The sequence below is a fragment of the Dermacentor variabilis genome, chromosome 9 (genome assembly GCF_050947875.1).
Source record: "Dermacentor variabilis isolate Ectoservices chromosome 9, ASM5094787v1, whole genome shotgun sequence".
NCBI classification, from domain to species: domain Eukaryota; kingdom Metazoa; phylum Arthropoda; class Arachnida; order Ixodida; family Ixodidae; genus Dermacentor; species Dermacentor variabilis.
The window spans coordinates 7275613-7347701 of NC_134576.1; the positions used below are offsets into that span (position 1 = coordinate 7275613).

Genomic DNA, 72089 nt, shown 5'->3' on the forward strand with positions numbered 1-72089 from the left:
TCCTGGGAGTGTTAGCCAGCGCCACCACTCACTGACTTTGTCGGCGGACGTGGAACGTCCTCGTTGCCGCAGGCGTCACGAGAACGTGATCTTTTTGGGTGAAGGCAACTGGTCAATAAACCCACATATGCTACCTGAAGGCATCAATGTTGCCGGATTCGAGACCCTCGTTATGTAATAAACGAGAAGAAACGGGGTTAACCGAGGGGCCCGTTATTTATTAGTCATATCATGAGAAACCAACAAGCACTGACACCAAGGACAACATAGGGGAAATAAGTTGTGCCTAATAAATAGAATGAAGAAACGATAAATTATTAGAAATTAAAGCGGATGAAAAAACAAATTGCCACAAGTGGGAACCGAACCTACAACCTTCGCATTTCGCGTGCGATGCTCTACCAATTGAGCTACCGCGGCGCTGTTTCCCCATCAGCTATCTTGAGTATTTATCTGTACTAGTAAAATCCTGGGAGTGTTAGCCAGCGCCACCGCTCACAGACCTTGGCGGCGGACGTGGAACAGCCTCGTTGCCGCAGGCGTAACGAGAACGTGATATTTTTGGGTGAAGGCAACTGGTCAATAAACCCACATATGGTATCTGAAGGCATCAATGTTGAAGGATTCGAGACCCTCGTTATGTAATAAACGAGCAGAAAGGGAGTTAACCGAGGGGCCCGATATTTATTAGTTATATCATGAGAAGCTAACAAGCACTGGCAACAAGACAACATAGGGGAAATTAGTTGTGCTTAATAAGTGGAATGAAGAAACAATTTATTATTAGAAATTAAAGTGGATGAAAAAACAACTTGCCGAAGGTGGGAACCGAACTCACAACCTTCGCATTTTGCGTGCGATGCTCTACCAATTAAGCTATCGTGGCGCAGTTTCACCATCAAATTTCTTAGGTATTTATGTGTACTATTAAACCCTGGGAGTCTTAGCCAGCGCCACCACTCACAGACCTTGGCGGCGGACGTGGAACGGCCTCGTTGCCACAGGTGTCACGAGAACGTGATCTTTTTGGCTGAAGGCTACTGTTCAATAAACCCACATATGCTACCTGGAGGCATCAGTGTTTACGCATTCGAGACCCTCGTTATGTAATAAACGAGAAGAAAGGGGGTTAACCGAGGGGCCCGATATTTATTAGTCATATCATGAGAAGCCAACAAGGACTGAAAGCAAGGACAACATAAGGGAAATTAGTTGCGCCGAATAAATGGTATGAAGAAACGATAAATTATTAGAAATTAAAGTAGATGAAAAAACAACTTGCCGCTGGTGGGAACCGAACCCACAACCTTCGCATTTCGCGTGCGATGGTCCACCAATTGAGCTACCGCTGCGTTGTTTCCCCATCAACTTTCTAGGGTATTTATATGTACTAGTAAAACCCTGAGAGTGTTAGCCAGCGCCACCACTCACAGACCTTGGCGGCGGACGTGGAACATGCTCGTTGCGGCATGCGTCACGAGAACGTGATCTTTTTGGGTGAAGGCAACCGGTCAATAAACCCACATATGCTACCTGAAGGCATCAATGTTGCCGGATTCGAGACCCTCGTTATGTAATAAACGAGAAGAAAGGGGTTAACCGACGGGCCCGTTATTTATTAGTCATATCATGAGAAGCCAACAAGCACTGAACGCAAGGACGACACAGGTGAAATTAATTGTGCTTAACAAATAGAATGAAGAACCGATAAATTAATAGAAATTAAAGTGGATGAAAAAACAACTTCCTGCAGGTGGGAACCGAACCCACAACCTTCGCATTTCGCGTGCGATGCTCTACCAATAGAGCTACCGCGGCGCTGTTTCCCCATCAACTTTCTTGGGCATTTATGTGTACTAGAAAAATCCTCGGAGTGTTAGCCAGCGCCACCACTCACAGACCTTGGCGGCGGACGTGGAACGTCCTCGTTGCCGCAGGTGTCACGAGAACGTGATCTTTTTGGCTGAAGGCTACTGTTCAATAAACCCACATATGCTACCTGGAGGCATCAGTGTTTACGCATTCGAGACCCTCGTTATGTAATAAACGAGAAGAAAGGGGGTAAACCGAGGGGCCCGATATTTATTAGTCATATCATGAGAAGCCAACAAGGATTGAAAGCAAGGACAACATAAGGGAAATTAGTTGCGCCGAATAAATGGTATGAAGAAACGATAAATTAATAGAAATTAAAGTGGATGAAAAAACAACTTGCCGCTGGTGGGAACCGAACCCACAACCTTCGCATTTCGCGTGCGATGCTCCACCAATTGAGCTACCGCGGCGCTGTTTCCCCATCAACTTTCCAGGGTATTTATGTGTACTAGTAAAACCCTGAGAGTGTTAGCCAGCGCCACCACTCACAGACCTTGGCGGCGGACGTGGAACATGCTCGTTGCGGCATGCGTCACGATAATGTGATCTTTTTGCGTGAAGGCAACTGGTCAATAAACCCACATATGCTACCTGAAGGCATCAATGTTGCCGGATTCGAGACCCTCGTTATGTAATAAACGAGAAGAAAGGGGTTAACCGACAGGCCCGTTATTTATTAGTCATATCATGAGAAGCCAACAAGCACTGAACGCAAGGACGACACAGGTGAAATTAATTGTGCTTAACAAACAGAATGAAGAAACAATAAATTAATAGAGGTTAAAGTGGATGAAAAAACAACTTCCCGCCGTTGGGAACCGAATCCCCAACCTTCGCATTTCGCGTGCGATGCTCTACCAATTGAGCTACCGCGGCGCTGTTTCCCCATCAACTTTCTTGGGTATTTATGTGTACTAGAAAAATCCTCGGAGTGTTAGCCAGCGCCACCACTCACTGACTTTGTCGGCGGACGTGGAACGTCCTCGTTGCCGCAGGTGTCACGAGAACGTGATCTTTTTGCGTGAAGCCAACTGGTCAATAAACCCACATATGCTACCTGAAGGCATCAATGTTGCCGCATTCAAGACCCTCGTTATGTAATAAACGAGAAGAAAGGAGGTTAACCGAGGGGCCCGATATTTATTATTCATATCATGAGAAGCCAACAAGCACTGACAGCCAGGACAACATAGGTGAAATTAATTGTGCTTAATAAATAGAATGAAGAAGCGATAAATTATTAGAAATTAAAGTGGATGAAAAAACAACTTCCCGCAGGTGGGAACCGAACCCACAACCTTCGCATTTCGCGTGCGATGCTCTACCAATTGAGCTACCGCGGTGCTGTTTCCCCATCTACTTTGTTGGGTACTTATGTGCACTAGTAAAATCCTGGGAGTGTTAGCCAATGCCACCACTCACTGACCTTGGCGGCGGACGTGGAACGTCCTCGTTGCCACAGGTGTCATGAGAACTGGATCTTTTTGGGTGAAGGAAACTGGCGAATAAACCCATATATGCTACCTGAAGGCATCAATGTTGCCGGATTCGAGACCCTCGTTTTGTAATAAACGAGAAGAAAGGGGGTTAACCGAGGGGCCCGATATTTATTAGTCATATCATGAGAAGCCAACAAGCACTGACAGCAAAGACCACATAGGTGAAATAATTGTGCCCAATAAATGGCATGAAGAAACGATAAATTATTAGAAATTAAAGCGGATGAAAAAACAACTTGCTGCAGGTGGGAACCGAACCCGCAACCTTCGCATTTCGCGTGCGATGCTCTACCAATTGAGCTACCGCGGCGCTGTTTCCCCATCAACTTTCTTGGGTATTTATGTGTACTAGTAAAATCCTGGGAGTGTTAGCCAGCGCCACCACTCACTGACGTTGGCGGCGGACGTGGAACGTCCTCGTTGCCGCAGGTGTCACGAGAACGTGATCTTTTTGCGTGAAGGCAACTGGTCAATAAACCCACATAGGCTACCTGAAGGCATCAATCTTGCCGGATTCGAGACCCTCGTTAGTGATCAACGAGAAGAAAGTGGGTTAACCGAGCGGCCCGATATTTATTAGTCATATCATGAGAAGCCAACAAGGACTGACAGCAAGGACAACATAGGGGAAATTAGTTGTGCCTAATAAATGGTATGGAGAAACTATAAATAAAAAAAAATAAAGCGGATGAGAAAACAACTTGCCGCATGTGCAAACCGAACCCACAACTTCGCATTTCGCGTGCGATGCTCTACCAATTGAGCTACCGCGGCGCTTTTCCCCATCAACTTTCTAGGGTATTTATATGTACTAGTAAAACCCTGGGAGTGTTAGCCAGCGCCACCGCTCACAGACCTTGGCGGCGGACGTGGAACAGCCTCGTTGCCGCAGGCGTAACGAGAACGTGATATTTTTGGGTGAAGGCAACTGGTCAATAAACCCACATATGGTATCTGAAGGCATCAATGTTGCCGGATTCGAGACCCTCGTTATGTAATAAACGAGCAGAAAGGGAGTTAACCGAGGGGCCCGATATTTATTAGTCATATCATGAGAAGCCAACAAGCACTGACAGCAAGGACAACATAGGTGAAATTAGTAGTGCTTATTAATGGAATGAAGAACCGAAAAAATAATAGAAATTAAAGTGGATGAAAAAACAACTTCCTGCAGGTGGGAACCGAACCCACAACCTTCGCATTTCGCGTGCGATGCTCTACCAATAGAGCTACCGCGGCGCTGTTTCCCTATCAACATTCTTGGGTATTTATGTGTACTAGAAAAATCCTCGGAGTGTTAGCCAGCGCCACCACTCACTGACTTTGTCGGCGGACGTGGAACGTCCTCGTTGCCGCAGGTGTCACGAGAACGTGATCTTTTTGCGTGAAGGCAACTGGTCAATAAACCCACATATGCTACCTGAAGGCATCAATGTTGCCGGATTCAAGACCCTCGTTATGTAATAAACGAGAAGAAAGGAGGTTAACCGAGGGGCCCGATATTTATTAGGCATATCATGAGAAGCCAACAAGCACTGACAGCCAGGACAACATAGGTGAAATTATTGTGCTTAATAAATAGAATGAAGAAGCGATAAATTATTAGAAATTAAAGTGGATGAAAAAACAACTTCCCGCAGGTGGGAACCGAACCCAAAACCTTCACATTTCGCGTGCGATGCTCTACCAATTGAGCTACCGCGGTGCTGTTTCCCCATGTACTTTGTTGGGTACTTATGTGTACTAGAAAAATCCTGGGAGTGTTAGCCAGCGCCACCACTCACTGACCTTGACGGCGGACGTGGAACGTCCTCGTTGCCGCAGGTGTCACGAGAACGTGATCTTTTTGCGTGAAGGCAACTGGTCAATAAACCCACATATGCTACCTGAAGGCATCAATGTTGCCGGATTCGAGACCCTCGTTATGTAATAAACGAGAAGAAACGGGGTTAACCGAGGGGCCCGTTATTTATTAGTCATATCATGAGACTCCAACAAGGACTGACAGCAAGGACAACATAGGGGAAATTAGTTGTGCCTAATAAATGGTATGGAGAAACGATAAATAAAAAAAAATAAAGCGGATGAGAAAACAACTCGCCGCATGTGGAAACCGAACCCACAACTTCGCATTTCGCGTGCGATGCTCTACCAATTGAGCTACCGCGGCGCTTTTCCCCATCAACTTTCTAGGGTATTTATGTGTACTAGTAAAACCCTGGGAGTGTTAGCCAGCGCCACCGCTCACAGACCTTGGCGGCGGACGTGGAACAGCCTCGTTGCCGCAGGCGTAACGAGAACGTGATATTTTTGGGTGAAGGCAACTGGTCAATAAACCCACATATGCTACCTGAAGGCATCAATGTTGCCGGATTCGAGACCCTCGTTATGTAATAAACGAGAAGAAAGGGGGTTAACCGAGGGGCCCGTTATTTATTAGTCATATCATGAGAAACCAACAAGCACTGACACCAAGGACAACATAGGGGAAATAAGTTGTGCCTAATAAATAGAATGAAGAAACCATAAATTATTAGGAATTAAAGCGGATGAAAAAACAAATTGCCGCAAGTGGGAACCGAACGTACAACCTTCGCATTTCGCGTGCGATGCTCTACCAATTGAGCTACCGCGGCGCTGTTTCCCAATCAGCTATCTTGAGTATTTATGTGTACTAGTAAAATCCTGGGAGTGTTAGCCAGCGCCACCACTCACTGACCTTGACGGCGGACGTGGAACGTCCTCGTTGCCGCAGGTGCCACGAGAACGTGATCTTTTTGCGTGAAGGCAACTGGTCAATAAACCCACATATGCTACCTGAAGGCATCAATGTTGCCGGATTCGAGACCCTCGTTATGTAATAAACGAGAAGAAACGGGGTTAACCGAGGGGCCCGTTATTTATTAGTCATATCATGAGACTCCAACAAGGACTGACAGCAAGGACAACATAGGGGAAATTAGTTGTGCCTAATAAATGGTATGGAGAAACGATAAATAAAAAAAAATAAAGCGGATGAGAAAACAACTCGCCGCATTTGGAAACCGAACCCACAACTTCGCATTTCGCGTGCGATGCTCTACCAATTGAGCTACCGCGGCGCTTTTCCCCATCAACTTTCTAGGGTATTTATGTGTACTAGTAAAACCCTGGGAGTGTTAGCCAGCGCCACCGCTCACAGACCTTGGCGGCGGACGTGGAACAGCCTCGTTGCCGCAGGCGTAACGAGAACGTGATATTTTTGGGTGAAGGCAACTGGTCAATAAACCCACATATGGTATCTGAAGGCATCAATGTTGCCGGATTCGAGACCCTCGTTATGTAATAAACGAGCAGAAAGGGAGTTAACCGAGGGGCCCGATATTTATTAGTCATATCATGAGAAGTTAACAAGCACTGGCACCAAGACAACATAGGGGAAATTAGTTGTGCTTAATAAGTGGAATGAAGAAACGATTTATTATTAGAAATTAAAGTGGATGAAAAAACAACTTGCCGAAGGTGGGAACCGAACTCACAACCTTCGCATTTTGCGTGCGATGCTCTACCAATTAAGCTATCGTGGCGCAGTTTCACCATCAACTTTCTTAGGTATTTATGTGTACTATTAAACCCTGGGAGTGTTAGCCAGCGCCACCACTCACAGACCTTGGCGGCGGACGTGGAACGTCCTCGTTGCCGCAGGTGTCACGAGAACGTGATCTTTTTGGCTGAAGGCTACTGTTCAATAAACCCACATATGCTACCTGGAGGCATCAGTGTTTACGCATTCGAGACCCTCGTTATGTAATAAAAGAGAAGAAAGGGGGTTAACCGAGGGGCCCGATATTTATTAGTCATATCATGAGAAGCCAACAAGGACTGAAAGCAAGGACAACATAAGGGAAATTAGTTGCGCCGAATAAATGGTATTAAGAAACGATAAATTAATAGAAATTAAAGTGGATGAAAAAACAACTTGCCGCTGGTGGGAACCGAACCCACAACCTTCGCATTTCGCGTGCGATGCTCCACCAATTGAGCTACCGCGGCGCTGTTTCCCCATCAACTTTCTAGGGTATTTATGTGTACTAGTAAAACCCTGAGAGTGTTAGCCAGCGCCACCACTCACAGACCTTGGCGGCGGACGTGGAACATGCTCGTTGCGGCATGCGTCACGAGAACGTGATCTTTTTGGGTGAAGGCAACTGGTCAATAAACCCACATATGCTACCTGAAGGCATCAATGTTGCCGGATTCGAGACCCTCGTTATGTAATAAACGAGAAGAAAGGGGTTAACCGACAGGCCCGTTATTTATTAGTCATATCATGAGAAGCCTACAAGCACTGAACGCAAGGACGACACAGGTGAAATTAATTGTGCTTAACAAATAGAATGAAGAAACAATAAATTAATAGAGGTTAAAGTGGATGAAAAAACAACTTCCCACCGTTGGGAACCGAATCCCCAACCTTCGCATTTCGCGTGCGATGCTCTACCAATTGAGCTACCGCGGCGCTGTTTCCCCATCAACTTTCTTGGGTATTTATGTGTACTAGAAAAATCCTCGGAGTGTTAGCCAGCGCCACCACTCACTCACTTTGTCGGCGGACGTGGAACGTCCTCGTTGCCGCAGGTGTCACGAGAACGTGATCTTTTTGCGTGAAGGCAACTGGTCAATAAACCCACATATGCTACCTGAAGGCATCAATGTTGCCGGATTCAAGACCCTCGTTATGTAATAAACGAGAAGAAAGGAGGTTAACCGAGGGGCCCGATATTTATTAGTCATATCATGAGAAGCCAACAAGCACTGACAGCCAGGACAACATAGGTGAAATTAATTGTGCATAATAAATAGAATGAAGAAGCGATAAATTATTAGAAATTAAAGTGGATGAAAAAACAACTTCCCGCAGGTGGGAACCGAACCCACAACCTTCGCATTTCGCGTGCGATGCTCTACCAATTGAGCTACCGCCGTGCTGTTTCCCCATCTACTTTGTTGGGTACTTATGTGTACTAGTAAAATCCTGGGAGTGTTAGCCAACGCCACCACTCACTGACCTTGGCGGCGGACGTGGAACGTCCTCGTTGCCACAGGCGTCATGAGAACTGGATATTTTTGGGTGAAGGAAACTGGCGAATAAACCCATATATGCTACCTGAAGGCATCAATGTTGCCGGATTCTAGACCCTCGTTATGTAATAAACGAGAAGAAAGGGGGTTAACCGAGGGGCCCGATATTTATTAGGCATATCATGAGAAGCCAACAAGGACTGAAAGCAAGGACAACATAGGTGAAATTAATTGTGCTTAATAAATAGAATGAAGAAACGATAAATTATTAGAAATGAAGGCGGATGAAAAAACAACTTGCTGCAGAGGGCAACCGAACCCACAACCTTCGCATTTCGCGTGCGATGCTCCACCAATTCAGCTACCGCGGCGCTGTTTCCCCATCAACTTTCTTAGGTATTTATGTGAACTAGTAAAACCCTGGGAGTGTTAGCCAACGCCACCACTCACAGACCTTGGCGGCGGACGTGGAACATCCTCGTTGCCGCAGGCGTCACGAGAATGTGATTTTTTTGGGTGAAGGCAACTGGTCAATAAACCCACATATGCTACCTGAAGGCATCAATGTTAATGTATTCGAGACCCTCGTTATGTAATAAACGAGAAGAAAGGGGGTTAACCGAGGGGCCCGATATTTATAGTCATATCATGAGAAGCCAACAAGCACTGACAGCAAGGACAACATAGGGGAAATTAGTTGTGTTTAATAAATGGAATGAAGAAACGATAAATTAATAGAAATTAAAGTGGATGAAAAAACAACTTGCCGTAGGTGGGAACCGAACCTACAACCTTCGCATTTCGCGTGCGATGCTCTACCAAATAGGCTACCGCGGCACTGTTTCACCATCAACTTTCTTAGGTATTTATGTCTACATTATAAAATCCTGGGAGTGTTAGCCAGCGCCACCACTCACTGACCTTGACGGCGGACGTGGAACGTCCTCGTTGCCGCAGGTGTCACGAGAACGTGATCTTTTTGCGTGAAGGCAACTGGTCAATAAACCCACATATGCTACCTGAAGGCATCAATGTTGCCGGATTCGAGACCCTCGTTATGTAATAAACGAGAAGAAACGGGGTTAACCGAGGGGCCCGTTATTTATTAGTCATATCATGAGACTCCAACAAGCACTGACACCAAGGACAACATAGGGGAAATAAGTTGTGCCTAATAAATAGAATGAAGAAACGATAAATTATTAGAAATTAAAGTGGATGAAAAAACAACTTGCCGAAGGTGGGAACCGAACCCACAACCTTCGCATTTCGCGAGCGACGCTCTACCAATTGAGCTACCGTGGTGCTGTTTCCCCATCAACTTTCTTGGGTATTTATGTGTACTAGTAAAATCCTGGGAGTGTTAGCCAGCGCCACCACTCACTGACCTTGGCGGCGGACGTGGAACGTCCTCGTTGCCGCAGGCGTCACGAGAACGTGATCTTTTTGGGTGAAGGAAACTGGTGAATAAACCCACATATGCTACCTGAAGGCATCAATGTTGCCGGATTCGAGACCCTCGTTATGTAATAAACGAGAAGAAAGGGGGTTATCCGAGGGGCCCGATATTTATTAGTCCTATCATGAGAAGCCAACAAGCACTGACAGCAAGGACAACATAGGTGAAATTAATTGTGCTTAATAAATGGAATGAAGAAACGATAAATGAATAGAAATTAAAGTGGATGAAAAAACAACTTCCCGCAGGTGGGAACCGAACCCACAACCTTCGCATTTCGCGTGCGATGCTCTACCAATTGAGCTACCGCGGCGCTGTTTCCCCATCAACTTTCTTGGGTATTTATGTGTACTAGTAAAATCCTGGTAGTTTTAGCCAGCGCCACCACTCACTGACGTTGGCGGCGGACGTGGAACGTCCTCCTGTCCGCAGGTGTCACGAGAACGTGATCTTTTTGCGTGAAGGCAACTGGTCAATAAACCCACATATGCTACCTGAAGGCATCAATGTTGCTGGATTCGAGACCCTCGTTATGCAATAAACGAGAAGAAAGGGGGTTAACCGAGGGGCCCGATATTTATTAGTCATATCATGAGAAGCCAACGAGCACTGACAGCAAGGACAACATAGGGGAAATTAGTTGTGTTTAATAAATGGAATGAAGAAACGATAAATTATTAGAAATTAAAGCGGATGAAAAACCAACTTGCCGCAGGTGGGAACCGAACCTACAACCTTCGCATTTCGCGTGCGATGCTCTACCAATTGAGCTACCGCGGCGCTGTTTCCCCATCAGCTTTCTTGAGTATTTATGTGTACATTATAAAACCCTGGGAGTGTTAGTCAGCGCCAACACTCACAGACCTTGGCGGCGGACGTGGAACGTCCTCGTTGCCGCAGGTGTCACGAGAACGTGATCTTTTTGCGTGAAGGCAACTGGTCAATAAACCCACATATGCTACCTGAAGGCATCAATGTTGCCGGATTCGAGACCCTGGTTATGTAATAAACGAGAAGAAAGGGGGTTAACCGAGGGGCCTGATATTTATTAGTCATATCATGAGAAGCCAACAAGCACTGACAGCAAGGACAACATAGGTGAAATTAATTGTGCTTAATAAATGGAATGAAGAAACGATAAATTAATAGAAGGTAAAGTGGATGAAAAAACAACTTCCCGCCATTGGGAACCGAACCCCCAACCTTCGCATTTCGCGTGCGATGCTCTACCAATTGAGCTACCGCGGCGCTGTTTCCCCATCAACTTTCTTTGGTATATATGTGTACTAGTAAAATCCTGGGAGTGTTAGCCAGCGCCACCACTCACTGACTTTGTCGGCGGACGTGGAACGTCCTCGTTGCCGCAGGTGTCACGAGAACGTGATCTTTTTGCGTGAAGGAAACTGGTGAATAAACCCATATATGCTACCTGAAGGCATCAATGTTGCCGGATTCGAGACCCTCGTTTTGTAATAAACGAGAAGAAAGGGGGTTAACCGAGGGGCCCGATATTTATTAGTCATATCATGAGAAGCCAACAAGCATTGACAGCAAAGACCACATAGGTGAAATAATTGTGCCTAATAAATGGCATGAAGAAACGATAAATTATTAGAAATTAAAGCGGATGAAAAAACAACTTGCTGCATGTGGGAACCGAACCCGCAACCTTCGCATTTCGCGTGCGATGCTCTACCAATTGAGCTACCGCGGCGCTGTTTCCCCATCAACTTTCTTGGGTACTTATGTGTACTAGTAAAATCCTGGGAGTGTTAGCCAACGCCACCACTCACTGACCTTGGCGGCGGACGTGGAACGTCCTCGTTGCCACAGGCGTCATGAGAACTGGATATTTTTGGGTGAAGGAAACTGGCGAATAAACCCATATATGCTACCTGAAGGCATCAATGTTGCCGGATTCTAGACCCTCGTTATGTAATAAACGAGAAGAAAGGGGGTTAACCGAGGGGCCCGATATTTATTAGGCATATCATGAGAAGCCAACAAGGACTGAAAGCAAGGACAACATAGGTGAAATTAATTGTGCTTAATAAATAGAATGAAGAAACGATAAATTATTAGAAATGAAGGCGGATGAAAAAACAACTTGCTGCAGAGGGCAACCGAACCCACAACCTTCGCATTTCGCGTGCGATGCTCCACCAATTCAGCTACCGCGGCGCTGTTTCCCCATCAACTTTCTTAGGTATTTATGTGAACTAGTAAAACCCTGGGAGTGTTAGCCAACGCCACCACTCACAGACCTTGGCGGCGGACGTGGAACATCCTCGTTGCCGCAGGCGTCACGAGAATGTGATTTTTTTGGGTGAAGGCAACTGGTCAATAAACCCACATATGCTACCTGAAGGCATCAATGTTAATGGATTCGAGACCCTCGTTATGTAATAAACGAGAAGAAAGGGGGTTAACCGAGGGGCCCGATATTTATAGTCATATCATGAGAAGCCAACAAGCACTGACAGCAAGGACAACATAGGGGAAATTAGTTGTGTTTAATAAATGGAATGAAGAAACGATAAATTAATAGAAATTAAAGTGGATGAAAAAACAACTTGCCGTAGGTGGGAACCGAACCTACAACCTTCGCATTTCGCGTGCGATGCTCTACCAAATAGGCTACCGCGGCACTGTTTCACCATCAACTTTCTTAGGTATTTATGTCTACATTATAAAATCCTGGGAGTGTTAGCCAGCGCCACCACTCACTGACCTTGACGGCGGACGTGGAACGTCCTCGTTGCCGCAGGTGTCACGAGAACGTGATCTTTTTGCGTGAAGGCAACTGGTCAATAAACCCACATATGCTACCTGAAGGCATCAATGTTGCCGGATTCGAGACCCTCGTTATGTAATAAACGAGAAGAAACGGGGTTAACCGAGGGGCCCGTTATTTATTAGTCATATCATGAGACTCCAACAAGCACTGACACCAAGGACAACATAGGGGAAATAAGTTGTGCCTAATAAATAGAATGAAGAAACGATAAATTATTAGAAATTAAAGTGGATGAAAAAACAACTTGCCGAAGGTGGGAACCGAACCCACAACCTTCGCATTTCGCGAGCGACGCTCTACCAATTGAGCTACCGTGGTGCTGTTTCCCCATCAACTTTCTTGGGTATTTATGTGTACTAGTAAAATCCTGGGAGTGTTAGCCAGCGCCACCACTCACTGACCTTGGCGGCGGACGTGGAACGTCCTCGTTGCCGCAGGCGTCACGAGAACGTGATCTTTTTGGGTGAAGGAAACTGGTGAATAAACCCACATATGCTACCTGAAGGCATCAATGTTGCCGGATTCGAGACCCTCGTTATGTAATAAACGAGAAGAAAGGGGGTTATCCGAGGGGCCCGATATTTATTAGTCCTATCATGAGAAGCCAACAAGCACTGACAGCAAGGACAACATAGGTGAAATTAATTGTGCTTAATAAATGGAATGAAGAAACGATAAATGAATAGAAATTAAAGTGGATGAAAAAACAACTTCCCGCAGGTGGGAACCGAACCCACAACCTTCGCATTTCGCGTGCGATGCTCTACCAATTGAGCTACCGCGGCGCTGTTTCCCCATCAACTTTCTTGGGTATTTATGTGTACTAGTAAAATCCTGGTAGTTTTAGCCAGCGCCACCACTCACTGACGTTGGCGGCGGACGTGGAACGTCCTCCTGTCCGCAGGTGTCACGAGAACGTGATCTTTTTGCGTGAAGGCAACTGGTCAATAAACCCACATATGCTACCTGAAGGCATCAATGTTGCTGGATTCGAGACCCTCGTTATGCAATAAACGAGAAGAAAGGGGGTTAACCGAGGGGCCCGATATTTATTAGTCATATCATGAGAAGCCAACGAGCACTGACAGCAAGGACAACATAGGGGAAATTAGTTGTGTTTAATAAATGGAATGAAGAAACGATAAATTATTAGAAATTAAAGCGGATGAAAAACCAACTTGCCGCAGGTGGGAACCGAACCTACAACCTTCGCATTTCGCGTGCGATGCTCTACCAATTGAGCTACCGCGGCGCTGTTTCCCCATCAGCTTTCTTGAGTATTTATGTGTACATTATAAAACCCTGGGAGTGTTAGTCAGCGCCAACACTCACAGACCTTGGCGGCGGACGTGGAACGTCCTCGTTGCCGCAGGTGTCACGAGAACGTGATCTTTTTGCGTGAAGGCAACTGGTCAATAAACCCACATATGCTACCTGAAGGCATCAATGTTGCCGGATTCGAGACCCTGGTTATGTAATAAACGAGAAGAAAGGGGGTTAACCGAGGGGCCTGATATTTATTAGTCATATCATGAGAAGCCAACAAGCACTGACAGCAAGGACAACATAGGTGAAATTAATTGTGCTTAATAAATGGAATGAAGAAACGATAAATTAATAGAAGGTAAAGTGGATGAAAAAACAACTTCCCGCCATTGGGAACCGAACCCCCAACCTTCGCATTTCGCGTGCGATGCTCTACCAATTGAGCTACCGCGGCGCTGTTTCCCCATCAACTTTCTTTGGTATATATGTGTACTAGTAAAATCCTGGGAGTGTTAGCCAGCGCCACCACTCACTGACTTTGTCGGCGGACGTGGAACGTCCTCGTTGCCGCAGGTGTCACGAGAACGTGATCTTTTTGCGTGAAGGAAACTGGTGAATAAACCCATATATGCTACCTGAAGGCATCAATGTTGCCGGATTCGAGACCCTCGTTTTGTAATAAACGAGAAGAAAGGGGGTTAACCGAGGGGCCCGATATTTATTAGTCATATCATGAGAAGCCAACAAGCATTGACAGCAAAGACCACATAGGTGAAATAATTGTGCCTAATAAATGACATGAAGAAACGATAAATTATTAGAAATTAAAGCGGATGAAAAAACAACTTGCTGCATGTGGGAACCGAACCCGCAACCTTCGCATTTCGCGTGCGATGCTCTACCAATTGAGCTACCGCGGCGCTGTTTCCCCATCAACTTTCTTGGGTATTTATGTGTACTAGTAAAATCCTGGGAGTGTTAGCCAGCGCCACCACAAACTGACTTTGTCGGTGGACGTGGAACGTCCTCGTTGCCGCAGGTGTTACGAGAACGTGATCTTTTTGCGTGAAGGCAACTGGTCAATAAACCCACATATGCTACCTGAAGGCATCAATGTTGCCGGATTCGAGACCCTCGTTATGGAATAAAGAGAAGAAAGGGGGTTAACCGAAGGGCCGATATTAATTAGTCATATCATGAGAAGCCAACAAGCACTGACGGCAAGGACAACATAGGGGAAATTAGTTGTGCTTAATAAATGGAATGAAGAAACGATAAATTGATAGAAGTTCAAGTGGATGAAAAAACAACTTCCCGCAGTTGGGAACCGAACCCCCAACCTTCGCATTTCTCGTGCGATGCTCTACCAAATAGGCTACCGCGGCGCTGTTTCACCATCAACTTTCTTAGGTATTTATGTGTACTAGTAAAATCCTGGTAGTGTTATCCAGCGTCACCACTCACTGACGTTGGTGGCGTACGTGGAACGTCCTCGTTGCCGCAGGTGTCACTAGAACCTGATCTTTTTGCGTGAAGGCAACTGGTCAATAAACCCACATATGCTACCTGAAGGCGTCAATGTTGCCGGATTCGAGACCCTCGTTATGTAATAAACGAGAAGAAAGGGGGTTAACCGCGGGGCCCAAAATTTATTAGTCATATCATGAGAAGCCAACGAGCACTGACAGCAAGGACAACATAGGGGAAATTAGTTGTGTTTAATAAATGGAATGAAGAACCGATAAAATAATAGAAATTAAAGTGGATGAAAAAACAACTTCCTGCAGGTGGGAACCGAACCCACAACCTTCGCATTTCGCGTGCGATGCTCTACCAATAGAGCTACCGCGGCGCTGTTTCCCTATCAACTTTCTTGGGTATTTATGTGTACTAGAAAAATCCTCGGAGTGTTAGCCAGCGCCACCACTCACTGACTTTGTCGGCGGACGTGGAACGTCGTCGTTGCCGCAGGTTTCACGAGAACGTGATCTTTTTGCGTGAAGGCAACTGATCAATAAACCCACATATGCTACCTGAAGGCATCAATGTTGCCGGATTCAAGACCCTCGTTATGTAATAAACGAGAAGAAAGGAGGTTAACCGAGGGGCCCGATATTTATTAGTGATATCATGAGAAGCCAACAAGCACTGACAGCCAGGACAACATAGGTGAAATTATTGTGCTTAATAAATAGAATGAAGAAGCGATAAATTATTAGAAATTAAAGTGGATGAAAAAACAACTTCCCGCAGGTGGGAACCGAACCCACAACCTTCACATTTCGCGTGCGATGCTCTACCAATTGAGCTACCGCGGTGCAGTTTCCCCATCTACTTTGTTGGGTACTTATGTGTACTAGTAAAATCCTGGGAGTGTTAGCCAACGCCACCACTCACTGACCTTGGCGGCGGACGTGGAACGTCCTCGTTGCCACAGGCGTCATGAGAACTGGATCTTTTGGGGTGAAGGAAACTGGCGAATAAACCCATATATGCTACCTGAAGGCATCAATGTTGCCGGATTCGAGACCCTCGTTTTGTAATAAACGAGAAGAAAGGGGGTTAACCGAGGGGCCCGATATTTATTAGTCATATCATGAGAAGCCAACAAGCACTGACAGCAAAGACCACATAGGTGAAATAATTGTGCCCAATAAATGGCATGAAGAAACGATAAATTATTAGAAATAAAAGCGGATGAAAAAACAACTTGCTGCAGGTGGGAACCGAACCCGCAACCTTCGCATTTCGCGTGCGATGCTCTACCAATTGAGCTACCGCGGCGCTGTTTCCCCATCAACTTTCTTGGGTATTTATGTGTACTAGTAAAATCCTGGGAGTGTTAGCCAGCGCCACCACTCACTGACTTTGTCGGCGGACGTGGAACGTCCTCGTTGCCGCAGGCGTCACGAGAATGTGATCTTTTTGGGTGAAGGCAACTGGTCAATAAACCCACATATGCTACCTGAAGGCATCAATGTTGCCGGATTCGAGACCCTCGTTATGTAATAAACGAGAAGAAAGGGGGTTAAACGAGGGGCCCGTTATTTATTAGTCATATCATGAGAAACCAACAAGCACTGACAGCAAGGACAACATAGGGGAAATTAGTTGTGCCTAATAAATGGTATGGAGAAACGATAAATAAAAAAAAATAAAGCGGATGAGAAAACAACTTGCCGCATGTGGAAACCGAACCCACAACTTCGCATTTCGCGTGCGATGCTCTACCAATTGAGCTTCCGCGGCGCTTTTCCCCACAAACTTTCTAGGGTATTTATGTGTACTAGTAAAACCCTGGGAGTGTTAGCCAGCGCCACCGCTCACAGACCTTGGCGGCGGACGTGGAACAGCCTCGTTGCCGCAGGCGTAACGAGAACGTGATATTTTTGGGTGAAGGCAACTGGTCAATAAACCCACATATGGTATCTGAAGGCATCAATGTTGCCGGATTCGAGACCCTCGTTATGTATTAAACGAGCAGAAAGGGAGTTAACCGAGGGGCCCGATTTTTATTAGTCATATCATGAGAAGCTAACAAGCACTGGCACCAAGACAACATAGGGGAAATTAGTTGTGCTTAATAAGTGGAATGAAGAAACGATTTATTATTAGAAATTAAAGTGGATGAAAAAACAACTTGCCGAAGGTGGGAACCGAACTCACAACCTTCGCATTTTGCGTGCGATGCTCTACCAATTAAGCTATCGTGGCGCAGTTTCACCATCAACTTTCTTATGTATTTATGTGTACTATTAAACCCTGGGAGTGTTAGCCAGCGCCACCACTCACAGACCTTGGCGGCGGACGTGGAAAGTCCTCGTTGCCGCAGGTGTCACGAGAACGTGATCTTTTTGGCTGAAGGCTACTGTTCAATAAACCCACATATGCTACCTGGAGGCATCAGTGTTTACGCATTCGAGACCCTCGTTATGTAATAAACGAGAAGAAAGGAGGTTAACCGAAGGGCCCGATATTTATTAGTCATATCATGAGAAGCCAACAAGCACTGACAGCCAGGACAACATAGGTGAAATTAATTGTGCTTAATAAATAGAATGAAGAAGCGATAAATTATTAGAAATTAAAGTGGATGAAAAAACAACTTCCCGCAGGTGGGAACCGAACCCACAACCTTCGCATTTCGCGTGCGATGCTCTACCAATTGAGCTACCGCGGTGCTGTTTCCCCATCTACTTTGTTGGGTACTTATGTGTACTAGTAATATCCTGGGAGTGTTCGCCAGCGCCACCACTCACTGTCCTTGACGGCGGACGTGGAACGTCCTCGTTGCCGCAGGTGTCACGAGAACGTGATCTTTTTGCGTGAAGGCAACTGGTCAATAAACCCACATATGCTACCTGAAGGCATCAATGTTGCCGGATTCGAGACCCTCGTTATGTAATAAACGAGAAGAAAGGGGGTTAACCGAGGGGCCCGATATTTATTAGTCATATCATGAGAAGCCAACAAGGACTGAAAGCAAGGACAACATAGGTGAAATTAATTGTGCTTAATAAATAGAATGAAGAAACGATAAATTATTAGAAATGAAGGCGGATGAAAAAACAACTTGCTGCAGGGGGCAACCGAACCCACAACCTTCGCATTTCGCGTGCGATGCTCCACCAATTCAGCTACCGCGGCGCTGTTTCCCCATCAACTTTCTAGGGTATTTATGTGTACTAGTAAAACCCTGAGAGTGTTAGCCAGCGCCTCCACTCACAGACCTTGGCGGCGGACGTGGAACATGCTCGTTGCGGCATGCGTCACGAGAACGTGATCTTTTTGGGTGAAGGCAACTGGTCAATAAACCCACATATGCTACCTGAAGGCATCAATGTTGCCGGATTCGAGACCCTCGTTATGTAATAAACGAGAAGAAAGGGGTTAACCGACAGGCCCGTTATTTATTAGTCATATCATGAGAAGCCAACAAGCACTGAACGCAAGGACGACACAGGTGAAATTAATTGTGCTTAACAAATAGAATGAAGAAACAATAAATTAATAGAGGTTAAAGTGGATGAAAAAACAACTTCCCGCCGTTGGGAACCGAATCCCCAACCTTCGCATTTCGCGTGCGATGCTCTACCAATTGAGCTACCGCGGCGCTGTTTCCCCATCAACTTTCTTGGGTATTTATGTGTACTAGTAAAATCCTGGGAGTGTTAGCCAGCGCCACCACTCACTGACTTTGTCGGCGGACGCGGAACGTCCTCGTTGCCGCAGGTGTTACGAGAACGTGATCTTTTTGCGTGAAGGCAACTGGTCAATAAACCCACATATGCTACCTGAAGGCATCAATGTTGCCGGATTCGAGACCCTGGTTATGTAATAAAGATAAGAAAGGGGGTTAACCGAGGGGCCCGATATTAATTAGTCACATCATGAGAAGCCAACAAACACTGACAGCAAAGACCACATAGGTGAAATAATTGTGCCCAATAAATGGCATGAAGAAACGATAAATTATTAGAAATTAAAGCGGATGAAAAAACAACTTGCTGCAGGTGGGAACCGAACCCGCAACCTTCGCATTTCGCGTGCGATGCTCTACCCATTGAGCTACCGCGGCGCTGTTTCCCCATCAATTTTCTTGGGTATTTATGTGTACTAGTAAAATCCTGGTAGTGTTAGCCAGCGCCACCACTCACTGACGTTGGCGGCGGACGTGGAACGTCCTCGTTGCCGCAGGTGTCACGAGAACGTGATCTTTTTGCATGAAGGCAACTGATCAATAAACCCAAATATGCTACCTGAAGGCATCAATGTTAATGGATTCGAGACCCTCGTTATGTAATAAACGAGAAGAAAGGGGGTTAACCGAGGGGCCCGTTATATATTAGTCATATCATGAGAAACCATGAAGCACTGACACCAAGGACAACATAGGGGAAATTAGTTGTGCCTAATAAATAGAATGAAGAAACGATAAATTATTAGAAATTAAAGCGGACGAAAAAACAACTTGCCGTAGGGGGGAACCGAACCTACAACCTTCGCATTTCGCGTGCGATGCTCTACCAAAGAGGCTACCGCGGCGCTGTTTCACCATCAACTTTCTTAGGTATTTATGTCTACATTATAAAATCCTGGGAGTGTTAGTCAGCGGCAACACTCACTGACCTTGGCGGCGGACGTGGAACGTCCTCGTTGCCGCAGGCGTCACGAGAACGTGATCTTTTTGGGTGAAGGAAACTGGTGAATAAACCCACATATGCTACCTGAAGGCATCAATGTAGCCGGATTCGAGACCCTCGTTATGTAATAAACGAGAAGAAAGGGGGTTAACCGAGGGGCCTGATATTTATTAGTCATATCATGAGAAGCCAACAAGCACTGACAGCAAGGACAACATAGGTGAAATTAATTGTGCTTAATAAATGGAATGAAGAAACGATAAATTAATAGAAGGTAAAGTGGATGAAAAAACAACTTCCCGCCATTGGGAACCGAACCCCCAACCTTCGCCTTTCGCGTGCGATGCTCTACCAATTGAGCTACCGCGGCGCTGTTTCCCCATCAACTTTCTTGGGTATTTATGTGTACTAGTAAAATCCTGGGAGTGTTAGCCAGCGCTACCACTCACTGACTTTGTCGGCGGACGTGGAACGTCCTCGTTGCCGCAGGTGTCACGAGAACGTGATCTTTTTGCGTGAAAGAAACTGGTGAATAAACCCATATATGCTACCTGAAGGCATCAATGTTGCCGGATTCGACACCCTCGTTTTGTAATAAACGAGAAGAAAGGGGGTTAACCGAGGGGCCCGATATTTATTAGTCATATCATGAGAAGCCAACAAGCACTGACAGCAAAGAGCACATAGGTGAAATAATTGTGCCTAATAAATGGCATGAAGAAACGATAAATTATTAGAAATTAAAGCGGATGAAAAAACAACTTGCTGCATGTGGGAACCGAACCCACAACCTTCGCATTTCGCGTGCGATGCTCTACCAATTGAGCTACCGCGGCGCTGTTTCCCCATCAACTTTCTTGGGTATTTATGTGTACTAGTAAAATCCTGGGAGTGTTAGCCAGCGCCACCACTCACTGACTTTGTCGGCGGACGTGGAACGTCCTCGTTGCCGCAGGTGTTACGAGAACGTGATCTTTTTGCGTGAAGGCAACTGGTCAAAAAACCCACATATGCTACCTGAAGGCATCAATGTTGCCGGATTCTAGACCCTCGTTATGGAATAAAGAGAAGAAAGGGGGTTAACCGAAGGGCCGATATTAATTAGTCATATCATGAGAAGCCAACAAGCACTGACAGCAAGGACAACATAGGGGAAATTAGTTGTGCTTAATAAATGGAATGAAGAAACGATAAATTGATAGAAGTTCAAGTGGATGAAAAAACAACTTCCCGCAGTTGGGAACCGAACCCCCAACCTTCGCATTTCGCGTGCGATGCTCTACCAAATAGGCTACCGCGGCGCTGTTTCACCATCAACTTTCTTAGGTATTTATGTGTACTAGTAAAACCCTGGGAGTGTTAGCCAACGCCACCACTCACAGATCTTGGCGGCGGACGTGGAACATCCTCGTTGCCGCAGGCGTCACGAGAATGTGATCTTTTTGGGTGAAGGCAACTGGTCAATAAACCCACATATGCCACCTGAAGGCATCAATGTTGCCGGATTCGAGACCCTCGTTATATAATAAACGAGAAGAAAGGGGGTTAACCGAGGGGCCCGTTATTTATTAGTCATATCATGAGCAACCAACAAGCACTGACACCAAGGACAACATAGGGGAAATTAGTTGTGCCTAATAAATAGAATGAAGAAACGATAAATTATTAGAAATTAAAGCGGATGAAAAAACAACTTGCCGCAGGTGGGAACCGAACCTACAATCTTCGCATTTCGCGTGCGATGCTCTACCAATTGAGCTACCGCGGCGCTGTTTCCCCATCAGCTTTCTTTAATATTTATGTGTACATTATAAAACCCTGGGAGTGTTAGTCAGCGCCAACACTCACAGACCTTTGCGGCGGACGTGGAACGTCCTCGTTGCCGCAGGTGTCACGAGAACGTGATCTTTTTGCGTGAAGGCAACTGGTCGATAAACCCACATATGCTACCTGAAGGCATCAATGTTGCCGGATTCGAGACCCTGGTCATGTAATAAACGAGAAGAAAGGGGGTTAACCGAGGGGCCTGATATTTATTAGTCATATCATGAGAAGCCAACAAGCACTGACAGCAAGGACAACATAGGTGAAATTAATTGTGCTTAATAAATGGAATGAAGAAACGATAAATTAATAGAAATTAAAGTGGATGAAAAAACAACTTCCCGCAGGTGGGAACCGAACCCACAACCTTCGCATTTCGCGTACGATGCTCTACCAATTGAGTTACCGCGGCGCTCTTCCCCCATCAACTTTCTTGGGTATTTATGTGTACTAGTAAAATCCTGGTAGTGTTATCCAGCGTCAGCACTCACTGACGTTGGTGGCGTACGTGGAACGTCCTCGTTGCCGCAGGTGTCACGAGAACGTGATCTTTTTGCGTGAAGGCAACTGGTCAATAAACCCACATATGCTACCTGAAGGCATCAATGTTGCCGGATTCGAGACCCTCGTTATGTAATAAACGAGAAGAAACGGGGTTAACCGAGGGGCCCGATATTTATTAGTCATATCATGAGAATCCAACAAGCACTGACACCAAGGACAACGTAGGGGGAATAAGTTGTGCCTAATAAATAGAATGAAGAAACGATAAATTATTAGAAATAAAAGTGGATGAAAAAACAACTTGCCGAAGGTGGGAACCGAGCCCACAACCTTCGCATTTCGCGTGCGATGCTCTACCAATTGAGCTACCGTGGTGCTGTTTCCCCATCAACTTTCTTGGGTACTTATGTGTACTAGTAAAATCCTGGGAGTGTTAGCCAGCGCCACCACTCACTGACCTTGGCGGCGGACGTGGAACGTCCTCGTTGCCGCAGGCGTCACGAGAACGTGATCTTTTTGGGTGAAGGAAACTGGTGAATAAACCCACATATGCTACGTGAAGGCATCAATGTTGCCGGATTCGAGACCCTCGTTATGTAATAAACGACAAGAAAGGGGGTTAACCGAGGGGCCCGATATTTATTAGTCATATCATGAGAAGCCAACAAGCACTGACAGCAAGGACAACATAGGGGAAATTAGTTGTGTTTAATAAATGGAATGAAGAAACGATAAATTATTAGAAATTAAAGCGGATGAAAAAACAACTTGCCGCAGGTGGGAACCGAACCTACAACCTTCGCATTTCGCGTGCGATGCTCTACCAATTGAGCTACCGCGGCGCTGTTTCCCCATCAGCTTTCTTGAGTATTTATGTACATTATAAAACCCTGGGAGTGTTAGTCAGCGCCAACACTCACAGACCTTGGCGGCGTACGTGGAACGTCCTCGTTGCCGCAGGTGTCACGAGAACGTGATCTTTTTGCGTGAAGGCAACTGGTCAATAAACCCACATATGCTACCTGAAGGCATCAATGTTGCCGGATTCGAGACCCTCGTTATGTAATAAACGACAAGAAAGGGGGTTAACCGAGGGGCCCGATATTTATTAGTCATATCATGAGAAGCCAACAAGCACTGACAGCAAAGACCACATAGGTGAAATAATTGTGCCTAATAAATGGCATTTAGAAACGATAAATTAATAGAAGTTAAAGTGGATGAAAAAACAACTTCCCGCCGTTGGGAACCGAACCCCCAACCTTCGCATTTCGCGTGCGATGCTCTACCAAGTGAGCTACCGCGGCGCTGTTTCCCCATCAACTTTCTAGGGTATTGATGTGTACTAGTAAAGCCCTGAGAGTGTTAGCCAGCGCCACCACTCACTGACATTGGCGGCGGACGTGGAACGTCCTCGTTGCCGCAGGCGTCACGACAACGTGATCTTTTTGGCTGAAGGCTACTGTTCAATAAACCCACATATGCTACCTGGAGGCATCAGTGTTTCCGCATTCGAGACCCTCGTTATGTAATAAACGAGAAGAAAGGGGGTTAACCGAGGGGCCCGATATTTATTAGTCATTTCATGAGAAGCCAACAAGGACTGAAAGCAAGGACAACATAGGGGAAATTAGTTGCGCCGAATAAATGGTATGAAGAAACGATAAATTAATAGAAATTAAAGTGGATGAAAAAACAACTTGCCGCTGGTGGGAACCGAACCCACAACCTTCGCATTTCGCGTGCGATGCTCTACCAATTGAGCTACCGCGGCGCTGTTTCCCCATCAACTTTCTTGGGTATTTATGTGTACTAGTAAAATCCTGGGAGTGTTAGCCAGCGCCACCACTCACTGACTTTGTCGCCGGACGTGGAACGTCCTCGTTGCCGCAGGTGTCACGAGAACGTGATCTTTTTGCGTGAAGGCAACTGGTCAATAAACCCACATATGCTACCTGAAGGCATCAATGTTGCCGGATTCGAGACCCTCGTTATGTAATAAACGAGAAGAAAGGGGGTTAACCGAGGGGCCCGATATTTATTAGTCATATCATGAGAAGCCAACAAGCACTGACTGCAAGGACAACATAGGGGAAATTAGTGGTGCTTAATAACTGGAATGAGGAAAGGATAAATTAATAGAAGTTAAAGTTGATGAAAAAACAACTTCCCGCCGTTGGGAACCGAGCCCCCAACCTTCGCATTTCGCGTGCGATGCTCTACCAATTGAGCTACCGCGGCGCTGTTTCCCCATCAACTTTCTAGGGTATTGATGTGTACTAGTAAAATCCTTGGAGTGTTAGCCAGCGCCACCACTCACTGACTTTGTCGGCGGACGTGGAACGTCCTCGTTGCCGCAGGTGTCACGAGAACGTGATCTTTTTGCGTGAAGGCAACTGGTCAATAAACCCACATATGCTACCTGAAGGCATCAATGTTGCCGGATTCGAGACCCTCGTTATGTAATAAACGAGAAGAAAGGGGGCTACCCGAGGGGCCCGATATTTATTATTCTCATGAGAAGCCAACAAGCACTGACAGCAACAACATAGGGGAAATTAGTGGTGCTTAATAAATGGAATGAGGAAAGGATAAATTAATAGAAGTTAAAGCGGATGAAAAAACAACTTGCCGCAGGTGGGAACCGAACCCACAACCTTCGCATTTCGCGTGCGATGCTCTACCAATTGAGCTACCGCGGCGCTGTTTCCCCATCAACTTTCTTGTGTATTTATGTGTACTAGTAAAATCCTGGGAGCGTTAGCCAACGCCACCACTCACTGACCTTGGCGGCGGACGTGGAACGTCCTCGTTGCCACAGGCGTCATGAGAACTGGATCTTTTTGGGTGAAGGAAACTGGTGAATAAACCCACATATGCTACCTGAAGGCATCAATGTTGCCGGATTCGAGACCCTCGTTTTGTAATAAACGTGAAGAAAGGGGGTTAACCGAGGGGCCCGATATTTATTAGTCATATCATGAGAAGCCAACAAGCACTGACAGCAAGGACGACATAGGTGAAATTAATTGTGCTTAATAAATAGAATGAAGAAACGATAAATTATTAGAAATGAAGGCGGATGAAAAAACAACTTGCTGCAGGTGGCAACCGAACCTACAACCTTCGCATTTCGCGTGCGATGCTCTACCAATTGAGCTACCGCGGCGCTGTTTCCCTATCAACTTTCTTGAGTATTTATGTGTACATAATAAAACCCTAGGAGTGTTAGTCAGCGCCACCACTCACAGACCTTGGCGGCGGACGTGGAACGTCCTCGTTGCCGCAGGTGTCACGAGAACGTGATCATTTTGCGTGAAGGCAACTGGTCAATAAACCCACATATGCTACCTGAAGGCATCAAAGTTGCCTGATTCGAGACCCTCGTTATGAAATAAACGAGAAGAAAGGGGGTTAACCGAGGGGCCCGATATTTATTAGTCATATCATGAGAAGCCAACAAGCACTGACAGCAAGGACAACATAGGTGAAATTAATTGTGCTTACTAATGGAAAGAAGAAACGATAAATTAATAAAAATTAAAGTGGATGAAAAAACAACTTCCTGCAGGTGGGAATCGAACCCACAACCTTCGCATTTCGCGTGCGATGCTCTACCAATTGAGCTACCGCGGCGCTGTTTTCCCATAAACTTTCTTGGGTATTTATGTGTACTAGTAAAATCCTGGGAGTGTTAGCCAGCGCCATAACTCACTGACCTTGGCGGCGGACGTGGAACGTCCTCGTTTCCGCAGGCGTCACGACAACGTGATCTTTTTGGCTGAAGGCTACTGGTCAATGAACACACATGTGCTACCTGAAGGCATCAGTGTTTCCGCATTCGAGAGCCTCGTTATGTAATAAACGAGAAGAAAGGGGGTTAACCGAGGGGCCCGATATTTATTAGTCATATCATGAGAAGCCAACAAGGACTGAAAGCAAGGACAACATAGGGGAAATTAGTTGCGCCGAATAAATGGTATGAAGAAACGATAAATTAATAGAAGTTAAAGTGGATGAAAAAACAACTTGCCGCTGGTGGGAACCGAACCCACAACCTTCGCATTTCGCGTGCGATGCTCTACCAATTGAGCTACCGCGGCGCTGTTTCCCCATCAACTTTCTGGGTATTTATGTGTACTAGTAAAATCCTGGGAGTGTTAGCCAGCGCCACCACTCACTGACTTTGTCGCCGGACGTGGAACGTCCTCGTTGCCGCAGGTGTCACGAGAACGTGATCTTTTTGCGTGAAGGCAACTGGTCAATAAACCCACATATGCTATCTGAAGGCATCAATGTTGCCGGATTCGAGACCCTCGTTATGTAATAAACGAGAAGAAAGGGGGTTAACCGAGGGGCCCGATATTTATTAGTCATATCATGAGAAGCCAACAAGCACTGACAGCAAGGACGACATAGGTGAAATTATTTGTGCTTAATGAATAGAATGAAGAAACGATAAATTATTAGAAATTAAAGCGGATGAAAAAACAACTTGCTGCAGGTGGGAACCGAACCTACAACCTTCGCACTTCGCTTGTGATGCTCTACCAATTGAGCAACCGCGGCGCTGTTTCCCCATCAACTTTCTTGAGTATTTATGTGTACATAATAAAACCCTAGGAGTGTTAGTCAGTGCCATCACTCACAGACCTTGGCGGCGGACGTGGAACGTCCTCGTTGCCGCAGGTGTCACGAGAACGTGATCATTTTGCGTGAAGGCAACTGGTCAATAAACCCACATATGCTACCTGAAGGCATCAAAGTTGCCTGATTCGAGACCCTCGTTATGAAATAAACGAGAAGAAAGGGGGTTAACCGAGGGGCCCGATATTTATTAGTCATATCATGAGAAGCCAACAAGCACTGACAGCAAGGACAACATAGGGGAAATTAGTGGTGCTTAATAAATGGAATGAGGAAAGGATAAATTAATAGAAGTTAAAGCGGATGAAAAAACAACTTGCCGCAGGTGGGAACCGAACCCACAACCTTCGCATTTCGCGTGCGATGCTCTACCAATTGAGCTACCGCGGCGCTGTTTCCCCATCAACTTTCTAGGGTATTGATGTGTACTAGTAAAGCCCTGAGAGTGTTAGCCAGCGCCACCACTCACTGACATTGGCGGCGGACGTGGAACGTCCTCGTTGCCGCAGGCGTCACGACAACGTGATCTTTTTGGCTGAAGGCTACTGTTCAATAAACCCACATATGCTACCTGGAGGCATCAGTGTTTCCGCATTCGAGACCCTCGTTATGTAATAAACGAGAAGAAAGGGGGTTAACCGAGGGGCCCGATATTTATTAGTCATTTCATGAGAAGCCAACAAGGACTGAAAGCAAGGACAACATAGGGGAAATTAGTTGCGCCGAATAAATGGTATGAAGAAACGATAAATTAATAGAAATTAAAGTGGATGAAAAAACAACTTGCCGCTGGTGGGAACCGAACCCACAACCTTCGCATTTCGCGTGCGATGCTCTACCAATTGAGCTACCGCGGCGCTGTTTCCCCATCAACTTTCTTGGGTATTTATGTGTACTAGTAAAATCCTGGGAGTGTTAGCCAGCGCCACCACTCACTGACTTTGTCGCCGGACGTGGAACGTCCTCGTTGCCGCAGGTGTCACGAGAACGTGATCTTTTTGCGTGAAGGCAACTGGTCAATAAACCCACATATGCTACCTGAAGGCATCAATGTTGCCGGATTCGAGACCCTCGTTATGTAATAAACGAGAAGAAAGGGGGTTAACCGAGGGGCCCGATATTTATTAGTCATATCATGAGAAGCCAACAAGCACTGACTGCAAGGACAACATAGGGGAAATTAGTGGTGCTTAATAACTGGAATGAGGAAAGGATAAATTAATAGAAGTTAAAGTTGATGAAAAAACAACTTCCCGCCGTTGGGAACCGAGCCCCCAACCTTCGCATTTCGCGTGCGATGCTCTACCAATTGAGCTACCGCGGCGCTGTTTCCCCATCAACTTTCTAGGGTATTGATGTGTACTAGTAAAATCCTTGGAGTGTTAGCCAGCGCCACCACTCACTGACTTTGTCGGCGGACGTGGAACGTCCTCGTTGCCGCAGGTGTCACGAGAACGTGATCTTTTTGCGTGAAGGCAACTGGTCAATAAACCCACATATGCTACCTGAAGGCATCAATGTTGCCGGATTCGAGACCCTCGTTATGTAATAAACGAGAAGAAAGGGGGCTACCCGAGGGGCCCGATATTTATTAGTCATATCAGGAGAAGCCAACAAGCACTGACAGCAAAGACCACATAGGTGAAATAATTGTGCCTAATAAATGGCATGAAGAAACGATAAATTATTAGAAATTAAAGCGGATGAAAAAACAACTTCCTGCAGGTGGGAACCGAACCCACAACCTTCGCATTTCGCGTGCGATGCTCTACCAATTGAGCTAAGGCGGCGCTGTTTCCCCATCAACTTTCTTGGGTATTTATGTTTACTAGTAAAATCCTGGAAGTGTTAGCCAGCGCCACCACTCACTGACTTTGTCGCCGGACGTGGAACGTCCTCGTTGCCGCAGGTGTAACGAGAACGTGATCTTCTTGAGTGAAGGCAACTGGTCAATAAACCCACATATGCTACCTGAAGGCATCAATGTTGCCGGATTCGAGACCCTCGTTATGTAATAAACGAGAAGAAAGCGGGTTAACCGAGGGGCCCGATATTTATTAGTCATATCATGAGAAGCCAACAAGCACTGACAGCAAGGACGACATAGGTGAAATTAATTGTGCTTAATAAATAGAATGAAGAAACGATAAATTATTAGAAATGAAGGCGGATGAAAAAACAACTTGCTGCAGGTGGCAACTGAACCTACAACCTTCGCATTTCGCGTGCGATGCTCTACCAATTGAGCTACCGCGGCGCTGTTTCCCCATCAACTTTCTTGAGTATTTATGTGTACATAATAAAACCCTAGGAGTGTTAGTCAGCGCCACCACTCACAGACCTTGGCGGCGGACGTGGAACGTCCTCGTTGCCGCAGGTGTCACGAGAACGTGATCATTTTGCGTGAAGGCAATTGGTCAATAAACCCACATATGCTACCTGAAGGCATCAAAGTTGCCTGATTCGAGACCCTCGTTATGAAATAAACGAGAAGAAAGGGGGTTAACCGAGGGGCCCCATATTTATTAGTCATATCATGAGAAGCCAACAAGCACTGACAGCAACAACATAGGGGAAATTAGTGGTGCTTAATAAATGGAATGAGGAAAGGATAAATTAATAGAAGTTAAAGCGGATGAAAAAACAACTTGCCGCAGGTGGGAACCGAACCCACAACCTTCGCATTTCGCGTGCGATGCTCTACCAATTGAGCTACCGCGGCGCTGTTTCCCCATCAACTTTCTTGTGTATTTATGTGTACTAGTAAAATCCTGGGAGCGTTAGCCAACGCCACCACTCACTGACCTTGGCGGCGGACGTGGAACGTCCTCGTTGCCACAGGCGTCATGAGAACTGGATCTTTTTGGGTGAAGGAAACTGGTGAATAAACCCACATATGCTACCTGAAGGCATCAATGTTGCCGGATTCGAGACCCTCGTTTTGTAATAAACGTGAAGAAAGGGGGTTAACCGAGGGGCCCGATATTTATTAGTCATATCAGGAGAAGCCAACAAGCACTGACAGCAAAGACCACATAGGTGAAATAATTGTGCCTAATAAATGGCATGAACAAACGATAAATTATTAGAAATTAAAGCGGATGAAAAAACAACTTCCTGCAGGTGGGAACCGAACCCACAACCTTCGCATTTCACGTGCGATGCTCTACCAATTGAGCTACCGCGGCGCTGTTTCCCCATCAACTTTCTTGGGTATTTATGTTTACTAGTAAAATCCTGGGAGTGTTAGCCAGCGCCACCACTCACTGACTTTGTCGCCGGACGTGGAACGTCCTCGTTGCCGCAGGAGTCACGAGAACGTGATCTTCTTGCGTGAAGGCAACTGGTGAATAAACCCACATATGCTACCTGAAGGCATCAATGTTGCCGGATTCGAGACCCTCGTTATGTAATAAACGAGAAGAAAGCGGGTTAACCGAGGGGCCCGATATTTATTAGTCATATCATGAGAAGCCAACAAGCACTGACAGCAAGGACGACATAGGTGAAATTAATTGTGCTTAATAAATAGAATGAAGAAACGATAAATTATTAGAAATGAAGGCGGATGAAAAAACAACTTGCTGCAGGTGGCAACCGAACCTATAACCTTCGCATTTCGCGTGCGATGCTCTACCAATTGAGCTACCGCGGCGCTGTTTCCCTATCAACTTTCTTGAGTATTTATGTGTACATAATAAAACCCTAGGAGTGTTAGTCAGCGCCACCACTCACAGACCTTGGCGGCGGACGTGGAACGTCCTCGTTGCCGCAGGTGTCACGAGAACGTGATCATTTTGCGTGAAGGCAACTGGTCAATAAACCCACATATGCTACCTGAAGGCATCAAAGTTGCCTGATTCGAGACCCTCGTTATGAAATAAACGAGAAGAAAGGGGGTTAACCGAGGGGCCCGATATTTATTAGTCATATCATGAGAAGCCAACAAGCACTGACAGCAAGGACAACATAGGTGAAATTAATTGTGCTTACTAATGGAAAGAAGAAACGATAAATTAATAAAAATTAAAGTGGATGAAAAAACAACTTCCTGCAGGTGGGAATCGAACCCACAACCTTCGCATTTCGCGTGCGATGCTCTACCAATTGAGCTACCGCGGCGCTGTTTTCCCATAAACTTTCTTGGGTATTTATGTGTACTAGTAAAATCCTGGGAGTGTTAGCCAGCGCCATAACTCACTGACCTTGGCGGCGGACGTGGAACGTCCTCGTTTCCGCAGGCGTCACCACAACGTGATCTTTTTGGCTGAAGGCTACTGGTCAATGAACACACATGTGCTACCTGAAGGCATCAGTGTTTCCGCATTCGAGAGCCTCGTTATGTAATAAACGAGAAGAAAGGGGGTTAACCGAGGGGCCCGATATTTATTAGTCATATCATGAGAAGCCAACAAGGACTGAAAGCAAGGACAACATAGGGGAAATTAGTTGCGCCGAATAAATGGTATGAAGAAACGATAAATTAATAGAAGTTAAAGTGGATGAAAAAACAACTTGCCGCTGGTGGGAACCGAACCCACAACCTTCGCATTTCGCGTGCGATGCTCTACCAATTGAGCTACCGCGGCGCTGTTTCCCCATCAACTTTCTGGGTATTTATGTGTACTAGTAAAATCCTGGGAGTGTTAGCCAGCGCCACCACTCACTGACTTTGTCGCCGGACGTGGAACGTCCTCGTTGCCGCAGGTGTCACGAGAACGTGATCTTTTTGCGTGAAGGCAACTGGTCAATAAACCCACATATGCTATCTGAAGGCATCAATGTTGCCGGATTCGAGACCCTCGTTATGTAATAAACGAGAAGAAAGGGGGTTAACCGAGGGGCCCGATATTTATTAGTCATATCATGAGAAGCCAACAAGCACTGACAGCAAGGACGACATAGGTGAAATTATTTGTGCTTAATGAATAGAATGAAGAAACGATAAATTATTAGAAATTAAAGCGGATGAAAAAACAACTTGCTGCAGGTGGGAACCGAACCTACAACCTTCGCACTTCGCTTGTGATGCTCTACCAATTGAGCAACCGCGGCGCTGTTTCCCCATCAACTTTCTTGAGTATTTATGTGTACATAATAAAACCCTAGGAGTGTTAGTCAGTGCCATCACTCACAGACCTTGGCGGCGGACGTGGAACGTCCTCGTTGCCGCAGGTGTCACGAGAACGTGATCATTTTGCGTGAAGGCAACTGGTCAATAAACCCACATATGCTACCTGAAGGCATCAAAGTTGCCTGATTCGAGACCCTCGTTATGAAATAAACGAGAAGAAAGGGGGTTAACCGAGGGGCCCGATATTTATTAGTCATATCATGAGAAGCCAACAAGCACTGACAGCAAGGACAACATAGGGGAAATTAGTGGTGCTTAATAAATGGAATGAGGAAAGGATAAATTAATAGAAGTTAAAGCGGATGAAAAAACAACTTGCCGCAGGTGGGAACCGAACCCACAACCTTCGCATTTCGCGTGCGATGCTCTACCAATTGAGCTACCGCGGCGCTGTTTCCCCATCAACTTTCTTGGGTATTTATGTGTACTAGTAAAATCCTGGGAGCGTTAGCCAACGCCACCACACACTGACCTTGGCGGCGGACGTGCAACGTCCTCGTTGCCGCAGGTGTCACGAGATCGTGATCATTTTGCGTGAAGGCAACTGGTCAATAAACCCACATATGCTACCTGAAGGCATCAAAGTTGCCTGATTCGAGACCCTCGTTATGAAATAAACGAGAAGAAAGGGGGTTAACCGAGGGGCCTGATATTTATTAGTCATATCATGAGAAGCCAACAAGCACTGACAGCAAGGACAACATAGGTGAAATTAATTGTGCTTAATAAATGGACTGAAGAAACGATAAATTAATAGAAGTTAAAGTGGATGAAAAAACAACTTCCCGCAGGTGGGAACCGAACCCACAACCTTCGCATTTCGCGTGCGATGCTCTACCAATTGAGCAACCGCGGCGCTGTTTCCCCATCAGCTTTCTTGAGTATTTATGTGTACATAATAAAACCCTAGGAGTGTCAGTCAGCGCCACCACTCACAGACCTTGGCGGCGGACGTGGAACGTCCTCGTTGCCGCAGGTGTCACGAGATCGTGATCATTTTGCGTGAAGGCAACTGGTCAATAAACCCACATATGCTACCTGAAGGCATCAAAGTTGCCTGATTCGAGACCCTCGTTATGAATAAACGAGAAGAAAGGGGGTTAACCGAGGGGCCTGATATTTATTAGTCATATCATGAGAAGCCAACAAGCACTGACAGCAAGGACAACATAGGGGAAATTAGTGGTGCTTAATAAATGGAATGAGGAAAGGATAAATTAATAGAAGTTAAAGCGGATGAAAAAACAACTTGCCGCAGGTGGGAACCGAACCCACAACCTTCGCATTTCGCGTGCGATGCTCTACCAATTGAGCTACCGCGGCGCTGTTTCCCCATCAACTTTCTTGGGTATTTATGTGTACTAGTAAAATCCTGGGAGCGTTAGCCAACGCCACCACTCACTGACCTTGGCGGCGGACGTGGAACGTCCTCGTTGCCACAGGCGTCATGAGAACTGGATCTTTTTGGGTGAAGGAAACTGGTGAATAAACCCATATATGCTACCTGAAGGCATCAATGTTGCCGGATTCGAGACCCTCGTTTTGTAATAAACGAGAAGAAAGGGGGTTAACCGAGGGGCCCGATATTTATTAGTCATATCAGGAGAAGCCAACAAGCACTGACACCAAAGACCACATAGGTGAAATAATTGTGCCTAATAAATGCCATGAAGAAACGATAAATTATTAGAAATTAAAGCGGATGAAAAAACAACTTCCTGCAGGTGGGAACCGAACCCACAACCTTCGCGTTTCACGTGCGATGCTCTACCAATTGAGCTACCGCGGCGCTGTTTGCCCATCAACTTTCTTGGGTATTTATGTTTACTAGTAAAATCCTGGGAGTGTTAGCCAGCGCCACCACTCACTGACTTTGTCGCCGGACGTGGAACGTCCTCGTTGCCGTAGGTGTCACGAGAACGTGATCTTCTTGCGTGAAGGCAACTGGTCAATAAACCCACATATGCTACCTGAAGGCATCAATGTTGCCGGATTCGAGACCCTCGTTATGTAATAAACGAGAAGAAAGCGGGTTAACCGAGGGGCCCGATATTTATTAGTCATATCATGAGAAGCCAACAAACACTGACAGCAAGGACGACATAGTTGAAATAAATTGTGCTTAATAAATAGAATGAAGAAACGATAAATTAATAGAAGTTAAAGTGGATGAAAAAACAACTTCCCGCAGGTGGGAACCGAACCCACAACCTTCGCATTTCGCGTGCGATGCTCTACCAATTGAGCAACCGCGGCGTTGTTTCCCCATCAGCTTTCTTGAGTATTTATGTGTACATAATAAAACCCTAGGAGTGTCAGCCAGCGCCACCACTCACAGACCTTGGCGGCGGACGTGGAACGTCCTCGTTGCCGCAGGTGTCACGAGAACGTGATCATTTTGCGTGAAGGCAACTGGTCAATAAACCCACATATGCTACCTGAAGGCATCAAAGCTGCCTGATTCGAGACCCTCGTTATGAAATAAACGAGAAGAAAGGGGGTTAACCGAGGGGCCTGATATTTATTAGTCATATCATGAGAAGCCAACAAGCACTGACAGCAAGGACAACATAGGTGAAATTAATTGTGCTTAATAAATGGAATGAAGAAACGATAAATTAATAGAAGTTAAAGTGGATGAAAAAACAACTTCCCGCAGGTGGGAACCGAACCCACAACCTTCGCATTTCGCGTGCGATGCTCTACCAATTGAGCTACCGCGGTGCTGTTTCCCCATCTACTTTCTTGGGTACTTATGTGTACTAGTAAAATCCTGGTAGTGTTAGCCAGCGCCACCACTCACTGACCTTGGCGGCGGACGTGGAACGTCCTCGTTGCCACAGGCGTCATGAGAACGTGATGTTTTTGGGTGAAGGAAACTGGTGAACAAACCCATATATGCTACCTGAAGGCATCAATGTTGCCGGATTCGAGACGCTCGTTATGTAATAAACGAGAAGAAAGGGGGTTAACCGAGGGGCCCGATATTTATTAGTCATATCATGAGAAGCCAACAAGGACTGAAAGCAAGGACAACATAGGGGAAATTAGTTGCGCCTAATAAATGGTATGAATAAACGATAATTTATTAGAAATTAAAGCGGATGAAAAAACAACTTGCCGCTGGTGGGAACCGAACTCCCAACCTTCGCATTTCGCGTGCGATGCTCTACCAATTGAGCTACCGCGGCGCTGTTTCCCCATCAAGTTTCTCGGGTATTTATGTGTACTAGTAAAATCCTGGGAGTGTTAGCCAGCGCCACCACTCACTGACCTTGGCGGCGGACGTGGAACGTCCTCGTAGCCGCAGGTGTCACGAGAACGTGATCTTTTTGCGTGAAGGCAACTGGTCAATAAACCCACATATGCTACCTGAAGGCATCAATGTTGCCTGATTCGAGAACCTCGTTATGTAATAAACGAGAAGAACGGGGGTTAACCGAGGGGCCCGATATTTATTAGTCATATCATGAGAAGCCAACAAGCACTGACAGCAAGGACAACATAGGGGAAATTAGTGGTGCTTAATAAATGGAATAAGGAAACGATAAATTAATAGAAGTTAAAGTGGATGAAAAAACAACTTCCCGCCGTTGGGAACCGAACCCCCAACCTTCGCATTTCGCGTGCGATGCTCTACCAATTGAGCTACCGCGGCGCTGTTTCCCCATCAACTTTCTAGGGTATTGATGTGTACTAGTAAAATCCTGGGAGTGTTAGCCAGCGCCACCACTCACTGACTTCGTCGGCGGACGTGGAACGTCCTCGTTGCCGCAGGTGTCACGAGAACGTGATCTTTTTGCGTGAAGGCAACTGGTCAATAAACCCACATATGCTACCTGAAGGCATCAATGTTGCCGGATTCGAGACCCTCGTTATGTAATAAACGAGAAGAAAGGGGGTTAACCGAGGGGACCGATATTTATTGGTCATATCATGAGAAGCCAACAAGCACTGACACCAAGGACAACATAGGAGAAATTAGTTGTGCTTTGTAAATGGAATGAAGAAAGGATAAATTAATGGAAATCAAAGTGGATGAAAAAACAGCTTGCCGCTGGGGGGAACCGAACCCACAAGCTTCGCATTTCGCGTGCGATGCTCTACATATTGAGCTACCGCGTCGCTGTTTCCCCATCAACTTTCTTGGGTATATATGTGTACTAGTAAAACCCTGGGAGTGTTAGCCAGCGCCACCACTCACAGACCTTGGCGGCGGACGTGGAACCTCTTCGTTGCCGCAGGCTTCACCAGAACGTGATCTGTCTGGGTGAAGCCAACTGGTCAATACACCCACGTGTGCTACCTGAAGGCATCAATGTTGCCGGATTCGAGACCCTCGTTATGTAATAAACGAGAAGAAAGGGGGTAACCGAGGGGCCCTATATTTATTAGTCGTATCATCAGAAGTCAACAAGCACTGACACCATAGACAACCTAGGGGAAATAAGTTGTGCTTAATAAATGGAATGAAGAAACGATAAATTATTAGAAATTAAAGTGGATGAAAAAAGAACTTGACGCAGGTGGGAACCGAACCCACAACCTTCCAATTTCGCGTGCTATGCTCTAACAATTGAGCAACCGCGGCGCTGTTTCCCCATCAACTTGCTCGGGTATTTATGTGTACTAGTAAAATCCTGGTAGTGTTAGCCAGCGCCTCCACTCACTGACCTTGGTGGCGGACCTGCAACGTCCTCGTTGCCGCAGGCGTCATGAGAACGTGATCTTTTTGGATGAAGGCAACTGGTTAATAAACCCACATATGCTACCTGAAGGCATCAATGTTGCCGGACTCGAGACCCTCGTTATGTAATAAACGACAAGAAAGGGGGTTAACCGAGGGGCCCGATATTTATTAGTAATATCATGAGAAGCCAACAAGCAATGACACCAAGGACAACATAAGGGAAATTAGTTGTGCTTAATAAATGAAGTGAAGAAATGATAAATTATTATAAATTAAAGTGGACGAAAAAACAACTTGCCGCAGGTGGGAACCGAACCCACAACCATCGCATTTCGCGTGCGATGCTCTACCAATTGAGCTTTCTCGACGCTGTTTCCCCATCAACTTTCTTGGGTATATATGTGTACTAGTAAACCCTGAGAGTGTTAGCCAGTGCCTCCACTCACTGACCTTGGTGGCGGACCTGCAACGTCCTCGTTGCCGCAGGCGTCATGAGAACGTGATCTTTTGGTGTGAAGGCAACTGGTAAATAAACCCACATATGCTACCTGCAGGCATCAATGTTGCCGGATTCGAGACCGTCGCTATTTAATAAACGAGAAGAAAGGGGGTTAACCGAGGGGCCCGATATTTATTAGTCATATCATGAGAAGTCAACAAGCTCTGACACCACGGACAACATAGGGGAAATTAGTTGTGCTTAATAAATGGAATGAAGAAATGATAAATTTATGGGAATTAAATTGACGAAAAAATAACTTGCCGCAGGTGGGAACCGAACCCACAACCTTCGCATTTCGCGTGCGATGCTCTACAAATTGAGCTACCGTGGCGCTGTATCCACATCAACTTTCTTGGGTATTTATGTGTACTAGTAAACCCTGGGAGTGTTAGCCAGCGCCACCACTCACTGACCTTGGCGCCGGACGTGGAATGTCCTCGTTGCCGCAGGCGTCACGAGAACGTGATCTTTTTGGGTGAAGGCAACTGGTCAATACACCCACATATGCTACCTGAAGGCATCAATGTTGCCGGATTCGAGACCCTCGTCATCTAATAAACGAGAAGAACGGGGGTAACCGAGGGGCCCTATATTTATTAGTCGTATCATCAGAAGCCAACAAGCACTGACACCAAGGACAACATAGGGGAAATTAGTGGTGCTTGATAAATGGAATGAAGAAATGATAAATTAATGGCAATAAAAATGGACGAAAAAACAACTTGCCGCAGGTGGGAACCGAACCCACAACCTTCGCATTTCGCGTGCGATGCTCTACAAATTGAGCTACCGCGGCGCTGCTTCCGCATCAACTTTCTTGGGTATTTATGTGTACTAGTAAACCCTGGGAGTGTTAGCCATCGCCACCACTCACTGACCTTTGCGCCGGACGTGGAATGTCCTCGTTGCTGCAGGCGTCACGTGAACGTGATCTTTTTGGGTGAAGGCAACTGGTCAATGAACCCACATATGCTACCTGAAGGCATGAATGTTGCCGGATTCGAGACCCCCGTTATGTAATAAACGAGAAGAAAGGGGGTTCACCGAGGGGCCCGATATTTATTAGTCATATCATGAGAAGCCAACAAGCACTGACACCAAGGACAACATAGGGGAAATTAGTTGTGCTTAATAAATGGAATGAAGAAACGATAAACTAATAGAAATGAAAGTGGATGAAAAAACAACTTGCCGCAGGTGGGAACCGAACCCACAACCTTCCCATTTCGCGTGCTATGCTCTAACAATTGAGCTACCGCGGCGCTGTTTCCCCATCAACTTTCTTGGATATTTATGTCTACTAGTAAAATCCTGGTAGTGTTAGCCAGCGCCACTACTCAGTGACCTTGGTGGCGGACGTGGAACGTCCTCGTTGCCGCAGGCGTCACGAGAACGTGATCTTTTTGGGTGAAGGCAACTGGTCAATAAACCCACATATGCTACCTGAAGGCATCAATGTTGCCGGATTCGAGACCCTCGTTATGTAATAAACGAGAAGAAAGGGGATAACCGAGGGACCCGATATTTATTAGTCATATCATGAGAAGCCAACAAGCACTGACACCAAGGACAACATAGCGGAAATTAGTTGGGCTTAATAAATGGAATGAAGAAATGATAAATTATTATAAAGTGGACGAAAAAACAACTTGCCGCAGGTGGGAACCGAACCCACAACCTTCGCATTTCGCGTGCGATGCTCTACCAATTGAGCTTCCTCGACGCTGTTTCCCCATCAACTTTCTTGGGTATATATCTGTACTGGTAAACCCTGAGAGTGTTAGCCAGTGCCACCATTCACAGACCTTGGCGGCGGACGTGGAACGTCGTCTTTGACGCAGGCGTCACGAGAACGTGATCTTTTGGTGTGAAGGCAACTGGTAAATAAACCCACATATGCTACCTGCAGGCATCAATGTTGCCGGATTCGAGACCGTCGCTATTTAATAAACGAGAAGAAAGGGGGTTAACCGGGGGGCCCGATATTTATTAGTCATATCATGAGAAGTCAACAAGCACTGACACCACGGACAACATAGGGGAAATTAGTTGTGCTTAATAAATGGAATGAAGAAATGATAAATTTATGGGAATTATATTGACGAAAAAATAACTTGCCGCAGGTGGGAACCGAACCCACAACCTTCGCATTTCGCGTGCGATGCTCTACAAATTGAGCTACCGCGGCGCTTTATCCACATCAACTTTCTTGGGTATTTATGTGTACTAGTAAACCCTGGGAGTGTTAGCCAGCGCCACCACTCACTGACCTTGGCGCCAGACGTGGAATGTCCTCGTTGCCGCAGGCGTCACGAGAACGTGATCTTTTTGGGTGAAGGCAACTGGTCAATACACCCACATATGCTACCTGAAGGCATCAATGTTGCCGGATTCGAGACCCTCGTCATCTAATAAACGAGAAGAACGGGGGTAACCGAGGGGCCCTATATTTATTAGTCGTATCATCAGAAGCCAACAAGCACTGACACCAAGGACAACATAGGGGAAATTAGTTGTGCTTAATAAATGGAATGAAGAAACGATAAATTATTAGAAATTAAAGTGGATGAAAAAACAACTTGCCGCAGGTGGGAACCGAACCCACAACCTTCCCATTTCGTGTGCTATGCTCTAACAATTGAGCAACCGCGGCGCTGTTTCCCCATCAACTTTCTTGGGTATTTATGTGTACTAGTAAAATCCTGGTAGTGTTAGCCAGCGCCACCACTCACTGACCTTGGTGGCGGACCTGGAACGTCCTCGTTGCCGCAGGCGTCATGAGAACGTGATCTTTTTTGGGTGAAGGCAACTGGTCAATAAACCCACATATGCTACCTGAGGGCATCAATGTTGCCGGATTCGAGACCCTTGTTATGTAATAAACGACAAGAAAGGGGGTTAACGGAGGGGCCCGATATTTATTAGTCATCTCATGAGAAGCCAACAAGCAATGACACCAAGGGCAACATAAGGGAAATTAGTTGTGCTTAATAAATGGAATGAAGAAACGATAAATAATAGAAATTAAAGTGGATGAAAAAAACAACTTGCCGCTGGTGGGAACCGAACCCACAACCTTCGCATTTCGCGCGCGATGCTCTACCAATTGAGCTTCCGCGGCTCTGTTTCCCCATCAACTTTCTTGGGTATTTATGTGTACTAGTAAACCCTGGGAATGTTAGCCAGCGCCACCACTCACAGACCTTGGCGGCGGACGTGGAACGTCCTCGTTGACGCAGGTGTCATGAGAACGTGATCTTTTTGGATGAAGGCAACTGGTTAATAAACCCACATATGCTACCTGAAGGCATCAATGTTGCCGGATTCGAGACCCTTGTTATGTAATAAACGACAAGAAAGGGGGTTAACCGAGGGGCCCAATATTTATTAGTAATATCATGAGAAGCCAACAAGCAATGACACCAAGGACAACATAAGGGAAATTAGTTGTGCTTAATAAATGGAATGAAAAAACGATAACTAAATACAAATTAAAGTGGATGAAAAAACAACTTGCCGCAGGTGGGAACCGAACCCACAACCTTCCCATTTCGCGTGCTGTCCTCTAACAATTGAGCTACCGCGGCGCTGTTTCCCCACAACTTTCTTGAGTATTTATGTGTACTAGTAAAATCCTGGTAGTGTCAGCCAGCGCCACCAGTCACTGACCATGGTGGCGGACGTGGAACGTCCTCGTTGCCGCAGGCGTCACGAGAACGTGATCTTTTTGGGTGAAGGCAACTGGTCAATAAACCTACATATCCTACCTGAAGGCATCAATGTTGCCGGATTCGAGACCCTCGCTATGTAATAAACGAGAAGAAAGGGGGTTAACCGAGGGGCCCGATATTTATTAGTCATATCATGAGAAGCCAACAAGCACTGACACCAAGGACAACATAGGGGAAATTAGTAGTGCTTAATAAATGGAATGAAGAAACGATAAATTATTAGAAATTAAAGTGGATGAAAAAACAACTTGACGCAGGTGGGAACCGAACCCACAACCTTCCCATTTCGCGTGCTATGCTCTAACAATCGAGCTACAGCGGCGCTGTTTCCCCCATCAACTTTCTTGGGTATTTATGTGTACTAGTAAACCCTGGAAGTGTTAGCCAGCGCCACCACTGACACATCTTGGCGGCGGACGTGGAACGTCCTCGTTGACGCAGGTGTCACGAGAAAGTAATCTCTTTGGGTGAAGGCAACTGGTAAATAAACCCACGTATGCTACCTGCAGGCATCAATGTTGCCGGATTCGAGACCGTCGCTATGTAATAAAGGAGAAGAAAGGGGGTTAACCGAGGGGCCTGATATTTATTAGTCATTTAATGAGAAGCCAACAAGCACTGACACCAAGGACAAAATAGGGGAAATTAGTAGTGCTTAATAAATGGAATGAAGAAACGATAACTAAATAGAAATTAAAGTGGATGAAAAAACAACTTGCCGCAGGTGGGAACCGAACCCACAACCTTCCCATTTCGCGTGCTATGCTCTAACAATTGAGCAACCGCGGCGCTGTTTCTCCATCAACTTTCTTGGGTATTTATGTGTACTAGTAAAATCCTGGTAGTGTTAGCCAGCGCCATCACTCACTGACCTTGGTGGCGGACCTCGAATGTCCTCGTTGCCGCAGGCGTCATGAGAACGTGATCTTTTTGGGTGAAGGCAACTGGTCAATAAACCCACATATGCGACCTGAGGGCATCAATGTTGCCGGATTCGAGACCCTTGTTATGTAATAAACGACAAAAAAGGGGGTTAACTGAGGGGCCCGATATTTATTAGTCATATCATGAGAAGCCAACAAGCAATGACACCAAGGACAACATAAGGGAAATTAGTTGTGCTTAATAAATGGAATGAAGAAACGATAAAGAATAGAAATTAAAGTGGATGAAAAAACACCTTGCCGCAGGTGGGAACCGAACCCACAACCTTCGCATTTCGCGTGCGATGCTCTACCAATTGAGCTTCCGCGGCTCTGTTACCCCATCAACTTTCTTGGGTATTTTTGTGTACTAGTAAACCTTGGGAGTGTTAGCCAGCGCCACCACTCACAGACCTTGGCGGCCGACGTGGAACGTCCTCGTTGACGCAGGTGTCAGGAGAAAGTAATCTCTTTGGGTGAAGGCAACTGGTCAATAAACCCACGTATGCTACCTGAAGGCATCAATGTTGCCGGATTCGAGACCCTCGTTATGTAATAAACGAGAAGAAAGGGGATAACCGAGGGACCCGATATTTATTAGTCATATCATGAGAAGCCAACAAGCACTGACACCAAGGACAACATAGCGGAAATTAGTTGGGCTTAATAAATGGAATGAAGAAATGATAAATTATTATAAAGTGGACGAAAAAACAACTTGCCGCAGGTGGGAACCGAACCCACAACCTTCGCATTTCGCGTGCGATGCTCTACCAATTGAGCTTCCTCGACGCTGTTTCCCCATCAACTTTCTTGGGTATATATCTGTACTGGTAAACCCTGAGAGTGTTAGCCAGTGCCACCATTCACAGACCTTGGCGGCGGACGTGGAACGTCGTCTTTGACGCAGGCGTCACGAGAACGTGATCTTTTGGTGTGAAGGCAACTGGTAAATAAACCCACATATGCTACCTGCAGGCATCAATGTTGCGGATTCGAGACCGTCGCTATGTAATAAACGAGAAGAAAGGGGGTTAACCGAGGGGCCCGATATTTATTAGTCATATCATGAGAAGACAACGAGCACTGACACCAAGGACATCATAGGGGAAATTAGTTGTGCTTAATAAATGGAATGAAGAAACGATAAATAAATAGAAATTAAAGTGGATTAAAAAACAACTTGCCGCAGGTGGGAACCGAACCCACAGCCTTCCCATTTCGCGTGCTATGCTCTAACAATTGAGTTACCGTGGCGCTGCTTCCCCATCAACTTTCTTGGGTATATATGTGTACTAGTAAAACCCTGGGAGTGTTAGCCAGCGCCACCACTCACAGACCTTGGCGGCGGACGTGGAACGTCCTCGTTGCCGCAGGCGTCACGAGAACGTGATCTTTTTGGGTGAAGGCAACTGGTCAATACACCCACATATGCTACCTGAAGGCATCAATGTTGCCGGATTCGAGACCCTTGTTATGTAATAAACGACAAGAAAGGGGGTTAACCGAGGGGCCTGATATTTATTAGTCATATCATGAGAAGCCAACAAGCAATGACACCAAGGACAACATAAGGGAAATTAGTTGTGCTTAATAAATGGAATGAAGAAACGATAAATAATAGAAATTAAAGTGGATGAAAAAACAACTTCCTGCAGGGGGGAATCGATCCCACAACCTTCGCATTTCGCGTGCGATGCTCTACCAATTGAGCTACCGCGGCGCTGTTTCCCCATCAACTTTCTTGGGTATATATGTGTACTAGTAAAACCCTGGGAGTGTTAGCCAGCGCCACCACTCACAGACCTTGGCGGCGGACATGGAACGTCCTCGTTGCCGCAGGCGTCACGAGAACGTGATCTTTTTGGGTGAAGGCAACTGGTCAATACACCCACATATGCTACCTGAAGGCATCAATGTTGCCGGATTCGAGACCCTCGTTATGTAATAAACGAGAAGAAAGGGGGTAATCGAGGGGCTCGATATTAGTCATATCATTAGGAGCCAACAAGCACTGACACCAAGGACAACATAGGGGAAATTAGTTGAGCCTAATAAATGGAATGAAGAAATGATAAATTTATGGAAATTAAAGTTGACGAAAAAACAGCTTGCCGAAGGGGGGAATCGAACCCACAACCTTCGCATTTAGCGTGCGATGCTCTACATATTGAGCTACCGCGGCGCTGTTTCCCAGTCAACTTTCTTGGGTATTTATGTGTACTAGTAAAATCCTGGTAGTGTTAGCCAGCGCCACCACTCACTGACCTTGGTGGCGGACCTGGAACGTCCTCGTTGGCCCAGGCGTCACGAGAACGTGATCTTTTTGGGTGAAGGCAACTGGTCAATAAACCCACATATGCTACCTGAAGGCATCAATGTTGCCGGATTCGAGACCCTTGTTATGTAATAAACGACAAGAAAGGGGGTTAACTGAGGGGCCCGATATTTATTAGTCATATCATGAGAAGCCAACAAGCACTGACACCAAGGACAAGATAGGGGAAATTAGTTGTGCTTAATAAATGGAATGAAGAAACGATAAATAAATAGAAATTAAAGTGGATGAAAAAACAACTTGCCGCAGGTGGGAACCGAACCCACAGCCTTCCCATTTCGCGTGCTATGCTCTAACAATTGAGCTACCGTGGCGCTGTTTCCACCACAAATTTCTTGAGTATTTATGTGTACTAGAAAAATCGTGGTAGTGTCAGCCAGCGCCACCACTCACAGACCATGGCGGCGGACATGGAACGTCCTCGTTGCCGCAGGCGTCACGAGAACGTGATCTTTTTGGGTGAAGGCAACTGGTCAATAAACCCACATATGCTGCCTGAAGGCATCAATGTTGCCGGATTCGAGACCATTGTTTATGTAATAAACGACAAGAAAGAGGGTTAACCGAGGGGCCTGATATTTATTAGTCATATTATGAGAAGCCAACAAGCAACGACACCAAGGACAACATAAGGGAAATTAGTTGTGCTTAATAAATGGAATGAAGAAACGATAAATAATAGAAATTAAAGTGGATGAAAAAACAACTTGCCGCAGGGGGGATCGATCCCACAACCTTCGCATTTCGCGAGCGATGCTCTACCAATTGAGCTACCGCGGCGCTGTTTCCCCATCAACTTTCTTGGGTATATATGTGGACTAGTAAAACCCTGGGAGTGTTAGCCAGCGCCACCACTCACAGACCTTGGCGGCGGACGTGGAACGTCCTCGTTGCCGCAGGCGTCACGAGAACGTGATCTTTGTGGGTGAAGGCAACTGGTCAATACACCCACATATGCTACCTGAAGGCATCAATGTTGCCGGATTCGAGACCCTCGTTATGTAATAAATAAGAATAAAGGGGGTAACCGAGGGGCCCTATATTTATTAGTCGTATCATCAGAAGCCAACAAGCACTGACATTAAGGACAACATAGGAGAAATTAGTTGGGCTTAATAAATGGAATGAAGAAACGATAAATTAATGGAAATTAAACTGGATGAAAGAACAACTTGCCGCAGGGGGGAATCGAACCCACAACCTTCGCATTTCGCGTGCGATGCTCTAGCAATCGAGCTACAGCGGCGCTGTTTCCCCATCAACTTTCTTGGGTATATATGTGCACTAGTAAATCCCTGGGAGTGTTAGCGAGCGCCATCACTCACAGACCTTGGCGACGGACATGGAACGTCCTCGTTGCCGCAGGCGTCACGAGAACGTGATCTTTTTGGGTGAAGGCAACTGGTCAATACACCCACATATGCTACCTGAAGGCATCAATGTTGCCGGATTCGAGACCCTCTTTATGTAATAAACGAGAAGAAAGGGGGTAATCGAGGGGCTCGATATCAATTAGTCATATCATTAGGAGCCAACAAGCACTGACACCAAGGACAACATAGGGGAAATTAGTTGAGCTTAATAAATGGAATGAAGAAATGATAAATTTATGGAAATTAAAGTTGACGAAAAAACAACTTGCCGCAGGGGGAAATCGAACCCACAACCTTCGCATTTCGCGTGTTGCTCTACAAATTGAGCAACCGCGGCGCTGTTTCCCCATCAACTTTCTTGGGTATATATGTGTACTAGTAAAACCCTGGGAGTGTTAGCCAGCGCCACCAGTCACACACCTTGGCGGCGGACGTGGAACGTCCTCGTTGACGCAGGCGTCACGAGAAAGTAATCTCTTTGGGTGAAGGCAAGTGGTCAATAAATCCACATATGCTACCTGAAGGCATCAATGTTGCCGGATTCGAGACCCTCGTTATTTAATAAACGTGAAGAAAGGAGGTAAACTGAGGGGCCCGATACTTAGTAGTCATATCATAAGAAGCCAGCAAGCACTGACATTAGGACAACATAGGAGAAATTAGTTGTGCCTAATAAATGGAATGAAGAAACGATAAATTATTGGAAATTAAAGTGGACGAAAAAACAACTTGCCGAAGGGGTGAATCGAACCCACAACCTTCGCATTTAGCGTGCGATGCTCTACATATTGAGCTACCGCGGCGCTGTTTCCCAGTCAACTTTGTTGGGTATTTATGTGTACTAGTAAAATCCTGGTAGTGTTAGCCAGCGCCACCACTCACTGACCTTGGTGGCGCACCTGGAACGTCCTCGTTGGCCCAGGCGTCACGAGAACGTGATCTTTTTGGGTGAAGGCAACTGGTCAATAAACCCACATATGCTACCTGAAGGCATCAATGTTGCCGGATTCGAGACACTTGTTATGTAATAAACGAGAAGAAAGGGGGTAACCGAGGGGCCCTATATTTATTAGTCCTATCATCAGAAGCCAACAAGCACTGACACCTAGGACAACATAGGGGAAATTAGTAGTGCTTAATAAATGGAATGAAGAAACGATAACTAAATAGAAATTAAAGTGGATGAAAAAACAACTTGCCGCAGGTGGGAACCGAACCCACAACCTTCCCATTTCGTGTGCTATGCTCTAACAATTGAGCTACCGCGGCGCTGTTTCCCCACAACTTTCTTGAGTATTTATGTGTACTAGTAAAATCCTGGCAGTGTCAGCCAGCGCCACCACTCACTGACCATGGTGGCGGACGTGGAACGTACTCTTTGCCGCAGGCGTCACGAGAACGTGATCTTTTTGGGTGAAGGCAACTGGTCAATAAACCCACATATCCTACCTGAAGGCATCAATGTTGCCGGATTCGAGACCCTCGCTATGTAATAAACGAGAAGAAAGGGGTTTAACCGAGCGGCCCGATATCTATTAGTCATATCATGAGAAGCCAAGCACTGACACCAAGGACAACATAGGGGAAATTAGTTGTGCTTAATAAATGGAATGAAGAAACGATAAATTATTAGAAATTAAAGTGGATGAAAAAACAACTTGCCGCAGGTGGGAACCGAACCCACAACCTTCCCATTTCGCGTGCTATGCTCTACCAATTGAGCTTCCGCGGCTCTGTTACCCCATCAACTTTCTTGGGTATTTATGTGTACTAGTAAACCTTGGGAGTGTTAGCCAGCGCCACCACTCACAGACCTTGGCGGCGGACGTGGAACGTCCTCGTTGACGCAGGTGTCAGGAGAAAGTAATCTCTTTGGGTGAAGGCAACTGGTCAATAAACCCACGTATGCTACCTGAAGGCATCAATGCTGCCGGATTCGAGACCCTTGTTATGAAATAAACGACAAGAAAGGGGATAACCGAGGGACCCGATATTTATTAGTCGTATCATGAGAAGCCAACAAGCACTGACACCAAGGACAACATAGCGGAAATTAGTTGGGCTTAATAAATGGAATGAAGAAATGATAAATTATTATAAAGTGGACAAAAAAACAACTTGCCGCAGGTGGGAACCGAACCCACAACCTTCGCATTTCGCGTGCGATGCTCTACCAATTGAGCTTCCTCGACGCTGTTTCCCCATCAACTTTCTTGGGTATATATCTGTAGTAGTAAACCCTGAGAGTGTTAGCCAGTGCCACCATTCACAGACCTTGGCGGCGGACGTGGAACGTCCTCTTTGACGCAGGCGTCACGAGAACGTGATCTTTTGGTGTGAAGGCAACTGGTAAATAAACCCACTTATGCTACCTGCAGGCGTCAATGTTGCGGATTCGAGACCGTCGCTATGTAATAAACGAGAAGACAGGGGGTTAACCGAGGGGCCCGATATTTATTAGTCATATTATGAGAAGCCAACAAGCACTGACACCAAGGACATCATAGGGGAAATTAGTTGTGCTTAATAAATGGAATGAAGAAACGATAAATAAATAGAAATTAAAGTGGATGAAAAAACAACTTGCCGCAGGTGGGAACCGTACCCACAGCCTTCCCATTTCGCGTGCTATGCTCTAACAATTGAGCTACCGTGGCGCTGTTTCCACCACAAATTTCTTGAGTATTTATGTGTACTAGAATAATCGTGGTAGTGTCAGCCAGCGCCACCACTCACTGACCTTGGTGGCCGACGTGGAACGTCCTCGTTGCCGCCGGCGTCACGAGAACGTGATCTTTTTGGGTGAAGGCAACTGGTCAATACACCCACATATGCTACCTGAAGGCATCAGTGTTGCCGGATTCGAGACCCTTGTTATGAAATAAACGACAAGAAAGGGGGTTAACCGAGGGGCCTGATATTTATTAGTCATAACATGAGAAGCCAACAAGCAATGACACCAAGGACAACATAAGGGAAATTAGTTGTGCTTAAAAAATGAAATGAAGAAACGATAAATAATAGAAATTAAAGTGGATGAAAAAACAACTTCCTGCAGGGGGGAATCGATCCCACAACCTGCGCATTTCGCGTGCGATGCTCTACCAATTGATCTACCGCGGCGCTGTTTCCCCATCAACTTTCTTGGGTATGTATGTGTACTAGTAAAACCCTGGGAGTGTTAGCCAGCGCCACCACTCACAGACCTTGGCGGCGGACGTGGAACGTCCTCGTTGCCGCAGGCGTCACGAGAACGTGATCTTTGTGGGTGAAGGCAACTGGTCAATACACCCACATATGCTACCTGAAGGCATCAATGTTGCCGGATTCGAGACCCTCGTTATGTAATAAACAAGAATAAAGGGGGTAACCGAGGGGCCCTATATTTATTAGTAGTATCATCAGAAGCCAACAAGCACTGACAGCAAGGACAACATAGTTGAAATAATTGTGCTTAATAAATGGAATGAAGAAACGATAAATTAATGGAAAATAAACTGGATGAAAGAACAACTTGCCGCAGGGGGGAATCGAACCCACAACCTTCGCATTTCGCGTGCGATGCTCTAGCAATCGAGCTACAGCGGCGCTGTTTCCCCATCAACTTTCTTGGGTATATATGTGCACTAGTAAATCCCTGGGAGTGTTAGCCAGCGCCATCACTCACAGACCTTGGCGGCGGACATGGAACGTCCTCGTTGCCGCAGGCGTCACGAGAACGTGATCTTTTTGGGTGAAGGCAACTGGTCAATACACCCACATATGCTACCTGAAGGCATCAATGTTGCCGGATTCGAGACCCTCGTTATGTAATAAACGAGAAGAAAGGGGGTAATCGAGGGGCTCGATATTAATTAGTCATATCATTAGGAGCCAACAAGCACTGACACCAAGGACAACATAGGGCAAATTAGTTGAGCTTAATAAATGGAAAGAAGAAATGATAAATTTATGGAAATTAAAGTTGACGAAAAAACAACTTGCCGCAGGGGGAAATCGAACCCACAACCTTCGCATTTCGCGTGTTGCTCTACAAATTGAGCTACCGCGGCGCTGTTTCCCCATCAACTTTCTTGGGTATATATGTGTACTAGTAAAACCCTGGGAGTGTTAGCCAGCGCCACCAGTCACACACCTTGGCGGCGGACGTGGAACGTCCTCGTTGACGCAGGCGTCACGAGAAAGTATTCTCTTTGGATGAAGGCAAGTGGTCAATAAACCCACATATGCTGCCTGAAGGCATCAATGTTGCCGGATTCGAGACCCTCGTTATTTAATAAACGTGAAGAAAGGAGGTAAACTGAGGGGCCCGACACTTAGTAGTCATATCATGAGAAGCCAACAAGCACTGACATTAGGACAACATAGGAGAAATTAGTTGTGCCTAATAAATGGAATGAAGAAACGATAAATTATTGGAAATTAAAGTGGACGAAAAAACAGCTTGCCGAAGGGGGGAATCGAACCCACAACCTTCGCATTTAGCGTGCGATGCTCTACATATTGAGCTACCGCGGCGCTGTTTCCCAGTCAACTTTCTTGGGTATTTATGTGTACTACTAAAATCCTGGTAGTGTTAGCCAGCGCCACCACTCACTGACCTTGGTGGCGGACCTGGAACGTCCTCGTTGGCCCAGGCGTCACGAGAACGTGATCTTTTTGGTTGAAGGCAACTGGTCAATAAACCCACATATGCTACCTGAAGGCATCAATGTTACCGGATTCGAGACCCTTGTTATGTAATAAACGACAAGAAAGGGGGTTAACCGAGGGGCCTGATATTTATTAGTCATATCATGAGAAGCCAACAAGCAATGACACCAAGGACAACATAAGGGAAATTAGTTGTGCTTAATAAATGGAATGAAGAAACGATAAATAATAGACATTAAAGTGGATGAAAAAATAACTTGCCGCAGGGGGGAACCGAACCCACAACCTTTGCATTTCGCGTGCGATGCTCTACATATTGAGCTACCGCAGCGCTGTTTCCCCACAACTTTCTTGAGTATTTATGTGTACTAGTAAAATCCTGGTAGTGTCAGCCAGCGCCACCACTCACTGACCATGGTGGCGGACGTGGAACGTCCTCGTTGCCGCAGGCGTCACGAGAACGTGATCTTTTTGGGTGAAGGCAACTGGTCAGTTAACCCACGCATGCTACCTGAAGGCATCAATATTGCCGGATTCGAGACCCTCGTTATGTAATAAACGAGAAGAAAGGGGGTAACCGAGGTACCCGATATTTATTAGTCATATCATGAGAAGCCAACAAGCACTCACACCAAGGACAACATAGCGGAAATTAGTTGGGCTTAATAAATGGAATGAAGAAATGATAAATTATAATAAAGTGGACGAAAAAACAACTTGCCGCAGGTGGGAACCGAACCCACAACCTTCGCATTTCGCGTGCGATGCTCTACCAATTGAGCTTCCGCGGCTCTGTTTCCCCATCAACTTTCTTGGGTATTTATGTGTACTAGTAAACCCTGGGAGTGTTAGCCAGCGCCACCACTCACAGACCTTGGCGGCGGACGTGGAACGTCCTCGTTGACGCAGGTGTCACGAGAACGTAATCTCTTTGGGTGAAGGCAACTGGTCAATTAACCCACATATGCTACCTGAGGGCATCAATGTTGCCGGATTCGAGCCCTAGTTATGTAATAAACGACAAGAAACGGGGTTAACCGAGGGGCCCGATATTTATTAGTCATATCATGAGAAGCCAACAAGCAATGACACCAAGGACAACATAAGGGAAATTAGTTGTGCTTAATAAATGGAATGAAGAAACGATAAATAATAGAAATTAAAGTGGATGAAAAAACAACTTGCCGCAGGTGGGAACCGAACCCACAACCTTCGCATTTCGCGCGCGATGCTCTACCAATTGAGCTTCCTCGACGCTGTTTCCCCATCAACTTTCTTGGGTATATATGTGTACTAGTAAACCCTGAGATTGTTAGCCAGCGCCACCATTCACAGACCTTGGCGGCGGACGTGGAACGTCCTCGTTGCCGCAGGCGTCACGAGAACTTGATCTTTTTGGGTGAAGGCAACTGGTCAATACACCCACATATGCTACCTGAAGGCATCAATGTTGCCGGATTCGAGACCCTCGTTATGTAATAAACGAGAAGAAAGAGGGAAACCGAGGGGCCCTATATTTATTAGTCGTATCATCAGAAGCCAACAAGCACTGACATTAAGGACAACATAGGAGAAATTAGTTGGGCTTAATAAATGGAATGAAGAAACGATAAATTAATGGGAATTAAACTGGATGAAAGAACAACTTGCCGCAGGGGGGAATCGAACCCACAACCTTCGCATTTCGCGTGCGATGCTCTCGCAATCGAGCTACAGCGGCGCTGTTTCCCCATCAACTTTCTTGGGTATATATGTGCAATAGTAAATCCCTGGGAGTGTTAGCGAGCGCCACCACTCACAGACCTTGACGGCGGACATGGAACGTCCTCGTTGCCGCAGGCGTCACGAGAACGTGATCTTTTTGGGTGAAGGCAACTGGTCAATAAACCCACATAAGCTACCTGAAGGCATCAATGTTGCCGGATTCGAGACCCTTGTTATGTAATAAATGACAAGAAAGGGGGTTAACCGAGGGGCCTGATATTTATTAGTCATATCTTGAGAAGCCAACAAGCAATGACACCAAGGACAACATAAGGGAAATTAGTTGTGCTTAATAAATGGAATGAAGAAACGATAAATAATAGAAATTAAAGTGGATGAAAAAACAACTTGCCTCAGGGGGGAATCGATCCCACTACCTTCGCATTTCGCGTGCGATGCTCTACCAATTGAGCTACCGCGGCGCTGTTTCCCCATCAACTTTCTTGGGTATATATGTGTACTAGTAAAACCCTGGGAGTGTTAGCCAGCGCCACCACTCACAGACCTTGGCGGCGGACGTGTAACGTCCTCGTTGCCGCAGGCGTCACGAGAACGTGATCTTTGTGGGTGAAGGCAACTGGTCAATACACCCACATATGCTACCTGAAGGCATCAATGGTTTCCGGATTCGAGACCGTCGTTACGTAATAAACAAGAATAAAGGGGGTAACCGAGGGGCCTTATATTTATTAGTCGTATCATCAGAAGCCAACATGCACTGACAGCAAGGACAACATAGGTGAAATAATTGTGCTTAATAAATGGAATGAAGAAACGATAAATTAATGGAAAATAAACTGGATGAAAGAACAACTTGCCGCAGGGGGGAATCGAACCCACACCCTTCGCATTTCGCGTGCGATGCTCTAGCAATCGAGCTACAGCGGCGCTGTTTCCCCATCAACTTTCTTGGGTATATATGTGCACTAGTAAATCCCTGGGAGTGTTAGCCAGCGCCATCACTCACAGACCTTGGCGGCGGACATGGAACGTCCTCGTTGCCGCAGGCGTCACGAGAACGTGATCTTTTTGGGTGAAGGCAACTGGTCAATACACCCACATATGCTACCTGAAGGCATCAATGTTGCCGGATTCGAGACCCTCGTTATTTAATAAACGTGAAGAAAGGAGGTAAACTGAGGGGCCCGATACTTAGTAGTCATATCATGAGAAGCCAAGCACTGACATTAGGACAACATAGGAGAAATTAGTTGTGCCTAATAAATGGAATGAAGAAACGATAAATTATTGGAAATTAAAGTGGACGAAAAAACAGCTTGCCGAAGGGGGGAATCGAACCCACAACCTTCGCATTTAGCGTGCGATGCTCTACATATTGAGCTACCGCGGCGCTGTTTCCCAGTCAACTTTCTTGGGTATTTATGTGTACTACTAAAATCCTGGTAGTGTTAGCCAGCGCCACCACTCACTGACCTTGGTGGCGGACCTGGAACGTCCTCGTTGGCCCAGGCGTCACGAGAACGTGATCTTTTTGGTTGAAGGCAACTGGTCAATAAACCCACATATGCTACCTGAAGGCATCAATGTTACCGGATTCGAGACCCTTGTTATGTAATAAACGACAAGAAAGGGGGTTAACCGAGGGGCCTGATATTTATTAGTCATATCATGAGAAGCCAACAAGCAATGACACCAAGGACAACATAAGGGAAATTAGTTGTGCTTAATAAATGGAATGAAGAAACGATAAATAATAGACATTAAAGTGGATGAAAAAATAACTTGCCGCAGGGGGGAACCGAACCCACAACCTTTGCATTTCGCGTGCGATGCTCTACATATTGAGCTACCGCAGCGCTGTTTCCCCACAACTTTCTTGAGTATTTATGTGTACTAGTAAAATCCTGGTAGTGTCAGCCAGCGCCACCACTCACTGACCATGGTGGCGGACGTGGAACGTCCTCGTTGCCGCAGGCGTCACGAGAACGTGATCTTTTTGGGTGAAGGCAACTGGTCAGTTAACCCACGCATGCTACCTGAAGGCATCAATATTGCCGGATTCGAGACCCTCGTTATGTAATAAACGAGAAGAAAGGGGGTAACCGAGGTACCCGATATTTATTAGTCATATCATGAGAAGCCAACAAGCACTCACACCAAGGACAACATAGCGGAAATTAGTTGGGCTTAATAAATGGAATGAAGAAATGATAAATTATTATAAAGTGGACGAAAAAACAACTTGCCGCAGGTGGGAACCGAACCCACAACCTTCGCATTTCGCGTGCGATGCTCTACCAATTGAGCTTCCGCGGCTCTGTTTCCCCATCAACTTTCTTGGGTATTTATGTGTACTAGTAAACCCTGGGAGTGTTAGCCAGCGCCACCACTCACAGACCTTGGCGGCGGACGTGGAACGTCCTCGTTGACGCAGGTGTCACGAGAACGTAATCTCTTTGGGTGAAGGCAACTGGTCAATTAACCCACATATGCTACCTGAGGGCATCAATGTTGCCGGATTCGAGCCCTAGTTATGTAATAAACGACAAGAAACGGGGTTAACCGAGGGGCCCGATATTTATTAGTCATATCATGAGAAGCCAACAAGCAATGACACCAAGGACAACATAAGGGAAATTAGTTGTGCTTAATAAATGGAATGAAGAAACGATAAATAATAGAAATTAAAGTGGATGAAAAAACAACTTGCCGCAGGTGGGAACCGAACCCACAACCTTCGCATTTCGCGCGCGATGCTCTACCAATTGAGCTTCCTCGACGCTGTTTCCCCATCAACTTTCTTGGGTATATATGTGTACTAGTAAACCCTGAGATTGTTAGCCAGCGCCACCATTCACAGACCTTGGCGGCGGACGTGGAACGTCCTCGTTGCCGCAGGCGTCACGAGAACTTGATCTTTTTGGGTGAAGGCAACTGGTCAATACACCCACATATGCTACCTGAAGGCATCAATGTTGCCGGATTCGAGACCCTCGTTATGTAATAAACGAGAAGAAAGAGGGAAACCGAGGGGCCCTATATTTATTAGTCGTATCATCAGAAGCCAACAAGCACTGACATTAAGGACAACATAGGAGAAATTAGTTGGGCTTAATAAATGGAATGAAGAAACGATAAATTAATGGGAATTAAACTGGATGAAAGAACAACTTGCCGCAGGGGGGAATCGAACCCACAACCTTCGCATTTCGCGTGCGATGCTCTCGCAATCGAGCTACAGCGGCGCTGTTTCCCCATCAACTTTCTTGGGTATATATGTGCAATAGTAAATCCCTGGCAGTGTTAGCGAGCGCCACCACTCACAGACCTTGACGGCGGACATGGAACGTCCTCGTTGCCGCAGGCGTCACGAGAACGTGATCTTTTTGGGTGAAGGCAACTGGTCAATAAACCCACATAAGCTACCTGAAGGCATCAATGTTGCCGGATTCGAGACCCTTGTTATGTAATAAATGACAAGAAAGGGGGTTAACCGAGGGGCCTGATATTTATTAGTCATATCTTGAGAAGCCAACAAGCAATGACACCAAGGACAACATAAGGGAAATTAGTTGTGCTTAATAAATGGAATGAAGAAACGATAAATAATAGAAATTAAAGTGGATGAAAAAACAACTTGCCTCAGGGGGGAATCGATCCCACTACCTTCGCATTTCGCGTGCGATGCTCTACCAATTGAGCTACCGCGGCGCTGTTTCCCCATCAACTTTCTTGGGTATATATGTGTACTAGTAAAACCCTGGGAGTGTTAGCCAGCGCCACCACTCACAGACCTTGGCGGCGGACGTGTAACGTCCTCGTTGCCGCAGGCGTCACGAGAACGTGATCTTTGTGGGTGAAGGCAACTGGTCAATACACCCACATATGCTACCTGAAGGCATCAATGGTTTCCGGATTCGAGACCGTCGTTACGTAATAAACAAGAATAAAGGGGGTAACCGAGGGGCCTTATATTTATTAGTCGTATCATCAGAAGCCAACAAGCACTGACAGCAAGGACAACATAGGTGAAATAATTGTGCTTAATAAATGGAATGAAGAAACGATAAATTAATGGAAAATAAACTGGAATAAAGAACAACTTGCCGCAGGGGGGAATCGAACCCACAACCTTCGCATTTCGCGTGCGATGCTCTAGCAATCGAGCTACAGCGGCGCTGTTTCCCCATCAACTTTCTTGGGTATATATGTGCACTAGTAAATCCCTGGGAGTGTTAGCCAGCGCCATCACTCACAGACCTTGGCGGCGGACATGGAACGTCCTCGTTGCCGCAGGCGTCACGAGAACGTGATCTTTTTGGGTGAAGGCAACTGGTCAATACACCCACATATGCTACCTGAAGGCATCAATGTTGCCGGATTCGAGACCCTCGTTATTTAATAAACGTGAAGAAAGGAGGTAAACTGAGGGGCCCGATACTTAGTAGTCATATCATGAGAAGCCAAGCACTGACATTAGGACAACATAGGAGAAATTAGTTGTGCCTAATAAATGGAATGAAGAAACGATAAATTATTGGAAATTAAAGTGGACGAAAAAACAGCTTGCCGAAGGGGGGAATCGAACCCACAACCTTCGCATTTAGCGTGCGATGCTCTACATATTGAGCTACCGCGGCGCTGTTTCCCAGTCAACTTTCTTGGGTATTTATGTGTACTACTAAAATCCTGGTAGTGTTAGCCAGCGCCACCACTCACTGACCTTGGTGGCGGACCTGGAACGTCCTCGTTGGCCCAGGCGTCACGAGAACGTGATCTTTTTGGTTGAAGGCAACTGGTCAATAAACCCACATATGCTACCTGAAGGCATCAATGTTACCGGATTCGAGACCCTTGTTATGTAATAAACGACAAGAAAGGGGGTTAACCGAGGGGCCTGATATTTATTAGTCATATCATGAGAAGCCAACAAGCAATGACACCAAGGACAACATAAGGGAAATTAGTTGTGCTTAATAAATGGAATGAAGAAACGATAAATAATAGAAATTAAAGTGGATGAAAAAATAACTTGCCGCAGGGGGGAACCGAACCCACAACCTTTGCATTTCGCGTGCGATGCTCTACATATTGAGCTACCGCAGCGCTGTTTCCCCACAACTTTCTTGAGTATTTATGTGTACTAGTAAAATCCTGGTAGTGTCAGCCAGCGCCACCACTCACTGACCATGGTGGCGGACGTGGAACGTCCTCGTTGCCGCAGGCGTCACGAGAACGTGATCTTTTTGGGTGAAGGCAACTGGTCAATTAACCCACGCATGCTACCTGAAGGCATCAATATTGCCGGATTCGAGACCCTCGTTATGTAATAAACGAGAAGAAAGGGGGTAACCGAGGTACCCGATATTTATTAGTCATATCATGAGAAGCCAACAAGCACTCACACCAAGGACAACATAGCGGAAATTAGTTGGGCTTAATAAATGGAATGAAGAAATGATAAATTATTATAAAGTGGACGAAAAAACAACTTGCCGCAGGTGGGAACCGAACCCACAACCTTCGCATTTCGCGTGCGATGCTCTACCAATTGAGCTTCCGCGGCTCTGTTTCCCCATCAACTTTCTTGGGTATTTATGTGTACTAGTAAACCCTGGGAGTGTTAGCCAGCGCCACCACTCACAGACCTTGGCGGCGGACGTGGAACGTCCTCGTTGCCGCAGGCGTCACGAGAACGTGATCTTTTTGGGTGAAGGCAACTGGTCAATAAACCCACATAAGTTACCTGAAGGCATCAATGTTGCCGGATTCGAGACCCTTGTTATGTAATAAATGACAAGAAAGGGGGTTAACCGAGGGGCCTGATATTTATTAGTCATATCATGAGAAGCCAACAAGCAATGACACCAAGGACAACATAAGGGAAATTAGTTGTGCTTAATAAATGGAATGAAGAAACGATAAATAATAGAAATTAAAGTGGATGAAAAAACAACTTGCCTCAGGGGGGAATCGATCCCACTACCTTCGCATTTCGCGTGCGATGCTCTACCAATTGAGCTACCGCGGCGCTGTTTCCCCATCAACTTTCTTGGGTATATATGTGTACTAGTAAAACCCTGGGAGTGTTAGCCAGCGCCACCACTCACAGACCTTGGCGGCGGACGTGTAACGTCCTCGTTGCCGCAGGCGTCACGAGAACGTGATCTTTGTGGGTGAAGGCAACTGGTCAATACACCCACATATGCTACCTGAAGGCATCAATGGTTTCCGGATTCGAGACCGTCGTTACGTAATAAACAAGAATAAAGGGGGTAACCGAGGGGCCTTATATTTATTAGTCGTATCATCAGAAGCCAACAAGCACTGACATTAAGGACAACAGAGGAGAAATTAGTTGGGCTTAATAAATGGAATGAAGAAACGATAAATTAATGGAAATTAAACTGGATGAAAGAACAACTTGCCGCAGGGGGGAATCGAACCCACAACCTTCGCATTTCGCGTGCGATGCTCTAGCAATCGAGCTACAGCGGCGCTGTTTCCCCATCAACTTTCTTGGGTATATATGTGCACTAGTAAATCCCTGGGAGTGTTAGCGAGCGCCATCACTCACAGACCTTGGCGGCGGACATGGAACGTCCTCGTTGCCGCAGGCGTCACGAGAACGTGATCTTTTTGGGTGAAGGCAACTGGTCAATTCACCCACATATGCTACCTGAAGGCATCAATGTTGCCGGATTCGAGACCTTCGTTATGTAATAAACAAGAATAAATGGGGTAATCGAGGGGCCCTATATTTATTAGTCATATCATGAGAAGCCAACAAGCAATGACACCAAGGACAACATAAGGGAAATTAGTTGTGCTTTATAAATGGAATGAAGAAACGATGAATAATAGAAATTAAAGTGGATGAAAATACAACTTGCCGCAGGGGGGAATCGATCCCACAACCATCGCATTTCGCGTGCGATGCTCTACCAATTGAGCTACGGCGGCGCTGTTTCCCCATCAACTTTCATGGGTATATATGTGTACTAGTAAATCCCTGGGAGTGTTAGCGAGCGCCATCACTCACAGACCTTGGCGGCGGACGTGGAACGTCCGCGTTGCCGCAGGCTTCACGAGAACGTGACCTTTGTGGGTGAAGGCAACTGGTCAATACACCCACATATGCTACCTGAAGGCATCAATATTGCCGGATTCGAGACCCTCGTTATGTAATAAACAATAGAAAGGGGGTAACCGAGGGGCCCAATATTTATTTGTCATATCATGAAAGCCAACAAGCACTGACACCAAGGACAACATAGGGGAAATTAGTTGTGCCAAATAAATTGAATGAAGAAACGATAAATATAATAGAAATTAAAGTGGATTAAAAAACAACTTGCCGCAGGTGGGAACCGAACCCACAACCTTCCCATTTCGCGTGCTAAGCTCTAACAATTGAGCTACCGCGGCGCTGTTTCCCCACAACTTTCTTGATTATTTATGTGTACTAGTAAATTCCTGGTAGTGTCAGCCAGCGCCACCACTCACTGACCTCGGTGGCGGACGTGGAACGTCCTCGTTGCCGCAGGTGTCACGAGAACGTAATCTCTTTGGGTGAAGGCAACTGGTCAATAAACCCACGTATGCTACCTGAAGGCATCAGTGTTGCCGGATTCGAGACCCTCGTTATGTAATAAACGAGAAGAAAGGGGGTAACCGAGGTACCCGATATTTATTAGTCATATCATGAGAAGCCAACAAGCACTGACTCCAAGGACAACATAGCGGAAATTAGTTGGGCTTAATAAATGGAATGAAGAAATGATAAATTATTATAAAGTGGACGAAAAAACAACTTGCCGCAGGTGGGAACCGAACCCACAACCTTCGCATTTCGCGTGTGATGCTCTACCAATTGAGCTTCCACGACGCTGTTTCCCCATCAACTTTCTTGGGTATATATGTGCACTAGTAAATCCCTGGGAGTGTTAGCGAGCGCCACCACTCACAGACCTTGGCGGCGGACATGGAACGTCCTCGTTGCCGCAGGCGTCACGAGAACGTGATCTCTTTGGGTGAAGGCAACTGGTCAATAAACCCACATATGCTACCTGAAGGCATCAATATTGATTGATTCGAGACCCTCATTATGTAATAAACAATAGAAAGGGGATAACCGAGGGGCCCGATATTTATTTGTCATATCATGAGAAGCCAACAAGCACTGACACCAAGGACAACATAGGGGAAATTAGTTGTGCTTAATAAATTGAATGAAGAAACGATAAATATAATAGAAATTAAAGTGGATGAAAAAACAACTTGCCGCAGGTGGGAACCGAACCCACAACCTTCCCATTTCGCGTGCTAAGCTCTAACAATTGAGCTACCGCGGCGCTGTTTCCCCACAACTTTCTTGATTAGTTATGTGTACTAGTAAATTCCTGGTAGTGTCAGCCAGCGCCACCACTCACTGACCTTGGTGGCGGACGTGGAACGTCCTCGTTGCCGCAGGCGTCACGAGAACTTGATCTTTTTGGGTGAAGGCAACTGGTCAGTACACCCGCATATGCTACCTGAAGGCATCAATGTTGCCGGATTCGAGACCCTCGTTATGTAATAAACGAGAAGAAAGGGGGAAACCGAGGGGCCCTATATTTATTAGTCGTATCATCAGAACCCAACAAGCACATACATTAAGGACAACATAGGAGAAATTAGTTTGTTCTTAATAAATGGAATGAAGAAACGATAAATTAATGGAAATTAAACCGGATGAAAGAACAACTTGCGGCAGGGGGGAATCGAACCCACAACCTTCGCATTTCGCGTGCGATGCTCTTGCAATCGAGCTACAGCGGCGCTGTTTCCCCATCAACTTTCTTGGGTATATATGTGCACTAGTAAATCCCTGGGAGTGTTAGCGAGCGCCACCACTCACAGACCTTGGCGGCGGACATGGAACGTCCTCGTTGCCGCAGGCGTCACGAGAACGTGATCTTTTTGGGTGAAGGCAACTGGTCAATGCGCCCAGATATGCTACCTGAAGGCATCAATATTGCCGGATTCGAGACCCTCGTTATGTAATAAACGAGAAGAAAGGGGGTAACCGAGGAGCCCTATATTTATTAGTCGTATCATCAGAAGGCAATAGCACTGACAGCAAGGACAACATAAGGGAAATTAGTTGTGCTTAATAAATGGAATGAAGAAACGATAAATAATAGAAATTAAAGTGGATGAAAAAACAACTTGCCGCATGGGGGAATCGATCCCACAACCTTCGCATTTCGCGTGCGATGCTCTACCAATTGAGCTACCGCGGCGCTGTTTCCCCATCAACTTTCTTGGGTATATATGTGTACTAGTAAAACCCTGGGAGTGTTAGCCAGCGCCACCACTCACAGACTTTGGCGGCGGACGTGTAACGTCCTCGTTGCCGCAGGCGTCACGAGAACGTGATCTTTGTGGGTGAAGGCAACTGGTCAATACACCCACATATGCTACCTGAAGGCATCAATGTTTCCTGATTCGAGACCCTCGTTACGTAATAAACAAGAATAAAGGGGGTAACCGAGGGGCCTTATATTTATTAGTCGTATCATCAGAAGCCAACAAGCACTGACATTAAGGACAACATAGGAGAAATTAGTTGGGCTTAATAAATGGAATGAAGAAACGATAAATTAATGGAAATTAAACTGGATGAAAGAACAACTTGCCGCCGGGGGAAATCGAACCCACAACCTTCGCATCTCGCGTGCGATGCTCTAGCAATCGAGCTGCAGCGGCGCTGTTTCCCCATCAACTTTCTTGGGTATATATGTGCAGTAGTAAATCCCTGGGAGTGTTAGCGAGCGCCATCACTCACAGACCTTGGCGGCGGACATGGAACGTCCTTGTTGCCGCAGGCGTCACGAGAACGTGATCTCTTTGGGTGAAGGCAACTGGTCAATTCACCCACATATGCTACCTGAAGGCATCGATGTTGCCGGATTCGAGACCCTCGTTATGTAATAAACAAGAATAAATGGGGTAACCGAGGGGCCCTATATTTTTTAGTCATATCATGAGAAGCCAACAAGCAATGACACCAAGGACAACATAAGGGAAATTAGTTGTGCTTAATAAATGGAATGAAGAAACGATAAATAATAGAAATTAAAGTGGATGAAAATACAACTTGCCGCAGGGGGGAATCGATCACACAACCATCGCATTTCGCGTGCGATGCTCTACCAATTGAGCTACGGCGGCGCTGTTTCCCCATCAACTTTCTTGGGTATATATGTGTACTAGTAAATCCCTGGGAGTGTTAGCGAGCGCCATCACTCACAGACCTTGGCGGCGGACGTGGAACGTCCTCGTTGCCGCAGGCTACACGAGAACGTGATCTTTTTGGGTGAAGGCAACTGGTCAATACACCCACATATGCTACCTGAAGGCATCAATATTGATGGATTCGAGACCCTCATTATGTAATAAACAATAGAAAGGGGGTAACCGAGGGGCCCGATATTTATTTGTCATATCATGAGAAGCCAACAAGCACTGACACCAAGGACAACATAGGGGAAATTAGTTGTGCTTAATAAATTGAATGAAGAAACGATAAATATAATAGAAATTAAAGTGGATTAAAAAACAACTTGCCGCAGGTGGGAACCGAACCCACAACCTTCCCATTTCGCGTCCTAAGCTCTAACAATTGAGCTACCGCGGCGCTGTTTCCCCACAACTTTCTTGATTTGTTATGTGTACTAGTAAATTCCTGGTAGTGTCAGCCAGCGCCACCACTCACTGACCTTGGTGGCGGACGTGGAACGTCCTCGTTGCCGCAGGCGTCACGAGAACTTGATCTTTTTGGGTGAAGGCAACTGGTCAATACACCCACATATGCTACCTGAAGGCATCAATGTTGCCGGATTCGAGACCCTCGTTATGTAATAAACGAGAAGAAAGGGGGAAACCGAGGGGCCCTATATTTATTAGTCGTATCATCAGAACCCAACAAGCACATACATTAGGGACAACATAGGAGAAATTAGTTGGGCTTAATAAATGGAATGAAGGAACGATAAATTAATGGAAATTAAACTGGATGAAAGAACAACTTGCGGCAGGGGGGAATCGAACTCACAACCTTCGCATTTCGCGTGCGATGCTCTTGCAATCGAGCTACAGCGGCGCTGTTTCCCCATCAACTTTCTTGGGTATATATGTGCACTAGTAAATCCCTGGGAGTGTTAGCGAGCGCCACCACTCACAGACCTTGGCGGCGGACATGGAACGTCCTCGTTGCCGCAGGCGTCACGAGAACGTGATCTTTTTGGGTGAAGGCAACTGGTCAATGCGCCCAGATATGCTACCTGAAGGCATCAATGTTGCCGGATTCGAGACCCTCGTTATGTAATAAACGAGAAGAAAGGGGGTAACCGAGGAGCCCTATATTTATTAGTCGTATCATCAGAAGGCAATAGCACTGATACCAAGGACAACATAGGGGAAATTAGTTGTGCTTAATAAATGGAATGATGAAACGATAAATTAATGGAAATTAAACTGGATGAAAGAACAACTTGCCGCAGGGGGGAATCGAACCCACAACGTTCGCATTTCGCGTGCGATGCTCTTGCAATCGAGCTACAGCGTCGCTGTTTCCCCATCAACTTTCTTGGGTATATATGTGCGCTAGTAAATCCCTGGGAGTGTTAGCGAGCGCCACCACTCACAGACCTTGGCGGCGGACATGGAACGTCCTCGTTGCCGCAGGCGTCACGGGAACGTGATCTTTTTGGGTGAAGGCAACTGGTCAATACACCCACATATGCTACCTGAAGGGATCAATGTTGCCGGATTCGAGACCTTCGTTATGTAATAAACAATAGAAAGGGGGTAACCGAGGGGCCGATATTTATTTGTCATATCATGAGAAGCCAACAAGCACTGACACCAAGGACAACATAGGGGAAATTAGTTGTGCTTAATAAATGGAATGAAGAAACGATAAATATAATAGAAATTAAAGTGGATGTAAAAACAACTTGCCGCAGGTGGGAACCGAACCCACAGCCTTCACATTTCGCGTGCTATGCTCTAATAATTGAGCTATCGCGGCGCTGTTTCCCCACAATTTTCTTGAGTATGTATGTGTACTAGTAAAACCCTGGGAGCGTTAGCCAGCGCCACCACTCACAGACCTTGGCGGCGGACGTGGAACGTCCTCGTTGCCGCAGGCGTCACGAGAACGTGATCTTTTTGGGTGAAGGCAACTGGTCAACACACCGACATATGCTACCTGAAGGCATCAATGTTGCCGGATTCGAGACCCTCGTTATGTAATAAACGAGAAGAAAGGGGGTAACCGAGGAGCCCTATATTTATTAGTCGTATCATCAGAAGCCAATAGCACTGACACCAAGGACAACATAGGGAAAATTAGTTGTGCTTAATAAATGGAATGAAGAAACGATAAATTAATGGAAATTAAACTGGATGAAAGAACAACTTGCCGCAGGGGGGAATCGAACCCACAACCTTCGCATTTCGCGTGTGATGCTCTTGCAATCGAGCTATGCGGCGCTGTTTCCCCATCAACTTTCTTGGGTATATATGTGCACTAGTAAATCCCTGGGAGTGTTAGCGAGCGCCACCACTCACAGACCTTGGCGGCGGACATGGAACGTCCTCGTTGCCGCAGGCGTCACGAGAACGTGATCTTTTTGAGTGAAGGCAACTGGTCAATGCGCCCAGATATGCTACCTGAAGGCATCAATGTTGCCGGATTCGAGACCCTCGTTATGTAATAAACGAGAAGAAAGGGGGTAACCGAGGAGCCCTATATTTATTAGTCGTATCATCAGAAGCCAATAGCACTGACACCAAGGACAACATAGGGGAAATTAGTTGTGCTTAATAAATTGAATGAAGAAACGATAAATATAATAGAAATTATAATGGATTAAAAAACAACTTGCCGCAGGTGGGAACCGAACCCAATACCTTCCCATTTCGCGTGCTAAGCTCTAACAATTGAGCTACCGCGGCGCTGTTTCCCCACAACTTTCTTGATTAGTTATGTGTACTAGTAAATTTCTGGTAGTGTCAGCCAGCGCCACCACTCACTGACCTTGGTGGCGGACGTGGAACGTCCTCGTTGCCGCAGGCGTCACGAGAACTTGATCTTTTTGGGTGAAGGCAACTGGTCAATACACCCACATATGCTACCTGAAGGCATCAATGTTGCCGGATTCGAGACCCTCGTTATGTAATAAACGAGAAGAAAGGGGGTAACCGAGGAGCCCTATATTTATTAGTCGTATCATCAGAAGCCAATAGCACTGACACCAAGGACAACATAGGGGAAATTAGTTGTGCTTAATAAATGGAATGAAGAAACGATAAATATAATAGAAATCAAAGGGGATGAAAAAACAACTTGCCGCAGGTGGGAACCGAACCCACAACCTTCACAGTTCGCGTGCTATGCTCTAACAATTGAGCTATCGCGGCGCTGTTTCCCCACAATTTTCTTGAGTATTTATGTGTACTAGTAAAACCCTGGGAGCGTTAGCCAGCGCCACCACTCACAGACCTTGGCGGCGGACGTGGAACGTCCTCGTTGCCGCAGGCGTCACGAGAACGTGATCTTTTTGGGTGAAGGCAACTGGTCAACACACCGACATATGCTACCTGAAGGCATCAATGTTGCCGGATTCGAGACCCTCGTTATGTAATAAACGAGAAGAAAGGGGGTAACCGAGCGGCCCTATATTTATTAGTCGTATCATCAGAAGCCAATAGCACTGACATTAAGGACAACATAGGAGAAATTAGTTGGGCTTAACAAATGGAATGAAGAAACGATAAAAATGGTAATTAAGCTGGATGAAAAAACAACTTGCCGCAGGGGAATCGAACCCACAACCTTCACAGTTCGCGTGCTATGCTCTAACAATTGAGCTATCGCGGCGCTGTTTCCCCAAATTTTCTTGAGTATTTATGTGTACTAGTAAAACACTGGGAGCGTTAGCCAGCGCCACCACTCACAGACCTTGGCGGCGGACGTGGAACGTCCTCGTTGCCGCAGGCGTCACGAGAACGTGATCTTTTTGGGTGAAGGCAACTGGTCAACACACCGACATATGCTACCTGAAGGCATCAATGTTGCCGGATTCGAGACCCTCGCTATGTAATAAACGAGAAGAAAGGGGGTTAACCGAGGGGCCCGATATTTATTAGTCATATCATGAGAAGCCAACAAGCAATGACACCAAGGACAACATAGGGGAAATTAGTTGAGCTTAATAAATGGAATGAAGAAATGATAAATTTATGGAAATTAAAGTTGACGAAAAAATAACTTGCCGCAGGTGGGAAGCGAACCCACAACCTTCGCATTTCGCGTGTTGCTCTACAAATTGAGCTACCGCGGCGCTTATTCCCCATCAACTTTCTTGAGTATTTATGTGTACTAGTAAAACCCTGGGAGCGTTAGCCAGCGCTACCACTCACAGACCTTGGCGGCGGACGTGGAACGTCCTCGTTGCCGCAGGCGTCACGAGAACGTGATCTTTTTGGGTGAAGGCAACTGGTCAACACACCGACATATGCTACCTGAAGGCATCAATGTTGCCGGATTCGAGACCCTCGCTATGTAATAAACGAGAAGAAAGGGGGTTATCCGAGGGGCCCGATATTTATTAGTCATATCATGAGAAGCCAACAAGCACTGACACCAAGGACAACATAGGGGAAATTCGTTGTGCTTAATAAATGGAATTAAGAAACGATAAAAAATAGAAATTAAAGTGGATGATAAAACAACCTGCCGCAGGTGGGAACCGAACCCACAACCTTCGCATTTCGCGTGCGATGCTCTACCAATTGAGCTACCGCGGCGCTGTCTCGCAATCAACTCACTTGGGTATTTAGGTGTGCTAGTAAACCCTGGGAGTGTTAGCCAGCACCAAAACTCACAGACCTTGGCGGCGGACGTGGAAGGTCCTCGTTGACGCAGGCGTCACGAGAACGTGATCTTTTGGGGTGAAGGCAACTGGTCAATAAACCCACATATGCTACCTGAAGGCATCAATGTTGCCGGATTCGAGACCCTCGTTATGTAATAAACGAGAAGAAAGGGGGTTAACCGAGGGGCCCGATATTTATTAGTCATATCATGAGAAGCCAACAAGAACTGACACCAAGGACAACATAAGGGAAATTAGTTGTGCCTAATAAATGGAATGAAGAAACGATAAATAAGGGAAATTAAAGTCGATGAAAAAACAACTTGCCGCAGGTTAGAACCGAACCCACACCCTTCGCATTTCGCGTGCGATGCTCTACCAATTGTGCTAGAGCTGCGCTGTTTCCCCATCAACTTTCTTGGGTATTTATGCGCACTTGTAAACCCTGGGAGTGTTAGCCAGCGCAACCACTCACAGGCCTTGGCGGCGGACGTGGAAAGTCCTCGTTGCCGCAGGCGTCACCAGAACGTCATCTTTTTGGGTGAAGGCAACTGGTCAATAAACCCACATATGCTACCTGAAGGCATCAATGTTGCCCCGATTCGAGACCCTCGTTATGTAATAAACCAAAGAAAGGGAGTTAACCAAGGGGCCCGATATTTATTAGTCATATCATGAGAAGCCAACAAGCACTGACACCAAGGACAACACAGGGGGAAATTAGTTGTGCTTAATAAATGTAATGAAGAAACGATAAATCATTAGAAATTAAAGTGGATGAAAAAACAACGTGCCACAGGTGGTAACCGAACCCACAACCTTCGAATTTCGCGTGCGATGCTCTAAGAATTGAGCTACCGCGGCGCTGTTTCCCTATCAACTTTCTTGGGTATTTATGTGTGCTAGTAAACCCTTTGAGTGTTAGCCAGCGCCACCGCTCACAGACCTTGGCGGCGGACGTGGAACGTCCTCCTTGTCGCAGGCATCACGAGAACGTCATCTTTTTGGGTGAAGGCAACGGGTCAATGAACCCACATATGCTACTTGAAGTCATCAATGTTGCCGGATTCGAGACCCTTGTTATGAAATAAACGACAAGAAAGGGGGTTAACCGAGGGGCCTGATATTTATTAGTCATTACATGAGAAGCCAACAAGCAATGACACCAAGGACAACATAAGGGAAATTAGTTGTGCTTAATAAATGGAATGAAGAAACGATAAATAATAGAAATTAAAGTGGATGAAAAAACAACTTCCTGCAGGGGGGAATCGATCCCACAACCTGCGCATTTCGCGTGCGATGCTCTACCAATTGATCTACCGCGGCGCTGTTTCCCCATCAACTTTCTTGGGTATGTATGTGTACTAGTAAAACCCTGGGAGTGTTAGCCAGCGCCACCACTCACAGACCTTGGCGGCGGACGTGGAACGTCCTCGTTGCCGCAGGCGTCACGAGAACGTGATCTTTGTGGGTGAAGGCAACTGGTCAATACACCCACATATGCTACCTGAAGGCATCAATGTTGCCGGATTCGAGACCCTCGTTATGTAATAAACAAGAATAAAGGGGGTAACCGAGGGGCCCTATATTTATTAGTAGTATCATCAGAAGCCAACAAGCACTGACAGCAAGGACAACATAGGTGAAATAATTGTGCTTAATAAATGGAATGAAGAAACGATAAATTAATGGAAAATAAACTGGATGAAAGAACAACTTGCCGCAGGGGGGAATCGAACCCACAACCTTCGCATTTCGCGTGCGATGCTCTAGCAATCGAGCTACAGCGGCGCTGTTTCCCCATCAACTTTCTTGAGTATATATGTGCACTAGTAAATCCCTGGGAGTGTTAGCCAGCGCCATCACTCACAGACCTTGGCGGCGGACATGGAACGTCCTCGTTGCCGCAGGCGTCACGAGAACGTGATCTTTTTGGGTGAAGGCAACTGGTCAATACACCCACATATGCTACCTGAAGGCATCAATGTTGCCGGATTCGAGACCCTCGTTATGTAATAAACGAGAAGAAAGGGGGTAATCGAGGGGCTCGATATTAATTAGTCATATCATTAGGAGCCAACAAGCACTGACACCGAGGACAACATAGGGGAAATTAGTTGAGCTTAATAAATGGAATGAAGAAATGATAAATTTATGGAAATTAACGTTGACGAAAAAACAACTTGCCGCAGGGGGAAATCGAACCCACAACCTTCGCATTTCGCGTGTTGCTCTACAAATTGAGCTACCGCGGTGCTGTTTCCCCATCAACTTTCTTGGGTATATATGTGTACTAGTAAAACCCTGGGAGTGTTAGCCAGCGCCACCAGTCACACACCTTGGCGGCGGACGTGGAACGTCCTCGTTGACGCAGGCGTCACGAGAAAGTATTCTCTTTGGATGAAGGCAAGTGGTCAATAAACCCACATATGCTGCCTGAAGGCATCAATGTTGCCGGATTCGAGACCCTCGTTATTTAATAAACGTGAAGAAAGGAGGTAAACTGAGGGGCCCGATACTTAGTAGTCATATCATAAGAAGGCAACAAGCACTGACATTAGGACAACATAGGAGAAATTAGTTGTGCCTAATAAATGGAATGAAGAAACGATAAATTATTGGAAATTAAAGTGGACGAAAAAACAGCTTGCCGAAGGGGGGAATCGAACCCACAACCTTCGCATTTAGCGTGCGATGCTCTACATATTGAGCTACCGCGGCGCTGTTTCCCAGTCAACTTTCTTGGGTATTTATGTGTACTACTAAAATCCTGGTAGTGTTAGCCAGCGCCACCACTCACTGACCTTGGTGGCGGACCTGGAACGTCCTCGTTGGCCCAGGCGTCACGAGAACGTGATCTTTTTGGTTGAAGGCAACTGGTCAATAAACCCACATATGCTACCTGAAGGCATCAATGTTACCGGATTCGAGACCCTTGTTATGTAATAAACGACAAGAAAGGAGGTTAACCGAGGGGCCTGATATTTATTAGTCATATCATGAGAAGCCAACAAGCAATGACACCAAGGACAACATAAGGGAAATTAGTTGTGCTTAATAAATGGAATGAAGAAACGATAAATAATAGAAATTAAAGTGGATGAAAAAATAACTTGCCGCAGGGGGGAACCGAACCCACAACCTTTGCATTTCGCGTGCGATGCTCTACATATTGAGCTACCGCGGCGCTGTTTCTCCACAACTTTCTTGAGTATTTATGTGTACTAGTAAAATCCTGGTAGTGTCAGCCAGCGCCACCACTCACTGACCATGGTGGCGGACGTGGAACGTCCTCGTTGCCGCAGGCGTCACGAGAACGTGATCTTTTTGGGTGAAGGCAACTGGTCAATTAACCCACGCATGCTACCTGAAGGCATCAATATTGCCGGATTCGAGACCCTCGTTATGTAATAAACGAGAAGAAAGGGGGTAACCGAGGTACCCGATATTTATTAGTCATATCATGAGAAGCCAACAAGCACTCACACCAAGGACAACATAGCGGAAATTAGTTGGGCTTAATAAATGGAATGAAGAAATGATAAATTATTATAAAGTGGACGAAAAAACAACTTGCCGCAGGTGGGAACCGAACCCACAACCTTCGCATTTCGCGTGCGATGCTCTACCAATTGAGCTTCCGCGGCTCTGTTTCCCCATCAACTTTCTTGGGTATTTATGTGTACTAGTAAACCCTGGGAGTGTTAGCCAGCGCCACCACTCACAGACCTTGGCGGCGGACGTGGAACGTCCTCGTTGACGCAGGTGTCACGAGAACGTAATCTCTTTGGGTGAAGGCAACTGGTCAATTAACCCACATATGCTACCTGAGGGCATCAATGTTGCCGGATTCGAGCCCTAGTTATGTAATAAACGACAAGAAACGGGGTTAACCAAGGGGCCCGATATTTATTAGTCATATCATGAGAAGCCAACAAGCAATGACACCAAGGACAACATAAGGGAAATTAGTTGTGCTTAATAAATGGAATGAAGAAACGATAAATAATAGAAATTAAAGTGGATGAAAAAACAACTTGCCGCAGGTGGGAACCGAACCCACAACCTTCGCATTTCGCGTGCGATGCTCTACCAATTGAGCTTCCGCGGCTCTGTTTCCCCATCAACTTTCTTGGGTATTTTTGTGTACTAGTAAACCTTGGGAGTGTTAGCCAGCGCCACCACTCACAGACCTTGGCGGCCGACGTGGAACGTCCTCGTTGACGCAGGTGTCAGGAGAAAGTAATCTCTTTGGGTGAAGGCAACTGGTCAATAAACCCACGCATGCTACCTGAAGGCATCAATGTTGCCGGATTCGAGACCCTCGTTATGTAATAAACGAGAAGAAAGGGGTAACCGAGGTACCCGATATTTATTAGTCATATCATGAGAAGCCAACAAGCAATGACACCAAGGACAACATAAGGGAAATTAGTTGTGCTTAATAAATGGAATGAAGAAACGATAAATAATAGAAATTAAAGTGGATGAAAAAATAACTTGCCGCAGGGGGGAACCGAACCCACAACCTTTGCATTTCGCGTGCGATGCTCTACATATTGAGCTACCGCGGCGCGGTTTCCCCACAACTTTCTTGAGTATTTATGTGTACCAGTAAAATCCTGGTAGTGTCAGCCAGCGCCACCACTTACTGACCATGGTGGCGGACGTGGAACGTCCTCGTTGCCGCAGGCGTCACGAGAACGTGATCTTTTTGGGTGAAGGCAACTGGTCAATTAACCCACGCATGCTACCTGAAGGCATCAATATTGCCGGATTCGAGACCCTCGTTATGTAATAAACGAGAAGAAAGGGGGTAACCGAGGTACCCGATATTTATTAGTCATATCATGAGAAGCCAACAAGCACTCACACCAAGGACAACATAGCGGAAATTAGTTGGGCTTAATAAATGGAATGAAGAAATGATAAATTATTATAAAGTGGACGAAAAAACAACTTGCCGCAGGTGGGAACCGAACCCACAACCTTCGCATTTCGCGTGCGATGCTCTA

The 72089-nt window shown here is 46.1% G+C and overlaps 7 non-coding genes across 7 annotated transcripts; all 7 read right to left on the reverse strand.

The window, feature by feature from the left end:
• Positions 1-25057: 25057 nt before the first annotated feature.
• Positions 25058-25130, reverse strand: TRNAS-CGA (transfer RNA serine (anticodon CGA)). The gene has a single exon. It is a non-coding gene; the product is annotated as a tRNA-Ser (tRNA).
• Positions 25131-27392: 2262 nt separating this feature from the next.
• TRNAS-CGA (transfer RNA serine (anticodon CGA)) lies at positions 27393-27465 on the reverse strand. Its single transcript has one exon. It is a non-coding gene; the product is annotated as a tRNA-Ser (tRNA).
• A 2259-nt stretch (positions 27466-29724) lies between these two features.
• On the reverse strand, positions 29725-29797 carry TRNAS-CGA (transfer RNA serine (anticodon CGA)). The gene has a single exon. It is a non-coding gene; the product is annotated as a tRNA-Ser (tRNA).
• Positions 29798-30190: 393 nt separating this feature from the next.
• On the reverse strand, positions 30191-30262 carry TRNAS-UGA (transfer RNA serine (anticodon UGA)). Its single transcript has one exon. It is a non-coding gene; the product is annotated as a tRNA-Ser (tRNA).
• A 2263-nt stretch (positions 30263-32525) lies between these two features.
• Positions 32526-32598, reverse strand: TRNAS-CGA (transfer RNA serine (anticodon CGA)). The gene has a single exon. It is a non-coding gene; the product is annotated as a tRNA-Ser (tRNA).
• Positions 32599-33459: 861 nt separating this feature from the next.
• Positions 33460-33532, reverse strand: TRNAS-CGA (transfer RNA serine (anticodon CGA)). The gene has a single exon. It is a non-coding gene; the product is annotated as a tRNA-Ser (tRNA).
• A 33398-nt stretch (positions 33533-66930) lies between these two features.
• On the reverse strand, positions 66931-67003 carry TRNAS-CGA (transfer RNA serine (anticodon CGA)). Its single transcript has one exon. It is a non-coding gene; the product is annotated as a tRNA-Ser (tRNA).
• Between the last annotated feature and the right edge of the window lie 5086 nt (positions 67004-72089).